Source organism: Triticum dicoccoides, chromosome 7A, assembly GCF_002162155.2.
Source record: "Triticum dicoccoides isolate Atlit2015 ecotype Zavitan chromosome 7A, WEW_v2.0, whole genome shotgun sequence".
Classification (NCBI taxonomy): Eukaryota; Viridiplantae; Streptophyta; class Magnoliopsida; order Poales; family Poaceae; genus Triticum; species Triticum dicoccoides.
Window position 1 is genome coordinate 594,680,936 of NC_041392.1, and position 72,089 is coordinate 594,753,024.

A 72,089-nucleotide genomic window follows, 5' to 3' on the forward strand; every position below is an offset into this window, starting at 1 on the left:
CAACTGCTAATATGATTCGGATAGACTTTTAAGCATCGATACGACTGAGAAAATATCATCGTAGTCAACACCTTGAACTTGTCAAAAACATTTTGCGACAATTTGAGCTTTGTAGATAGTAACACTACTATCAGCGTCCGTCTTCCTCTTGAAGATCCATTTATTCTTAATGACTCACCAATCATCGGGCAAGTCAATCAAAGTCCATACTTTGTTCTCATATACGGATCCCATCTCAGATTTCATGGCCTCAAGCCATTTCGCGGAATCTGGGCTCATCATCTCTTCCTCATAGTTCGTAGGTTCGTCATGGTCTACTAACATGACTTCCAGAAAGGATTACTGTACCACTCTAGTGCGAACCATACTCTGGTTGTCCTACGAGGTTCGGTAGTAACTTGATCTGAAGTTTCATGATCGTCATCATTAGCTTCCTCACTAATTGGTGTAGAGATCACTAGAACTGATTTCTGTGATGAACTACTATCCAATTCGGGAGAAGGTACAATTACCTCATCAAGTTCTACTTTCCTCCCAGTCACTTCTTTCGAGAGAAACTCCTTCTCTAGAAAGGATCCATTCTTAGCAACTAATATCTTGCCTTCGGATCTGTGATAGACGGTGTACCCAATAGTTACTTTTGGGTATCCTATGAAGATGCACTTTTCTGATTCGGGTTTGAGCTTATCAGAATGAAACTTTTTCACATAAGCATCGCAACCCCAAACTTTAAGAAATGACAGCTTAGGTTTCTTGCTAAACCATAGTTCATACGGTGTCATCTCAACGGATTTAGATGGTGCCCTATTTAACGTGAATGCATCTGTCTCTAATGCATAAGCCCAAAACGATAGTGGTAAATCGATAAGAGACATCATAGATCACACCATATCCAATAAAGTATGATTACAACATTCGGACACACCATTATGTTGTGGTGTTCCAGGTGGCGTGAGTTGAGAAACTACTCCACATTGTTTCAAATGAAGACCAAACTCGTAACTCAAATATTTGCCTCCGCGGTCAGATCGTAGAAACTTTATTTTCTTGTTACGATGATTTTCTAGTTCACTCTGAAATTCTTCGAACTTTTCAAATGTTTCATACTTATGTTTCATTAAGTAGATATACCCATATCTGCTCAAATCATCCGTGAAGGGAAGAAAATAATGATACCCGCCACAAGCCTCAACACTTATCGGATCGCATACATCAGTATGTATTATTTCCAATAAGTCTGTTGCTCTCTCCATGTTTCGGAGAACGGAGTCTTAGTCATCTTGCCCATGAGGCATGGTTCACAACCATCAAGTGATTCCAAAAGCCCATGGGCATGGAGTTTCTTCATGCGCTTTACACCAATATGACCTAAACGACAGTGCCACAAATAGGTTGCACTATCATTATTAACTTTGCATCTTTTGGCTCAATATTATGAATATGTGTATTACTACGATCAAGATTCAATAAGCCATTCACCTTGGGTGTATGACCACAGAAGGTTTTATTCATGTAAACAGAATAACAATTATTCTTTGACTTAAATGAATAACTGTATTGCAATAAACATGATCCAATCATATTATGCTCAACACAAACACCAAATAACATTTATTTTAGGTTCAACACTAATCCCGAAGGTAAAGGGAGTGTGTGATGGTGATCTTATCAACCTTGGAATCATCTCCAACACACATCGTCACCTCGTCCTCAACTAGTCTTTGTTTATTTTGCAACTCCCGTTTCGAGTTATTACTCTTAGCAACTGAGCTAGTATCAAATACCGAGGGGTTTGCTATAAACACTAGTAAATTACACATCAATAACATGTATATCAAATATACCTTTGTTCACTTTGCCATCCTTCTTATCCGCCAAGTATCTAGGGTAGTTCCACTTCGAGTGACCATTTCTTTTTCAGTAGAAGCACTCAGTTTCAGGCTTGGGTCTAGCTTTGGGCTTCTTCATGGGAGTGGCAACTTGCTTGCCATTCTTCTTGAAGTTCCCTTTCTTTCCCTTGCCCTTTTACTTGAAACTAGTGGTCTTGTCAACCATCAACACTTGATGTTTTTTCTTGATTTCTACTTTCGCCGATTTCAGTATCATGAAGAGCTTTGGGAATCATTTCCGTTATCCCTTGCATATTATAGTTCATCACAAAGTTCTAGTAACTTGGTGATAGTGACTAGAGAACTCTGTCAATCACTATATTATTGGGAAGATTAACTCCCACTTGATTCAAGTGATTGTAGTACTCAGGCATTCTGAGCACATGCTCACTCGTTGAGCTATTCTCCTCCATCTTGTAGGCAAAGTACTGTCAGAGGTCTCATACCTCTTGACACGGGCATGAGTATGAGATACCAATTTCAACTCTTGGAACATCTTATATGCTCCGTGGCATTCAAAACATTTTTGAAGTCCCGGTTCTAAGTCGTAAAGCATGGTGCACTAAACTATCAAGTAGTCATCATACCGAGCTTGTCAAACGTTCATAACATCTGCATCTGCTCCTGCAAAAGGTCCGTCACCTAGCGGTGCATCAAGGACATAATTCTTGTGTGCAGCAATGAGGATAATCCTCAGATCACGGACCTAGTCCGCATCATTGCTACTATCATCTTTCAACTTCTTTTTCTCTAGGAACATATCAAAATTAAACAGGAAGCTACACCGCAAGCTATTGATCTACAACATAGATATGCAATTACTATCAGGACTAAGTTCATGATAAATTAAAGTTCAGTTAATCATGTTACTTAAGAACTCCCACTTAGATAGACATCCCTCTAGTCATCTAAGTGATCACGTGATCCATATCAACTAAACCTTGTCCGATCATCACGTGAGATGGAGTAGTTTTCAATGGTGAACATCACTATGTTGATCATGTCTACTATATGATTCATGCTCGACATTTTGGTCTCCAGTGTTCTGAGGCCATATCTGCATGTGCTAGGCTCGTCAAGTTTAACCTGAGTATTCTGCATGTGCAAAACTGGCTTGCACCCATTGTATGTGAACGTAGAGCTTATCACACCCGATCATCACGTGGTGTCTCGGCACGACGAACTGTCGCAACGGTTCATACTCAGGGAGAACACTTATACCTTGAAATTTAGTGACAGATCATCTTATAATGCTACCGCCAAACTAAGCAAAATAAGATGCATAAAGGATAAACATCACATGCAATAAAAATATGTGACATGATATGGCCATGATCATCTTGCGCCTTTGATCTCCATCTCCAAAGTACCATCATGATCTCCATGGTCAACGGCATGACACCATGATCTCCATCATCTTGATCTCTATCAACGTGTCATCACATGGTCGTCTCGCCAACTATTGCTCTTGCAACTATTGCTATCGCATAGCGATAAAGTAAAGCAATTATTTGGGCTTGCATATTATGCAATAAAGAGACAACCATAAGGCTTCTGTCAGTTGCCGATAACTTCAACAAAAACATGATCATCTCATACAACAACTTATATCTCATCACGTCTTAACCATATCACATCACAATAAGCCCTGCAAAAATAAGTTAGACGTCCTCTACTTTGTTGTTGCAAGTTTTACGTGGCTGCTACGGGCTGAGCAAGAACCGTTCTTACCTACGCATCAAAAACCACAATGCAGTATAGTGATTGCTTTTTGATCTTCAGAAAGAACGCTATTCATTGAATCCGATTCAACTAAAGTTGGAGAAATAGACACCCACTAGCCACCTGTGTGCGAAGCACGTCGGTAGAACCAGTCTCGTGTAAGTGTACGCGTAATATCGGTCTGAGCCGCTTCATCCAACAATACCGTTGAATCAAGAATCAACTAGTGACGGCAAGCAATATGAATATACCCACGCCCACAACTCCTTTGTGTTCTACTCATGCATATAACATCTACGCATAGACCTGGCTCGAATGCAACTGTTGGGGAACGCAATAATTTCAAAAAAATTCCTAAGCACACGTAAGATCATGGTGATGCATATCAACGAGAGGGAGAGTGTTGTCTACGTACCCTCATAGACCATAAGCGGAAGCGTTATGACAACGTGGTTGATGTAGTCATACGTCTTCACGATCGACCGATCCTAGCACCGAAAGTACGGCACCTCCGTGATCTGCACACGTTTGGGTCGGTGATGTCCCACGAACACACAATCCAGCAGAGTGTCGAGGGAGAGCTTCGTCAACACGGCGGCGTGATGATGGTGATGATGAAGCTACCGTCGCAGGGCTTCGCCTAAGCACTACGATGATATAACCGAGGTGGAGTATGGTGGAGGGGGCACCGCACACGGCTAAGGGATCAATGATCAACTTGTGTTTCTATGAGGTGCCCCCTTCCCCCGTATATAAAGGAGTGGAGGAGGGGGAGGGCCGGCCCTCTACTATAGCGCGCCCTGGGGAGTCCTACTCCCACCGGGAGTAGGATTACCCCCTTCCAAGTAGTAGGAGAGAAGGAAGGGGAAGAGAGAAGAGAAGGAGGGGGCGCCGCCCCTCCCCCTAGTACAATTAAAACTAGGCCTTGGGGGCGCGCGGCCTGCCTAGGCAGCCCCTCTCTCTCCCCTAAAGCCCAATAAGGACCATATACTCCCCGACGAATTCCCGTAACTCTCTGGTACTCCGATAAATACCCGAACCACTCAGAACCTTTCCGATGTCTGAATATAGCCTTCCAATATATCGATCTTTACGTCTCAAACATTTCGAGACTCCTCGTCATGTCCCTGATCTCATCCGAGACTCCGAACAACCTTCGGTACATCAAAACACACAAACTCATAATACCGATCGTCACCTAACGTTAAGCGTGCAGACCCTATGGGTTCGAAAACTATGTAGACATAACCGAGACACGTCTCCGGTCAATAACCAATAGCGGAACCTGGATGCTCATATTGGCTCCTACATATTCTACGAAGATCTTTATCGGTCAAACCGCATAACAACATATGTTGTTCCCTTTGTCATCGGTATGTTACTTGCCCGAGATTCGATCGTCAGTATCTCAATACCTAGTTCAATCTCATTACCGGCAAGTCTCTTTACTCGTTTCGTAATGCATCATCCCGCAACTAACTCATTAATCACATTGCTTGCAAGTCTTATAGTGATGTGCATTACCGAGAGGGCCCAGAGATACCTCTCCGACAATAGGAGTGACAAATCATAATCTCGATCTATGCCAACTCAACAAATACCATCAGAGACACCTGTAGAGCACCTTTATAATCACCCGGTTATGTTGTGACATTTGGTAGCACACAAAGTGTTCCTCCGGTATTCGGGAGTTCCATAATCTCATAGTCAAAGGAACATGTATAAGTCATGAAGAAAGCAGTAGCAACAAACTAAACGATCATCGTGCTAAGCTAACGGAATGAGTCAAGTTAATCACATCATTCTCTAATCATGTGATCCCGTTAATCAAATGACAACTCATGTCTATGGCTAGGAAACTTAACCATCTTTGATTCAATGAGCTAGTCAAGTAGAGGCATACTAGTGACACTCTGTTTATCTATGTATTCACACATGTACTAAGTTTCTGGTTAATATAATTCTAGCATGAATAATAAACATTTATCATGATATAAGGAAATAAATAATAACTTTATTATTGCCTCTAGGGCATATTTCCTTTACATGAAGCATATTACTAGCACATTTAAGTCTAACCCACTTTCTATGCATAAGGATTTTGTGAGCAAACAACTTATGGGAACAAGAATCAACTTGCATATGAAGGTAAAGCAAGCATAACTTCAAGATTTTCAACACATAGAGAGGAAACTTGATATTATTGCAACTCCTACAAGCATATATTCCTCCCTCATAATAATTTCCAGTGGCATCATGAATGGATTCAACAATATAGCTATCACATAAAGCATTACTTTCATGGTCCACAAGCATATAAAAAATTATTACTCTCCACATAAGCAAATCTATTCTCATCAATAGTAGTGGTACCAAACTCAATGAAATAACTATCATGTGAGGCACAATCCAATTGAAAATTAAAATCATGATGACAAGTTTCATGGTTACCATTATTCTTTATAGCATACATGTCATCACAATAATCATCATAGATAGGAGGCATGCTATCATCATAATTAATTTGCACATCAAAACTTGGGGGACTAAAAATATCATGTTCATCAAACATAGCATCCCCAAGCTTGTTGCTTTGCATATCATTAGCATCATGGATATTCAAAGAGTTCATACTAACAACATTGCAATCATACTCGTCATTCAAAGATTTAGTGCCAAATTTTTTAATACATTCTTCTTCGAACACTTTGGCACAATTATCAGAATCCTTATTTTCATGAAAGACATTAAAAAGATGAAGCATATGAGGCAAGCTCAATTCCATTTTTTGTAGTTTTCTTTTATAGACTAAACTAGTGATAAAAAAAGAAACTAAAAGATTTGATTGCAAGATCTAAACATATACCTTCAAGCGCTAACCTCCCCGGCAACGGCGCCAGAAAAGAGCTTGATGTCTACTACGCAACTTTATCCTTGTAGACATTGTTGGGCCTCCAAGTGTAGAGTTTTGTAGGACAGTAGCAAATTTCCCTCAAGTGCATGACCTAAGGTTTATCAGTCCGTGGGAGGCATAGGATGAAGATGGTCTCTCTCAAACAACCCTGCAACCAAATAACAAAGAGCCTGTTGTGTCCCCAACACACCCAATACAATGGTAGATTGTATAGGTGCACTAGTTCGGCGAAGAGATGGTGATACAAGTGCAATATGGATGGTAGATATAGGTTTTTGTAATCTGAAATTATAAAAACAGCAAGGTAACTATTAGTAAACGTGAGCGAAAACGGTATTGCAATGCTTCGAAACAAGCCCTAGGGTTCATCCTTTCACTAGTGCAAGTTCTTGCTACCACTTGGGCATGCGTTGGTTTTCCCTTGAAGAGGAAAGGGTGATGTAGCAAAGTAGCGTAAGTATTTCCCTCAGTTTTTGAGAACCAAGGTATCAAGTCAGTAGGAGACTACACGCAAGTCGCCTAGTACCTGCACAAACAAACAAGAACCTCGCAACCAACGCGATAAAGGGGCTGTCAGTCCCTTCACGGTCACTTAAGAAAGTGAGATCTGATAGAGATAATAAGATAAATAATTTCGGTATTTTTGTTGTATAGATTGAAAAGTAAAGATTGCAAAATAAATAGTAAACTAGAATTGTAGATCGGAAACTTATATGATGTAAGTAGACTCGGGGGCCATAGGTTTCAGGCTTCTCTCAAGATAGTATATATTATGGTGGGTGAACAAATTACTGCCGAGCAATTGATAGAAAAGTGCATAGTTATGATGATATCTAGGCATGATCATGAACATAGGCATCACGTCCGTGCCAATTAGACCGACACAATTCTCCATCTATTACTATTACTCCACACATCGACTGCTATCCAGCATGCATCTAGAGTATTAAGTTCATAAGAACAAAGTAACGCATTAGGCAAGATGAAATGATGTAGAGGGATAAACTCAAGCAATATGATATAAACCCCATCTTTTTATCCTCGATGGCAACAATACAATACGTGCCTTGCTGCCCCTGCTGTCACTGGGAAAGGTCACCGCAAGATTGAACCCAAAGCTAAGCACATCTCCCATTGCAAGAAAGATCAATCTAGTAGAACAAACCAGACTGATAATTAGAAGAGACTTGCAAAGATATCAAATCATGCATATAAGAATTCAAAGAAGAATCAAATATTGTGCATAGATAATTAAACCCACAATTCATCGGATCTCTGCAAACACACCGCAAAAAGAATTACATGGAATAGATCTCCAAGAACATCAAGGAGAACTTTGTATTGAGATCCAAAGAGAGAGAAGAATCCATCTAGCTAATAACTATGCACCCGAGGGTCTGTGGTAAACTACTCACACATCATCGGAGAGGCTGTGGTGTTGATGTAGAAGCCCTCTGTGATCGAATCCCCCTCCGGCAGATAGCCGGAAAAGGTCCCCAGATGGGATCTCACGGGTACAGAAGGTTGCAGCGGTGGAAAAGTGGTTTCGTGGCTCCCCTGGATGTTCTTAGGGTATAAGAGTATATATAGGAAAAAGAAGTAGGTCGGTGGAGCCATGAGGGGCCCACGAGGGTGGGGGTGTGCCTGCCCCCTGGGCACGCCGCCCTACCTCGTGGCCGCCTCGTTGCTTCCTTGACCTCCACTCCAAGTCTCCTAGATTGCATTTGTTCCAAAAAAGATCCTCGCGAAGGTTTCATTCTGTTTGGATTCCGTTTGATATTCCTTTTCTGCGAAACACTGAAATAGGCAAAAAAACAGCAATTTGCACTTGGCCTTCGGTTAATAGGTTAGTCCCGGAAATAATATAAAAGTGCATAATAAAGCCCATTAAATATCCAAAACAGATAATATAATAGCATGGAACAATCAAAAATTATAGATACGTTGGAGACGTATCAAGCATCCCCAAGCTTAATTCCAGCTCGTCCTCAAGTAGGTAAATGATAAAAACAGCATTTTTGATGTGGAATGCTACCTAACATAATTTTCAATGTATTCTCTTTATTGCGGCATGAATTTTTAGATCCAAAAGATTCTAGACAGAAGTTTAATATTGACATAAAAGTAATAATACTTCAAGCATGCTGACCAAGCAATTATGTCTTATCAAAATATCATATCCAAAGAAAGCTTATCCCTACAAAATCACATAGTTTGTCCATGCTTCATTTTCGTCACACAAAAATGCTCCCATCATGCACAACCCCGCGATGACAAGCCAAGCAATTGTTTCATACTTTAGCCTTTTCAAACTCTTTCAACTTTCACGCAATATATGAGTGCGAGCCATGGATATAACACTATGGGTGGAATAGAATATGATATGGAGGTTGTGTGAGAAGACAAAAAGGGAGAAAGTCTCACATTGACGTGGATAATCGACGGGCTATGGAGATGCCCATCAATTGATATCAATGCAAGGAGTAGGGATTGCCATGCAACGGATGCACTAGAGCTATAAATATGTGAAAGCTCAACAAAAGAAACTAAGTGGGTGTGCATCCAACTTGCTTGCTCACGAAGACCTAGGGCATTTTGAGGAAGCCCATTATTGGAATATATTCTATAATGAAAAATTCCCAATAGTATGTGAAAATGACAATATAGGAGACTCTCTATCATGAAGATCATGGTGCTACTTTGAAGCACAAGTGTGGAAAAAGAATAGTAACATTGGCCCTTCTCTCTTTTTCTCTCATTTTTTCCTCATTTTTTCTCCTTTTTTCGAAGAACTTTACTCACATGGGACAATGCTCTGATAATGAAAATCATCACACTTTTATTTACTTACAACTCAAGAATTACAACTCGATACTTAGAACAAAATATGACTCTATGTGAATGCCTCAGGCGGTGTACCGGGATATGCAATGAATCAAGAGTGACATGTATGAAAGAATTATGAAGGTGGCTTTGCCACAAATACGATGTCAACTACATGATCATGCAAAGAAATATGATAATCATGGAGTGTGTCATAATAAACGGAACAGTAGAAAGTTGCATGGCAATATATCTCGAAATGGCTATGGAGATGCCATAATAGGTAGGTATGGTGGCTGTTTTGAGGAAGATATAAGGAGGCTTATGTGTGATAGAGTGTATCATATCCCGGGGTTTGGATGCACCGGCAAAGTTTGCACCAACTCTCGAGGCGACAAAGGGCAATGCATGGTACCGAAGAGGCTACCAATGATGGAAGGGTGAGAGTCAGGGTCGGTCCATATATATTCAGGGCCCCGGGGCGAGACAAAAAAATGGGGCCCTTATGGACAAATAAAAATTCAGAATGCATTCTATTTCGAAAGCAATTCAGTACATAGCATAGATTCATGGTCTAGAGAACTACATTCTAATAGCATCGAAACAATATAGTTCTACAAAAGATCGCTCTTCTAAGGGGCATAAAGAGACAATCATCTCGCTCTTCTAAGTATGAAAACCTTGTCCAAACTGATAGCAATTGGAAGCGTTTGTGTTATCATGAGATATAATGTTAATGCCTGAGAGCTTACATTAGATTCTATTTTCTTCAATCTGTTCGTTACTCGATGTCTTCGCCCGAAGAAAATGTCTCCAAAGCTTCCTGAATACGATGATCAGATCTATGCATCAATATTTATTTCATCCTACTTTGCTTTCCTAATGCATAAAGTAGCAAGACCATTCAATCTTTCCTGTGACATTGATAATCTCAAATAATTTCTCAATAACTTGAACTTTGAGAAACTGCGGTCAGCTGATGGTACAGTGAATGCTACAGAAAATAGAATTCGATAAGCTAGTAATATATTTGGAAAAGAGTCTATGTCTCTAACAAACTCGAAAATCTCCATAGCATGCAATGGCACATCAGATTTTGTATAGTCATTTGTTGTAGTCATAATTCCGAGAAGAGATCATCTGATTCAACATAATTTTGAGAAACCGTTCCTACAAATTTAGCACAGCATTTGCGTAATTAAATATCATTGAATAAAAGTCTTTTGAGCTAAGTAAGAAGCCAAATATACTTCTGAACACTTCAAGTTATTCGAAGAACTGCCGTTTCTAACTTCCTTTTCTATGAAAAATGTCAATTGAAGCTTTCGGTGAGTTTACCAGTTCATCTCTTAAGTTTTTTTCACTTCCTTTTCTCATTGGTAACCATTTTTTAAAATATATGTCACCAAACAATTGTAGAAAAACAGTTAATACAGGGAACAAAAGCACCTAAATATGAGCATATGGCTCGATGTCGAATTGTTGATGTAGCTTCCCAGATCTGCAAGGCTGAAACACTCATTCCCCATCCCCCCTTCTCATCCCTGGATCCAAAGAAGCTTTGAATTACAGGCCAACAGAAGAGTATGAACTAGGAAGAGAAGAATTGGAGGGAGACATACCATCTCTGATGCAGTGATGTCTCAAATGTCTACTTGATGGGGAAGGTTGAGGATGCAAAGAGAGATGATTGGGAAAGAGAATAGCACCATCGCTCTCCATTAATGGGTGCAAGGGAGCGACACCTCGAATTTGGAAGTGCATGGGAGCGGTGGCGCTATTCTCTGGGATTGGAGAATTTGGGGAGGAGACGAAGAGACTGGAGCTCGACGAGATCAATGGAGTGCCGCAGCGGAGCGAACTAGCGATGGTTTCTTTCCGTCCGTGAGTGCTACCTACGTGGTGGGCTTGGGCTTTCTTTTTTTCCTCTTATTTTCTGGACCTAAAGACAAAAATATCCTAATACATAAACTGTACTACTACCTGGGCTGGGGCCCCTACCTCCCAGGGGCCCAGGGCAGTTGCCCCGTTGCCCCGGCCTATGGGCCGGCCCTGGTGAGAGTGCTTCATGCACTCAACATTAGTCATAAAGAACTCACATACTTATTGCAAAAATCTACAAGTCATCAAAACCAAGCACTATGCGCATGCTCCTAGGGGATAGATTGGTAGGAAAAGACCATCGCTCATCCCCGACTACCACTCATCAGGAAAGCAATCAAAGAACACCTCATGCTTCAAATTTGTCACACAACGTTTACCATACGTGCATGCTACGGGACTTGCCAACTTCAACACAAGTATTTCTCAATTCCACAATTACTCAACTAGCACAACTCTAATATTACTATCTTTATATCTCAAAACAACTATCAAGTATCAAGCTTCTCATAACAATTAATGCACTCTATATGAAGGTTTTTATTATACCCATCCTGGATGTCTATCATATTAGGACTAATTTCATAACCAAAGCAAATTACCATGCTGTTCTAAAAGAATCTCAAAATAATATAAGTGAAGCATGAGAGGTCAATAATTTCTATAAAATAAACAACCACCGTGCTCTAAAAAGATATAAGTGAAGCACTAGAGCAAAATTATCTAGCTCAAAAGATATAAGTGAAGCACATAGAGTATTCTAATAAATTCCGATTCATGTGTGTCTCTCCCAAAAGGTGTGTACAGCAAGGATGATTGTGGTAAACTAAAAAACAAATACTCAAATCATACAAGACGCTCCAAGCAAAACACATATCATGTGGTGAATAAAAATATAGCCTCAAGTAAAGTTACTGATAGATGAAGACGAAAAAGGGGATGCCTTCCGGGGCATCCCCAAGCTTAGGCTTTTGGTTGTCCTTGAATTTTACCTTGGGGTGACTTGTTGCATCCTCAATCTTAGGCTCTTACCCCTCCTTGTTCCGAAATCCATCAAATCTTTACCCAAAAACTTAAAAACTTTACAACACAAAACTCAACAGAAAATCGCATGAGCTCCGTTAGTATAAGAAAACAAATCACCACCTTAAGGTACTGTAATAAACTCATTCTTTATTTATATTTGTGTTAAAACTACTGTATTCCAATTTCTCTATGGTTCATACCCCCCCCCTGATACTAGCCATAGATTCATCAAAATAAGCAAACAACACACGGAAAACAGAATCTGTCAAAAACAGAACAGTCTATAGTAATCTGTAGGTTTCAAGTACTTCTGTAAATCAAAAAATCCTGAGAAATTAGGACGTCCTAAATAATTTGTATATTAATCTACTGCAGTTGGAATCAGTATTTTATCGCTCTTTGGTAAAAAAACTAAAATTATTCTCATGAGCGCATATTTTCTGTTTTTTCAGCAAGATCAAATAACAATCATCCAGGAAGATCCTAAAGGCTTCACTTGTCACAAACACTAATTAAAACATAAAAAAGACAATCATAAAATATGATATATGATTTATTTATTAGTAAACAGGAACAAAAAGCAAGTAACAAAAATAAAATTGGGTTGCCTCCCAACAAGCGCTATCGTTTAACGCCCCTAGCTAGGCATAAAAGCAAGAATAGATCTAGGTATTGTCATCTTTGGTATGCAATCCATATGTGTGTAACATCCCAAATTCTCAATTTGGAATGTTATACATAGATCATTCTTGCATATCATATTTTATTGCATTTCGTCTCGCGGTCCTCGAAATCCTAAGCAACTCAAGGACCCTCGAAGAGAGTTGGGGATTTCCCCGATTTTCAAATTTGATTTTTATCAAATTTTGGAACGAGGATTTTTGGTTTTAATTATTTTCTCTCCGAAAATATTTCATATTAAAATATATGAGAGGAGATAATATGACTTCACCAAAATAAATGAAATACGGGAGGAAAAAATATTAAAAACAAATATTTGTTTTTATTTGGATTTTATTGTAATTTTATTTGCATTAGAAAAATTGCATGTTTTACAAAGTTGCATTTTAGGGCCAAGAAAATGTTCATCTCATTCTAAATATTTTATTTAGACGGTGAAAATTTGTTTTGGCATTTTTAAATTTTTACTTTATTTTCTAGGATTTTTTTCTGTTCGGCAGAATTGTTTAAAAAATCACGCAGTGGCCAACTAGGCCGAAGCCCAGCCGCCGGCCCGCCTCCCCGCGTGCCGTCTCCCCCAGGAGACCGAGCCGCCGCCGCCTCGGATGAGGAGTCCGGCCGGGACTCCTCCTCGCCGCCGCCTTGGCCCCTCCCCCTCGCCCCTCCTCTCTTAAATACCCCGCCACCGCCACCACCACCCACCCCGCCGCCGCAGCCCGCCCGCAGCCGCGCCCCGCCTCTAGCGCGCCTCGCCGCCACCACAGCCGCCGCTCCCGCCCCGCGCCGCACCAGAGCCGCCCGTCGCGCCGGACTTCGCCGGAGGTAGAACCATTCGGTTTTAAAAAAAAACCTCGGTTCGGTTTTTTAGAAACCCTAGTTTTTTTGGATAGATCGGTTCACCGGTTTTTCCAGGTTCTTCTCTTTAGCGGACATCCATCTATACGTTCGTTTTAATGAACAGTTTTCGCTCGTTAGTAACAAACAACGACCGCTCATTCGTTAGCCTGTTCGTCAGTTTTCTTTTATCAGATTTTTCCGCGATTATTTCTGATCGCAGTTTATGATTCGATCTTCGTTCTAGTTTATCTTTTCGCTCGTTTGTCGGAATCGGGCGATTCAAGCACCTAGATCTTCATCTCGAGACCCTCTTTCTATTTAACCAACTTGAACAAGCTTTTGCTACTGTAAAATTTGACCTAGGTCCAGATTAGTAAACGGATCTTATTTCTTTCGCCATTTGAGTTTTGTTTCTCTGTTTGATTTAATTCTTTTTGCTAACCGGAGTTCTTAAGTTGAACTTTCTGGTAGATCTTCTTATTTGAGTTTTACCCGTGTTTCTTTGCTTGATTGCTTATGTATTCTATTGTTTGTTTGTGATAGAATTCCCGGAGTGCGAAGCATGTTATTTGGAGTCCCTAGGTTTCGTGGATCGTCAGCAAGGCAAGTAACACTTTGATCATATCCCTTTATCACGCAGTTTTTATGCATTAGTTCCAATCCTCAAACATTGCATGGTTAGGATGTCATTAACTTGTGGGTTGGGAAGTAGTTGATGAGGTAGAACCTATTGCCCTGTTATATTCAAACCTTGGGAGTTACTTATACGAATTGCTTATACTGCTATGCTAGGCTTGTAGACATTGTTTGGGTGAGTGAAATCCATGACAGATGTGAGATTGTTAAATAATGGTTTAACTTAAGGTGGCAACTTGAATACACATCTGGGTGGATTGAGGCACCTGGAGTACCCAGTGTTGCCTGTATTTTTGGAGATCCCGGGGTTCCGTGTGATTTTCCTATGGACCGCCACCCAGGCTCAAAGGGAACTGAGATGATTCATGCTAGAAACTTCCGTGTGCAGCCACAAGCTATTATGGGCTCTAGCATAGTTGAGTAAGTTACGTGAAGCTCTTGAAGAGGTGGATCAACAGGTAGTGGGTTGTAGGTTTGGTATGGTCTGCCCGGAGTAGAGAGTTAATGTTTCTGAAAGATTGTGACTCGGTCATCCGTTTCTCAAACATCATGTAGTGCGACAAATTCAACGGAGGCGATCGAGTCTTGTGGGGAAAAGTGTGCAAACCTCTGCAGAGTGTACAATCTAATCATGGTTAGCCGTGTCCCCGGTTATGGACATCTTGAGTATCTAGTACTTGGAGTATCTTAAGTATCTCATCACTTTTAACTTAATACGGTTGGGTTGATAACTACTTTAATTGGGATTGAGTTGGAGGAACCTTCTCAATGATGTTCCAACTACCATGATAGTTAAATTAAAATATATTCCTTTGTTGTAGGGAAAATTGGCTTTTCACAAAAACTATAACCATAGAGCTTTCCACCAGCCAAATATGCATGTAGTGATAGCATTATTCTGTTCTTACTCTACTGTGTTACTTTGCCAGCATATTCCATGTGCTGACCCGTTTTTGGGCTGCAACGTATTATGTTGCAGACTTTTCAGACGAGGAGTAAGGTTCGTTAGGTCGTTGCCGTGCAGCTCAACTATGCCGTTGGAGTTGATGGACTCACTTTATCTTCCAAGCCTTCTGCTGTTATCGTATTAGATGGCCTTAAGCCATATATTTTGTAATAAGTTCTCTTTGGAGAAATTCGATGTAATAAGTGTGTGATTTCTACTCTGTTACAAATCCTCGAGTACTGTGTATGTCAGCATTACCGATCCAGAGATGACACTAAAGCACAGAGACTTGACCGTTTGAGGTCGGGTCGCTACAAGATGGTATTAGAGCACATGCTGAGTGTAGGACACGACCACTAAGCTAAAACCATATATCACTATTCTCTTCTCATTTCTGACTCCTCTCCATTTTCCACTCTTTAGGATGGTGGATGCAAGGAACAAGTTTGCACAACCGGATGAAGAAGCGCCTTTTGGACGACACTTAAAGGAAGTCACTAGGTACCTGAACATAGGAATACCAAGCTTCACCAGGACTTACAATGCCACCTTACCAGAAGAGGAGCGATGGATGATTCAAGTTGAAGTTCCAGGAAGGACCTTCACGCCAGTCACTAAGCCCATAGAGTTTTCCTTTGATGCACCAATCTGGAGTCTAGGAAAGAGTATGGCAACTCACATCACCATGGGACGCATCAGAGAAATTTACCAAAAGGAGATTAAGGATACTATCTATCAGATTTGTGGGCGCCGAGACGAGCAATGGGAGATGATCAGCACCAGGAAGGATAGATCAATTGCAGCTTTCATCCAGGAACTAAACCAGCACATTCGACGCCCGGAGAATCAGATGTGCACAGGCATGATAGATCTGAAGAAGGCAATGACTAGGATCATGGAACTGAAGGTAGAACTCAAGGCTACACGTGAAGATTATGAGGAAGAAATCGTTGTACTAGTGGAGAAGAATGACGATCTGGAAGCTAGGAGTATTCCTGGGAGACCCCGCACCAGGAGGAGAAGACGAAGAACCCAAGGAGATTCGCCCAGAGGACTATATCATCATCGACGACACCGACTCCGACCTTAGTGATGATGACTTTGAAGACGAAGCTGGAGCAGACATCATGGAGTCTTCAACCGAGGAATATTTTTAGTAGACCACCACATCAGTAGTAGTATTCCACCATGTAAATATTGTAGTCCGAGCACTTTTGCGATAGTTCTAGACCGATTGTATGCCTTGCTTGATTGATTGAGTGAAATGTTTGTGTTTGTCTCATGTGCATATGGGTAGTGCTTTCTCATTAGACCTCATTCTATTCTAATCTCTCCCCTCTAAACCCATCAGATGCCTCTGAGACGTGACCCCAGATTTACCTTCCCACCGGAGCTCACTCAGTTGATCCAGCAACAGAATACCCTGATGCAGTTGTTAGTCCAGAACCAAGGCAACAACAACAACAACAACAATCCACCACCACCACCACCAGTTGACAACTTAGCCCGTTTTTTGAGGTTGCTACTGCCGGTGTTTTCCAGTAGCACCGAGCCTATAGTAGCAGATGATTGGCTCCGCAGGATTGGAAGGGAGTTAACCACTGCGGGATGTACTGATGCTGAGAAGGTGCGTTTTGCTGCACATTAGTTGGATGGACCAGCAGCCTCGTGGTGGGAGAATTACACTGTCACCTACCCTATAGCCACGGTGACATGGGACCAGTTTCAGCAAGCCTTCCGTACATCCCATGTCTCAACTGGAGCAATGAGTATGAAGAAGCGTGAGTTTCGCAACTTACGCCAGGGGAACCGTACTATGGCTCAGTACACGGATGAGTTTAGCAAGTTATCTCGCTATGCCCCTGATGATGTGGCCACAGATGCCGCAAAGCAGGAGAAGTTTATGGAAGGATTAAATGATGAGATGAGCATGCAGTTGATGGTGGCAACATTCAACAACTACCAGGAGTTGGTAGATAAGGCTCTTATGATTGAAGGGAAGCAAGAGCAGATTGAGAACCATAAGAGGAAGTATGGACAAGGGAGGTATAACTCAGGAGCTCAGCAGAAGCCTCGCCTAACCCCGAACTTGGGATTACTTGTTCATAACCATGGAGGCCACACCCATAATGGAGGAAGTAACCATAACCATACTGGCCCAAGGAATGGGAATGGGAATGGAGCAAGCAACAATTAGGACCGCTCCAATCCAACCACACCCGCAAAGAGAGACCTAAGCCACCTTACTTGTTTCAAGTGCGGGAAGACTGGACACTATGCCACGGAGTGCCCTGAAGGGAAGAATGGAAATGGAAATGAGAGCGCTGGGAAGAAGCCCAATCCATTCAACAAAGGACAAGTGAACCACGTTAATGTGGAGGAGGTTGAAGAGCAGCCAGACGCAGTTATAGGTAAGTTTTTGGTTAAGTCATTTACCGCTCTTGTTCTTTTTGATACTGGTGCATCGCATTCATACATATCAAGGGAATTCGTGGATAAGTTTAAACTACCGACCCAAACCCTTAGGACCCATCTGTTAGTAAGTTCACCTGGAGCAGAGTATATGGCTAGTCGATGGTGCAACCAGATACCCTTAACCATTGGCAACCATGTTTTTCCGTCTGACCTAATTATCTTGGGGTCACAAGGATTGGATGTGATATTAGGAATGGATTGGATGTCAAAGTACGGAGGAAGCATTGACGGTCTTAGTAGGTCAATTTGTCTCACCACCCCGGAGGGAAAAAGGATCAAGTATGTATCTAGGCATGCGCCAAGAAGTAGCCAAGTAAATACCCTCACGGGAGTTGTTCAGGAGGAAGTGCATGTAGTAAGGGATTACCCGGATGTTTTCCATAGGAGTTACCAGGCATGCCACCGGATCTAGATATCGAGTTTTTGATAGATCTATTGCCAGGCACAGGGCCAATATCCAAGAGACCTTATCGGATGCCCACGAATGATCTGGAGGAGATTAAGAAACAGATCAAGGAGTTATTGGAGAAAGGTTACATTCGACGGAGTTCATCACCATGGGGAGCCCCAGTGCTTTTGGTTGAGAAGAAGGATAAGTCCCTAAGAATGGTTGTTGATTATCGGGCCTTGAATGAAGTGACGATCAAGAACAAGTACCCATTGCCGATGATCAATGATCTGCTTGACCAGCTGCAAGGAGCTAAGGTGTTTTCGAAGATCGATCTGTGATCAGGATACCATCAGTTGAAGATACGAAAGAAAGATATACCAAAGACAACATTCACCACACGATACGGGTTATACGAATATACGGTCATGTCGTTTGGACTGACTAACGCCCCTGCCTACTTCATGAGCATGATGAACAAAGTATTCATGGAATATTTGGATAAGTTTGTTGTGGTGTTCATTGATGATATAATGGTATATTCGAAGAATGAGGAGGAGCACGACGAGCATTTGCGATTAGTTCTCGAGAAACTCAGGGAACATCGGTTGTATGCCAAGTTCAGCAAATGCGAGTTTTGGTTGAAGGAAGTCGGATTCCTTGGACATGTTATATCAGGAGAAGGTATAGCAGTAGACCCCACCAAGATTCAGTCAGTCACTGAATGGTTGGCACCCACTTCAGTTAGCGAGATCCGCAGTTTTCTTGGACTCGCAAGATACTATCGGAGATTCATTGAGAATTTTTCCAAGAACGCGAAGCCAATGACGGAATTATTGAAGAAGGATACCAAGTTTAAATGGACGGAAGATTGCGAGGCAAGTTTCCAGGAGCTGAAGAAACGTTTGACTACAGCCCCAGTGCTAACACTGCCAGATATATGTAATGATTTCCAAGTGTATTGCGACGCCTCTCGCCTAGGACTTGGAAGTGTGCTTATGCAGGACGGAAGAGTTATTTCGTATGCCTCAAGACAACTAAAACCACACGAGTTGAATTATGCTATGCATGATTTGGAGCTAGCAGCCATAGTGCATGCGTTGAAGACCTGGAGGCATTACCTTATTGGAAACCATTGTGATGTGTACACGGATCATAAGAGTTTGAAGTACATTTTCACACAGAAGGAACTTAACCTTAGGCAGAGGAGATGGTTGGAGCTCATAAAGGATTATGACATGACGCTTCACTATCACCCAAGAAAGGCCAATGTCATAGCAGACGCTTTGAGCTGGAAGAGTTATGCTAATACCCTAGAGAGCACAGGATTGCTGAAGGAGTTAGTAGAGGATCTCCGGGAACTTCGATTGGAGATAGTTCCTAGAGGTTTTGTTGCAACAATGGAGGTTCAGTCTACATTGTTAGGAAAGATTCGAGAAGCTCAGAAGGATGACAAAGAGGTTGCCGAGATAAAAGAGAGAATGAGCGAAAGAAAGGCCAAAGGTTTTCGTGAGGATGAGCACGACACCTTATGGTTCGAGGACCGTGTTTATGTTCCCAATAACACAGAGATCAGGAATTTAATACTTCAGGAGGCTCATGACTCACCATACTCGATACATCCCGGAAACACCAAGATGTATTTGGATTTAAAGGAACGTTTCTGGTGGATTGGTATGAAGAAGGATATTGCCGAGTATGTAGCCGTATGTGATGTATGTCAGAGAGTGAAGGCTGAGCATCAAAAGCCAGCAGGATTGTTACAGCCTATGCCGATACCCGAATGGAAGTGGGATAAACTTGGCATGGATTTTATCACTGGATTGCCCAGGACCAAATCAGGTTATGATTCTATATGGGTAGTAGTTGACCGCTTGACCAAAGTGGCACACTTTATCCCAGTGAAAACAACTTATACTAGTGCAAAGTTGGCCAAGATATTTATGACTAGGATCGTATGTCTGCATGAAGTTCCGAGGACCATCGTATCAGATAGAGGAACACAGTTTACCTCAAAGTTTTGGCATCAGCTGCACCAGACTTTGGGGACGAGATTGGAGTTCAGTATAGCATTTCACCCGCAGACCGATGGACAGACCGAGAGAGTCAACCAAATTCTAGAGGATATGTTGAGAGCTTGTGCGCTAGATTATGGGTCTAGTTGGGATGACAATCTGCCTTATGCAGAGTTCTCGTACAACAATAGCTACCAAGCCAGTTTGAAGATGGCACCGTTCGAAGCCCTATATGGACGAAGGTGCAGAACACCGTTGATGTGGGATGAAGTTCGAGACCGACATTTTTTTGGACCAGACTTGATCAAAGAGTCTGAGGAGAAAGTTAAACTGATTCGGGATAGACTGAAGATAGCTCAGTCCAGATAGAAGAGTTATGTAGATTCGAAACGCAAGGAGGTAACCTATGAAATTGGAGACAGATCATATCTGCGAGTATCACCTTTGCGAGGAGTGAAACGTTTTGGAGTCAAGGGAAAGTTAGCCCCGAGATTTGTAGGACCGTATCGTGTTTTGGAACGGATGGGAGAAGTTGCCTACAAGTTGGAGTTACCAGAAGGACTGTCAGGAGTTCATGATGTGTTTCACGTTTCCCAGCTGAAGAAGTGCCATGCTGAGATGGCCGATATACCGCTAAGAGATACCGTACCCTTGGAGGCGATTCAGTTGGACAATGATTTGACTTATGAGGAGAAGCCAGTCAAGATTTTGGAGTTTGCTAGTCAAGTCACCCGCAGCAAGGTTATCAAGTTTTGCAAATTTCAGTGGAGCCACCATACCGAGGACGAAGCCACCTGGGAACGAGAGGATGATCTTCGCAAATATCGAGGGCGAGATTCATCTTAAGGGGGTAGGTTTGTAACATCCCAAATTCTCAATTTGGAATGTTATACATAGATCATTCTTGCATATCATATTTTATTGCATTTCATCTCGCGATCCTCGAAATCCTAACCAACTCAAGGACCCTCGGAGAGAGTTGGGGATTTCCCCTGTTTTCAAATTTGATTTTTATCAAATTTTGGAACGAGGATTTTTGGTTTTAATTATTTTCTCTTCGAAAATATTTCATATTAAAATATATGAGAGGAGATAATATGACTTCTCCAAAATAAATGAAATATGGGAGGAAAAATATTAAAATCAAATATTTGTTTTTATTTGGATTTTATTGCAATTTTATTTGCATTAGAAAAATTGCACGTTTTTCAATGTTGCATTTTAGGGCCAAGAAAATGTTCATCTCATTCTAAATATTTTATTTAGACGGTGAAAATTTGTTTTGGCATTTTAAATTTTTATTTTATTTTCTAGGATTTTTTTTCTGTTTGGCGGAATTGTTTAAAAAAAATTGCACAGTGGCCAACTGGGTCGAAGCCCAGCCGCCGGCCCGCCTCCCCACGTGCCGTCTCCCCCAGGAGACCGAGCCGCCGCCGCCTCGGACGAGGATTCCGGCCGGGACTCCTCCTCGCTGCCGCCTTGGCCCCTCCCCCAAGCCGCCCCCTCTCTTAAATACCACGCCACCGCCACCGCCACCACCACCCACCCCGCCGCCGCAGCCCGCCCGCAGCCGCGCCCCGCCTCTGCCGCGCCTCGCTGCCGCCCCGCCCCGCGCCGGAGCCGCCCGTCACGCCGGACTTTGCCAGAGATAGAACCGTTCAGTTTAAAAAAAAACCTAGTTTTTTTGGATAGATCGGTTCACCGGTTTTTCCAGTTCTTCTCTTTAGCGGACGTTCGTCCGTATGTTCATTTTAACGAATGGTTTTCGCTCGTTAGTAACAGACAACGAACACTCGTTCGTTAGCATGTTCGTCAGTTTTCTTTTATCGGATTTTTCCACGATTATTTCTAATCGCGATTTCTGATCCGATCTTCGTTCGTGTTTATCTTTTCGCTCGTTTGTTGGAATCGGGCGATTCAAGCGCCTAGATCTTCGTCTCGGGACCCTCTTTCTGTTTAACCAACTTGAACAAGCTTTTGCTACTGTAAAATTTGACCTAGGTCCAGATTAGTAAACGGATCTTGTTTCTTTCGCCGTTTGAGTTTCGATGCTCCGTTTGATTTGATTCTTTTTGCTAAACGGAATTCTTAAGTTGAACTTTCTGGTAGATCTTCTTATTTGAGTTTTACCCGTGTTTCTTTGCTTGATTGCTTGTGTATGCTATTGTTTGTTTGCAATAGAATTCCCGGATTGCGAAGCGTGTTATTTGGAGTCCCTAGGTTCCGCGGATCGTCAGCAAGGCAAGTAACACTTTGATCATATCCGTTTATCACCCATTTTTTATGCATTAGTTCCAATCCTCAAACATTGCATGGTTAGGATGTCATTAACTTGTGGGTTGGGAAGTAGTTGATGAGGTAGAACCTATTGCCCTGTTATATTCAAACCTTGGGAGTTACTTATACGAATTGCTTATACTGCTATGCTATGCTCGTAGACGTGGTTTGGGTGAGTGAAATCCATGACAGATGTGAGATTGTTAAATAATGGTTTAACTTAAGGTGGCAACTTGAATACACATCTGGGTGGATTGAGGCACCTGGAGTACCCAGTGTTGCCTGTATTTTTGGAGATCCCGGGGTTTCGTGTGATTTTCCTATGGACTGCCACCCAGGCTCAAAGGGAACTGAGATGATTCATGCTAGAAACTTCCGTGTGCATCCACAAGCTATTATGGGCTCTAGCATAGTTGAGTAAGTTACGTGAAGCTCTTGAAGAGGTGGATCAGTAGGTAGTGGGTTGTAGGTTTGGTATGGTCTGCCCGGAGTAGAGAGTTAATGTTTCTGAAAGACTGTGTCTCGGTCATCCGTTTCTCAAACATCATGTAGTGCAAGAAATTCAACGGAGGCGATCGAGTCTTGTGGGGAAAAGTGCGCAAACCTTTGGAGAGTGTACAATCTAATCATGGTTAGCCGTGTCCCCGGTTATGGACATCTTGAGTATCTAGTACTTGGAGTATCTTAAGTATCTCATCACTTTTAACTTAATACTGTTGGGTTGATAACTACTTTAATTGGGATTGAGTTGGAGGAACCTTCTCAATGATGTTTCAACTACCATGATATTTAAATTAAAATCTATTCCCTTGTTGTAGGGAAAAATTGGTTTTTCACAGAAGCTATAACCATAGAGCTTTCCACCAGCTAAATATGCATGTAGTGATAGCATTATTCTGCTATCGTTATACTATGTTACTTTGCCAGCATATTCCATGTGCTGACCCGTTTTTGGGCTGCAACGTTTTATGTTGCAGACTTTTCAGACGAGGAGTAAGGTTCGTTAGGTCATTGTCGTGCAGCTCAGCTATGCCGTTGGAGTTGATGGACTCACTTTATCTTCCAAGCATTCCGTTGTTATCGTATTAGATGGCCTTAAGCCATATATTTTGTAATAAGTTCTCTTTGGAGACATTCGATGTAATAAGTGTGTGATTGCTACTCTGTTATAAATCCTCGAGTACTGTGTGTGTCAGCATTACCGATCCAGGGATGACACTGAAGCACAGAGACTTGAACGTTTGAGGTCAGGTCGCTACAATGTGGCTCTCATAATAGATTCATAAGGTAATTTAATTTTCTTTCTAGGAAAGTGTTCCATGCCTTTCCTTAATGGAAATTGGAATCTAATATTTCCTTTTTTCATGTCAATAATTGCACCAATCATTCTAAGGAAAGGTCTACCAAGAATAATAGGACATGTAGGATTGAAATCTATATCACGAACGATGAAATCTATGGGCACATAATTCCTATTTGCAACACTAAGAACATCATTAATCCTTTCCATAGGTTTCTTAATGGTGGAATGTGCAAGACGCAAATTTAAAGAACAATCATCAAATTCATGAAAACCTAGCACATCACACAAAGTTTTTGGAATCGTGGAAGCACTAGCACCCAAATCACATAAAGCATAGCATTAATGATCTTTAATCTTAATTTTAATAGTAGGTTCCCACTCATCATAAAATTTTCTAGGGATAGAAACTTCTAGTTCAAGCTTTTCTTTATGGGATTGCATTAAAGCATCAACGATATGTTTAGTAAAAGCTTTATTTTGATCATAAGCATGAGGAGAATTTAGCACGGATTGCAACAAGGTAAATTCCTTGAAATCCAAAATAATAGGTTCATTGCTATGTAAAGTTTTAACCTCTTCAATCCCACTTTTATCAATTTTTGCATCAAGATCTAGAAACTCTGAATCATTGGGACGCCTTCTAACTAAAGTTGACTCATCTCCAGTCCCATATTTATTAAGATTCATATTGGCAAACAAAGATTTAATAGGAGACACACCAATCACTTTCATATCTTCATCATTATTATCATGAAAACTAGAAGAACACGCCTTCACAAAGCAATCCTTTTTAGCATGCATCCTAGCGGTTCTTTCTTTGCACTCATCAATTGAAATTCTCATGGATTTGAGAGACACATTGATATCATGCTTAGGTGTAATAGATATAGGTTTAAAAGAATCAACATCAAGAGAAATTCTATCCACGTTCCTAGCCAATCATCAATCTCAAGCAATTTTTCTTCAAGCAAGGCACTGAAATTCTTTTGTGAATTCATAAATTCTTTAACACTAGTCTCAAAATTAGAGGGCATCTTATTAAAATTTACATAAGAGTTGTTGTAGGAATTACCATAATTATTAGAGGAATTACTAGGAAATGGCCTAGAATTAAAATTTCCTCTATACGCGTTGTTGCCAAAATTGTTCCTACCAACAAAATTCACATCCATAGATTCATTATTATTCTCAATCAAAGTGGACAAATGCATATCATTAGGATCAGAAGAAACACTCTTATTAGCAAACAACTTCATAAGTTCACCCATCTTTCCACTCAAAACATTAATCTCTTCTATCGCATGAACTTTTTTACTAGTAGATCTTTCGGTGTGCCATTGAGAATAATTAACCATAATATTGTCTAGGAGTTTAGTAGCTTCTCCTAAAGTGATTTCCATAAAAGTACCTCCCGCGATCGAATCTAAAAGGTTTCTAGAAGCAAAATTAATCTAGCATATTTTTTTGTATAATCATCCATAAATTCAAACCATGTGTAGGGCAATTACGTATCATTAATTTCATCCTCTCCCAAGCTTGTGCAACATGCTCATGATCAAGTTGCTTAAAGTTCATAATAACGTTTCTAAGAGAGATGATCTTAGAAGGAGGGAAATACTTAGAGATAAAAGCATCTTTGCACTTATTCCATGAATCAATACTATTTTTAGGCAAAGAAGAGAACCAAGTTTTAGCACGATCTCTAAGTGAAAACGGAAATAGCTTCAATTTAACAATATCATTATCAACATATTTCTTCTTTTGCATATCACATAAATCAACAAAGTTGTTTAGATGGGTAGCGGCATCTTCACTAGGAAGGACAGCAAATTGATCTTTCATGACAAGATTCAGCAAAGCAGTATTAATTTCACAAGATTCAGCATCGGTAAGAGGATCAATCGGTGTGCTAATAAAATCATTATTGTTGGTATTGGAAAAGTCACATAATTTAGTATTATCTTGAGCCATCGTGACAAACAATCAATCCAACAAACAATTACACAAGAGGCAAGCGAAAGAAAGCGAGCAGAAAAGGGGCGAATGAAAAAGAGGTGAATAAAACAGCAAGGGTGAATTGGGGGAGAGGGAAACGAGAGGCGAATGTCAAATAATGTAATGCGAGGGATAAGAGTTTGTGATGGGTACTTGGTATGTCTTGACTTGGCATAGATCTCCCCGACAATGGCGCCCGAAATCCTTCTTGCTACCTCTTGAGCATGCATTGGTTTTCCCTTGAAGAGGAAAGTGTGATGCAGCAAAGTAGCATAAGTATTTCCCTCGGTTTTTGAGAAACAAGGTATCAATCCAGTAGAAAACTACACACAAGTCGCCTAGTACCTGCACAAACAAACAAGAACCTCGCAACCAACGCGATAAAGGGGTTCACGGTCACTTACGAAAGTGAGATCTGATAGAGATAATAAGATAAATACTTTTGGTATTTTTGTTGTATAGATTGAAAAGTAAAGATTGCAAAATAAATAGTAAACTAGAATTGTAGATCGGAAACTTATATGATGTGAAGTAGACCCGGGGGCCATAGGTTTCACTAGTGGCTTCTCTCAAGATAGCATATATTACGGTGGGTGAACAAATTACTGCTGAGCAATTGATAGAAAAGCGCATATTATGATGATATCTTGGCATGATCATGAACATAGGCATCACGTCCGTGTCAAGTAGACCGAAACGATTCTGCATCTACTACTATTACTCCACACATCGACCGCTATCCAGCATGCATCTAGAGTATTAAGTTCATAAGAACATAGTAATGCATTAGGCAAGATGACATGATGTAGAGGGATAAACTCAAGCAATATGATATAAACCCCATCTTTTAATCCTCGATGGCAACAATAGAATATGTGCCTGGCTGCCCCTGCTGTCACTGGGAAAGGTCACCGCAAGATTGAACCCAAAGCCAAGCCCTTCTCCCATTGCAAGAAAGATCAATCTAGTAGGCCAAACCAAACTGATAATTTGAAGAGACTTGCAAATATATCAAATCATGCATATAAGAATTCAAAGAAGAATCAAATATTGTTCATAGATAATCTTAATCATAAACCCACAATTATCGGATCTCGGCAAACACACCGTAAAAAGAATTATATCGAATAGATCTCCAAGAACATCGAGGAGAACTTTGTATTGAGATCCAAAGAGAGAGAAGAAACCATCTAGCTAATAACTATGGACCCGAAGGTCTGTGGTAAACTACTCACACATCATCGGAGAGGCTATGGTGTTGATGTAGAAGCCCTTCGTGATCGAATCCCCCTCCGACAGATCACCGAAAAAGGTCCCCAGATGGGATCTCATGGGTACAGAAGGTTCCAGTGGTGGAAAAGTGGTTTTGTGGCTCCCCTGGATGTTTTTAGGGTATAAGAGTATATATATATAGGCGAAAGAAGTAGGTCGGTGGAGCCACGACGGGCCCACAAGGGTGGGGGGTGCGCCGCCCTACCTCGTTGATTGCTTGACGTCCACTCCAAGTCCTCTGGATCACGTTTGTTCCAAAAATAAGTCTCCCGAAGGTTTCATTCCGTTTGGATTCCATTTGATATTCCTTTTCTACGAAATACTGAAATAGGCAAAAAACAACAATTTGCACTCGGCCTTCGGTTAATAGGTTAGTCCCAAAAATAATATAGAAGTGCATAATAAAGCCCATTAAACATCCAAAACAGATAATATAATAGCATGGAACAATCAAAATTATAGATACGTTGGAGACGTATCAGTTCTCTCAACAATGATAACATAATTAGATCATATAACAACCCCTCAACGTGCAACAAAGAGTCACTCCAAAGTTACTAATAGTGGAGAGCAAACGAAGAGATTATTGTAGGGTACGAAACCACCTCAAAGTTATTCTTTCTGATCGACCTATCGGGCTATTCCTATAAGTGTCACAAACAGCCCTAGAGTTCATACTAAAATAACACCTTAAGACACACATCAACCAAAACCCTAATGTCACCTAGTTACTCCAATGTCACCACAAGTATCCGTGGGTTTGATTATATGATATACATCACATAATATTATATTTATCTATTCAAACCAATATAAAGAACTTCAAAGAGTGCCCCAAAGTTTCTACCGGAGAGTCAAGACGAAAACATGTGCCAACCCCTATGCATAAGTTCACAAGGTCACAGAACCCGCAAGTTGATCACCAAAACATACATCAAGTAGATCACGTGAATATCCCATTGTCACCACAGGTAAGCACATGCAAGACATACATCAAATTTTCTCAAATCCTTAAAGAATCAACTTGATAAGATAACTTCAAAGGGAAAACTTAATCCATTACAAGAATGTAGAGGGGGAGAAACACCATAAGATCCAACTATAATAGCAAAGCTCGCGGTACATCAAGATCGTGCCAAATCAAGAACACGAGAAAGAGAGAGAGGGAGAGAGATCAAAAACATAGCTACTGGTATATACCCTCAGCCCCGAGGGTGAACTACTCCCTCCTCGTCATGGAGAGCGCCGGGATGATGAAGATGGCCACCGGATGATTTCCTCCTCTGGCAGGGTGTCGGAACAGGGTCCCGATTGGTTTTTGGTGGCTACGGAGGCTTGTGGCGGCAGAACCCCCGATCTAGGTTCTGTTCTAGAGGTTTGGGGATATATAAGAGGTGTTGGCATCAAGAACAAGTTAGGGGAGTCCATGAGGGACCCACAAGGTCGGAGGGCACGCCCTAGGAGGGTGGGGGCGCCCTCAACCCTTGTGGTGGCCTTGGGACTCCTCTGGTGCATCTCCGGTACTCTGTGGGCTTCTTTTGGCCCAAAAACAATCATCGTAGAGTTTAAGGTCAACTGGACTCCGTTTAGTATTCCTTTCCTGCGAAACTCAAAAACAAGGAAAAAAACAGAAACTGGCACTGGCTCTATGTTAATAGGTTAGTCCCAAAAATCATATAAAATAGCATATAAATGCATATAGAACATCCAAGATAGATAATATAATAGCATGGTACAATAAAAAATTATAGATACGCTGGGGACATATTGATACGTCTCCAACGTATCTATAATTTTTTATTGTTCCATGCTATATTATATTCTGTTTTGAACATTATTGGGCTTTATTATACACTTTTGTATTATTTTTGGGACTAACCTACTAACTGGAGGCCCAGCCCAGAATTGCTGTTTTTTTTGCCTATTTTAGGGTTTCGCAGAAAAAGAATATCAAACGGAGTCCAAACGGAATGAAACCTTCGGGAACGTGATTTTTGGAACGAACATGATCCAGAGGACTTGGACCCTACGTCAAGACATCAACCAGGAGGCCACGAGGTAGGGGGGTGCGCCTAGCCCCCCCCCAGGCGCGCCCTCCACCCTCGTGGGCCCCCTGTTGCTCCACCGACGTATTCCTTCCTCCTATATATATCTATGTACCCCCAAACTACCAGATACGGAGCCAAAACCCTAATTCCACCGCCGCAACTTTCTGTATCCACGAGATCCCATCTTGGGGCCTGTTCCAGAGCTCCGCTGGAGGGGGCATCGATCACGGAGGGCTTCTACATCAACACCATAGCCCCTCCGATGAAGTGTGAGTAGTTTGCCTCAGACCTACGGGTCCATTGTTATTACCTAGATGGCTTCTTCTCTCTTTTTGGATCTCAATACAAAGTTCTCCCCCTCTCTTGTGGAGGTCTATTCGATGTAATCTTCTTTTGCGGTGTCTTTGTTGAGACCGATGAATTGTGGGTTTATGATCAAGTTTATCTATGAACAATATTTGAATCTTCTCTGAATTCTTTTATGTATGATTGGTTATCTTTGCAAGTATCTTCGAATTATCAGTTTGGTTTGGCCTACTAGATTGATCTTTCTTGCAATGGGAGAAGTGCTTAGCTTTGGGTTCAATCTTGCGGTGTCCTTTCCCAGTGACAGTAGGGGCAGCAAGGCACTTATTGTATTGTTGCCATTGAGGATAACAAGATGGGGTTTTCATCATATTGCATGAGTTTATCCCTCTACATCATGTCATCTTGCTTAAAGCATTACTTTGTTCTCTTGAACTTAATACTCTAGATGCATGCTGGATAGCGGTCGATGTGTGGAGTAATAGTAGTAGATGCAGGCAGGAGTCGGTCTACTTGTCTTGGACGTGATGCCTATATACATGATCATACCTAGATATCCTCATAACTATGCTCAATTATGTCAATTGCTCAACAGTAATTTGTGTACCCACCGTGAATACTTATGCTCTTGAGAGAAGCCACTAGTGAAACCTATGGCCCCCGGGTCTATCTTCTATCATATTAATCTTCCAATACTTATTTATTTCCTTTTCCATTTATTTTACTTTGCATCTTTATCATAAAAATACCAAAAATATTATCTTATCATATCTATCAGATCTCACTCTCGTAAGTGACCGTGTAGGGATTGACAACCCCTTATCACGTTGGTTGCGAGGATTTATTTGTTTGTGTAGGTGCGAGGGACTCGTGCGTGGCCTCCTACTAGATTGATACCTTGGTTCTCAAAAACTGAGGGAAATACTTATGCTACTTTGCTGCATCACCCTTTCCTCTTCAAGGGAAAACCAACGCAAGTGCTCAAGAGGTAGCAATAAGGATTTCTGGCGCCGTTGCCGGGGAGGTCTACGCAAATGTCAACATACCAAGTACCCATCACAAACCCTTATCTCTCGCATTACATTATTTGCCATTTGGCTCTCGTTTTCCTCTCCCCCACTTCACCCTTGCCGTTTTATTCGCCCTCTCTCTCTATCCTCCCTCTCTTTCTCTAATTGCCTCTTTTTGCCCGTTTCTTGTTTGCTTGTGTGTCTGATTGCTTGCTTGTCATGATGGCTCAAGATAATACCAAATTGTGTGACTTTACCAATACCGACAACAATGATTTTATTAGCACTCTGATTGCTCCTCTTACCGATGCTGAATCTTGTGAAATTAATGCCGCTTTGCTGAATCTTGTCATCAAAGATCCATTTTCCGGCCTTCCCAGTGAAGATGCTACTACCCATCTAAATAGCTTTGTTGATTTGTGTGATATGCAAAAGAAGAAAGATGTGGACAATGATATTGTTAAATTTAAGCTACTTCCTTTTTCTATTAGAGATCATGCTAAAGCTTGGTTTTCGTCTTTGCCTAAATATAGTATTGATTCATGGAATAAGTGCAAAGATAGTTTTATCTCTAAGTATTTCCCTCCCGCTAAGATCATCTCTCTTAGGAACGATATTATGAATTTTAAGCAACTTGATCATGAACATGTTGCACAAGCTTGGGAGAGGATGAAATTAATGCTACGTAATTGCCCTACGCATGGTTTGAATTTGTGGATGATTATACAAAAATTTTATGCTGGATTGAATTTTGCTTCTAGAAATCTTTTAGATTCGGCCACGGGAGGCACTTTTATGGAAATCACTTTAGGAGAAGCTACTAAACTCCTAGATAATAGTATGGTTAATTATTCTCAATGGCACACCGAAAGATCTACTAATAAGAAAGTGCATGCGATAGAAGAAATTAATGTTTTGAGTGGAAATATGGATGAACTTATGAAATTATTTGCTAATAAAAGTGTTTCTTCTGATCCTAATGATATGCCTTTGTCTACTTTTATTGAGAATAATAATGAATCTATGGATGTGAATTTTGTTGGTAGGAATAATTTTGGTAACAACGCATATAGAGGAAACTTTAATCCCAGGCCGTATCCTAGTAATACCTCTAATAATTATGGTAATACCTACAACAATTCTTATGGAAATTATAATAAGATGCCCTCTAATTTTGAATCTAATATTAAATAATTTATTACTTCGCAAAAGAATTTCAATGCTTTGATTGAAGAAAAATTGCTTAAGATTGATGAGTTGGCTAGGAACGTTGATAGAATTTGTCTTGATGTTGATTCTTTGAAACTTAGATCTATTCCTCCTAAGCATGATATCAATGAGTCTCTCAAAGCCATGAGAATTCCCATTGATGAGTGCAAAGAAAGAACCGCTAGGATGCGTGCTAAGAAACATTGCTTTATAAAAGTGTGTTCTTCTAGTTTCCATGATAATAAAGATGAAGATATAAAAGTTATTGATGTGTCCCCTATTAAATCTTTGTTTTGCAATATGAATCTTTATAATGATGGGACTGAATATGATCCACCTTTACCTAGACAGCGTTCCAAGAATTCGGAATCTTTAGATCTTGATGCTAAAATTGTTAAAAGTGGGATTGAAGAAGTCAAAACTTTAAATATTAATGAACCCACTATTTTGGATTTCAAGGAATTAAATTATGATAATTGCCCTTTGATAGATTGTATTTCCTTGTTGCAATCCGTGCTAAATTCTCCTCATGCTTATAGTCAAAATAAATCTTTTGCTAAACATATCGTCGATGCTTTGATGCAATCTTATAAGAAAAACTTGAGTTGGAAGTTTCTATCCCTAGAAAACTTTATGATGAGTGGGAACCTACTATTAAAATTAGAATTAAAGATCATGAATTCTATACTTTGTGTGATTTGGGTGCTAGTATTTCCACGATTCCAAAGACTTTGTGTGATTTGCTAGGTTTCCGTGATTTTGATGATTGTTCTTTAAACTTGCACCTTGCGGATTCCACTATTAAGAAACCTATGGGAAGAATTAATGATGTTCTTATTGTTGCAAATAGGAATTATGTGCCCATAGATTTTATTGTTCTTGACATAGATTGCAATCCTTCATGTCCTATTATTCTTGGTAGACCTTTCCTTAGAACGATTGCTGCAATTATTGATATGAAGGAAGGAAATATTAGATTCCAATTTCCGTTAAGGAAAGGCATTGAACACTTACCTAGAAAGAAAATTAAATTACCTTATGAATCTATTATGAGAGCCACTTATGGATTGCCTACCAAAGATGGCAATACCTAGATCTATCCTTGGTCTTATACCTAGCTAGGGGCGCTAAACGATAGAGCTTGTTGGGAGGCAACCCAATTTTATTGTTATTCCTTGCTTTTTGCTCCAGTTTAGTAATAAATAATTTATCTATCCTCTGTTTTGGTTGTGTTTTTTGCGTTTAATTAGTGTTTGTGCCAAGTAGAACCGTTGGGAAGACTTGGGGAAAGTCTTTTTAATCTTGCTGTAAAAAAACAGAAACTTTAGCGCTCACGAGAATTGTTGCCATTTTTATTTGGAAGGTTCTATTTAGTTAATTTTTTTCGAAGATTATTAATAGATAAATTCCTCACATCCAGAAATTTATTTTAGAATTTGGGGATACAGATCTTGCGTTAGCTACAGATTACTACAGACTGTTCTGTTTTTGACAGATTCTGTTTTTCGTGTGTTGTTTGCTTATTTTGATGAATCTATGGCTAGTAAAATAGTTTATAAAACATAGATAAGTTGGAATACAGTAGGTTTAACACCAATATAAATAAGGAATGAGTTCATTACAGTACCTTGAAGTGGTGTTTTGTTTTCTTTCGCTAACTGAGCTCACGAGATTTTCTACTTTAAGTTTTGTGTTGTGAAGTTTTCAAGTTTTTGGGTGAAAGATTTGATGGATTATGGAACAAGGAGTGGCAAGAGCCTAAGCTTGGGGATGCCCATGGCACCCCAAGATAATCTAAGGACACCTAAAAGCCAAATCTTGGGGATGCCCCGGAAGGCATCCCCTCTTTCGTCTACTTCCATCGGTAACTTTACTTGGAGCTATATTTTTATTCGCCACATGATATGTGTTTTGCTTGGAGCGTCTTGTATGATTTGAGTCTTTGCTTTTTAGTTTACCACAATCATCCATGCTGTACACACCTTTTGAGATAAACACACATGATTCAGAAATTATTAGAATACTCTATGTGCTTCACTTATATCTTTTGAGTTATATAGTTTTGCTCTAGTACTTCACTTATATCTTTTAGAGCACGGTGGTGGTTTTGTTTTATAGAAACTATTATTCTCTCATGCTTCACTTAGATTATTTTGAGAATCTTAAATAGCATGCATGGTAATTTACTTAAATAATTCTAATATGCTAGGTATTCAAGACTAGTAAAAACTTTCTTATGAGTGTATTGAATACTAAGAGAAGTTTGATGCTTGATGATTGTTTTGAGACATGGAGGTAGTGATATCAAAGTTGTGCTACTTGAGTAGTTGTGAATTTGAAAAATACTTGTGTTGAAGTTTGCAAGTCTCGTAGCATGCACGTATGGTAAATGTTATGTAACAAATTTGAAACATGAGGTGTTCTTTGAGTGTCCTCCTTATGAGTGGCGGTCGAGGACGAGCAGGAATTAAGCTTGGGGATGCTTGATACATCTCCAACGTATCTATAATTTTTTATTGTTCCATGCTATATTTATATTTTGTTTCGAACATTATTGGGCTTTATTATACACTTTTATATTATTTTTGGGACTAACCTACTAACCGGAGGCCCATCCCAGAATTGTTGTTTTTTTGCCTATTTTAGGGTTTCGCGGAAAAAGAATATCAAACGGAGTCCAAACGGAATGAAACCTTCGGGAACGTGATTTTCGGAACGAACATGTTCCAGAGGACTTGGACCCTACGTCAAGACATCAACTAGGAGGCCACGAGGTAGGGGGCGCGCCTACCCCTCCCCTCCCCCCCCCCCCCGAGGCGCGCCCTCCACCCTCATGGGCCCCCTGTTGCTCCACCAACGTACTCCTTCCTCCTATATATATATCTACGTACCCCCAAACTACTAGATACGGAGCCAAAACCCTAATTCCACTGTCTTAACATTCTGTATCCACGAGATCCCATCTTGGGGCCTGTCGGGGATATACCCCGCGACGTAAACCGGCCGGAAGTTAACCCGGCCAGGACTTGGCGGTTTATCTGAAGACCCCGCTGACACATGGCGAGTTACTGGCGACCCGCCCTGACCTGGCGGTTTACAAGCAACCCACCTGGTCATTATGACTCACTGGTGATCCGGCGTGCAGGACAGACGGATGACAAGGCCCAAGGCCCAGAAGGCCGATTTATGTTAATGGTGGGCCGGTTTAAGAGGAAAGGCATGAGGAATATTTACCTTACAAGGAGTTAAGACCCGGACTTGTATCCGGTTTGTATTAGAAGGTAGACTAGTCCTAATCCTAATAGGACTCCACATGTAACCCGCCCCTTCAACATATATAAGGAGGGGCAGGGCACCCCAAGAGGGACAAGATTCACAAGTTCCACGGGTTGGACAAGTTAGGTTTAGACAATAGCTCTCGAGATAGAGCACTCTTGTAACCGTGGTCATCATCATCAATATCAATGAAGCAGGATGTAGGCTTTTACCTCCACCGTGAGGGGCCGAACCTGGGTAAAACATCGTGTCTCTTGTCCAGCTCAACCCCTCTCAAGCTACCACATAGATGCGTTGGCCTCGCGACTAAGTCCTGACACTAAGGACATCTGCCGTGACAATTCCACGACAGTTGGCGCCCACTGTGGGGCTCGCGCACGGTGGTGTTGAGTTCTTGAAGGGACCTCTTTAGGAATTGAGAAGCCTGCAGTTTACGGATGAAGAAGAACTCGCAAGGATCAACAATATTGAGCAGAGCCGCGGACGGGTAAATTTGATGGACAACTATGAAGCTGGCAGGGCAAGTTTTTGAGTCTAGAGGAACAGTGGAAATTTAGGGTTACGATGCAACAGATAAACATGATCCGACGATTCATCGAATCCGAAGACAAATTGATATTTGCTACCTCGGCCACCGTGCGGACAAAAGACAACATCTATTTTATCAAATCGCCAGGTCCTCGTCGATTTCCTTGTTAAACAAAGTAACAAGGGATGATGTGGCAATGCTGGAAGAAATTGGAATTGATCACTTGTTTTGATGCACGGAACACAAGGAAGTGTCAGCAAGAGATTTCAGCATGGGAGTGATTAAACAAAGTCGGCCTAAGAAAATTGTCGACCGGTCTCAGCCAATAAGACAGACACGGCTTCGACCCGGAAAACAGAGATAACCCGGAAACTGATGGGGTCATAGATTGAGATTTATCAGATTGCCAAGCTAACTCGCCGCCGAGGCAGAGACCCGCTGGCTGTGTGCATTGACCCGCCTCGCTGAGCGCGCCTGCCAGCCCCGATGCCCCGTTGCCTCGTTGCCAGAACCGCCGCTCGGGCCACCTCGGCCTCAAGCTGCCTGCGTCAAGCCAGTGGCGGGACGCTCCCAGCCTTGTTCAGGCACCATGTGACCCGCCAATTTCATCGCCGCGACAAGCCAGCCTACCGGCACTGCATAATATTACGAGGTGCTATCCTTCCTACGTATTTTATTTGCATAAATAATGTTTCTCCAAGAACAATTACTCTGGTCTTTGCTATTTTTGGGCAGAACCATTATTTGTTACAAAGGTGTCGCAAAGGGGCGCGCTAAGATTATTGCACTAGGGTTGGACCGTGCCATGCTGCTGGACGACTACATGGGCAAGTCGCCGTCCCCCGCTTCATCAACGTTGGGGCCAACTCGTCCGTCCGCACCGGCTTACCACGCCACGGCCAACTCGCCCGTTTGCACCGGCTTACAAAAGCCGCGGCCGGTTCATCCGTTTGCTCCTGCGGGTGACTTATCCGTGGTTGATTTTGGCTTCACAGCGGCGGATAAATTCCGGCCTAACGTATCAGGTGACATCTATCTAAGTCCATTTATGAAACGTATTGTTTTTTGTCAAAAGAACAATTACTTTGGGCTGTATTTTTTGATATACAGGATAATTATTCATTGTAAACATGGTCTATACTGTGGGTTTACATTAGCTTGCCGGGACCGCACCTGTGATTAACTCGCCCGTCCATGCCAGTTTACGACACCGGTGCCGGTCTTCCCCGTCCGCACCGGTTTACAATGCCGCGGCCGATTCATCTATCCGAGCTGCCTCTGATGTTGCGGCTGCTTTTGTCATCCGTCTCTCGCGGCCTGATCTACATCAACATACCGGGCTGCACCTGTCTGCATGAGCTGTTTATTGGGCACACAAGTCGCCGCCACTACAGTTTTGATTAACTTCAAATCGCCAGTTGGAAGAAACCATTGGCCGAGTTGCTGACACTGCTCATATGGGATCATTTGCAACCAGCCGCAGTCACCTCAACCTTCTATCGATTCACATCGTGCTATCAACGCCAATGATATACAAGTTATGCCGGTTTATATCATGGTCAAATATGGAGAGTCTCAAGCCAACTCCTTGAGTCACCTTTGAGACTCGGGGGCTACGATGACATGACTCAGCGAATATTGTCAGTTTCAGCAAATTTAAGAACCCCAGGACGATGGAGGGAAGGATAACCCGGTCCCGGAGGCTACTATTATATTGATGAAAGTTTAAAAGCCGTCAGAAAATTTCCGGCTTAGAAAGTATATGGCAGTTACAAAATCCCGGTTCAATGAAGAAGTTTCGGGTCATCAGAAAAGGATTCCGGTTTACAATCCGGTACAAGGGAAATTTTTTCTCTGACAAAGCTCTGAAGCTCTCAAATCCGGTTTAAGAAATTTCCGGTTCAAAAAGGAATTAACTTCTCACAAGTTCGAGTTTAAAGGCCGTCAGAAAATTTCCGGTTTAAAATCCGGTTCAAGGGAAAGATGTCTCCCACAAAGCTTTGAAGCTCTCAATCTCTGGGTCAAAATCCCGGTTCAGGAAGAATTTATCTCTTGCAAAAATTTAAAAAATTGCCAAAGAAGACCTGCTGCCACGATGCACGATTCAAACATGGGTATCCCGCCTTACTGGCCTGACATATTATTGATCACATGGGGGCTTCTGCTTCATAAAGCGGTGTCTCTGTTCTTTTACATCAGGTGTGGTTATGCGGAGTTGTTCTAAAGCGGCCTCCGGTTTACCCCTTGAGTTAGCTTTTCAAAAGCATCATGTTATATCACTTGGGGGCTTGGTCGTGTCCGAACCAATGCAATACCTCTTGATAGGCGAGAGCCACCAGATCACTTAGGGACTTGGTCACGTCTGAACCAGTCATGCCTCTTGATCGGCCTAAGGCCACAGAATCACTTGGGGGCTTGGTCGAACCCGAACCATTGCCATGCCACTTGATCGGCATAAATGCCACGGTTTCATTTGGGGACCTGGCTGACTTGAACCATAGCTACACCTATTGGGAGCTTGGTCGTGTCCGACCATGGTAACGCCATCTGATCAGCTCAAATAAGCCTCTTTTTGCAAATGGTTTTATCATTGCCTTTGTTTCAATATTTTTCCTTGATAACTGTTTCTTTTATTTTTGTTGCATTTTTAAACCGACAAAATTTTAAACCGGTTCAAACTGTCAATTACAAATTGACGGAACACGGTCCATTTTAATCCGGAGACTATCTGCCCGGTTTGATTTTCTATTACCATCCTATTATGGAGTAAACCGGTGTTTATCAACCCGGCTCGGCTTTCAACTACAAGTTGTTAGTACATGACCAATTATAATCTGGCGATTATTAACCCGGTCCGGTTTGACTACAAGTCGCCAGTATTATATATGGATAATCCGGTGTCTATCATAACCCGGTACGGTTTTATCATAGACCGGCACAATATGAAAGGAGTTATCATTACTCAAGATTGGGGTTATCACTCTTACTACAAAAAGTTGGTAAACCAACGATGTGATTCAATGCCACAGGTATGATCTATTTCATATTTGATTATTCTTAAGTACAGCCTTGGTTATAAACCCGAGTTATATGTTGGGCGTTATGACCCATCCGGCGGTAAACCGCCAAGACACTTTAAACTTGTTGTATGCAGAAACAGGTTTGTTAAACCGGCCTGGCTTTGGACTATAAGTCGCCAGTATATATATTTGGATTGTGCCATTGGAATCATGTGCTTATAAGTCATTGGGTTATATTATTCAAATAGCCAAACTTGGCTGAATTTTCATTATGATATTGAATGAATAAAGTTTTCATACCGGATTATATTATCTTGAATAGCCAACATGGCTGGATTTTTATGGTTATTAATAACCGGTATTATTAAGTTTTCAAAGTCGCTTTAGCATAATGGCTATTATTTTATCAAAGGATATGATTTATTCTACAATGAAAGGAATAGTCCCGAGTCATTGCAGGCTTACAACCCGGCACTTGGGGGCTACATTATTCAAATTGAGATTACATGCAAGTCTCATGTTGCTGCAAGCATGCACCATGATACTTGGGGGCTAATGCAAAGTCATTTTTACTAGTCTTATTGAAGACCCGACTCATCATATTATAATGAGCCGGCCCTTGAGGGCTACCAATTGCCCCTGTCAACAATTCAAGGTACACAAGTTTTCGTCCATAATATTGAAGAATCCATTGCTCAGTTGGTAGAGCACAAAGCTCTTAACCTTGTGGACGTGGGTTCAAGCCCTACGATGGAAGCTACATTATAATATGTTATTTTCATTAAATTATATATATCAAGTCCCGGTTCAGTATTATCTTACTAAGCCGGCCCTTGGGGGCTACACGTTGTTGTTCAAAGTTTACAAGATAATATTTACAAAGTCCCTGCTCATTATTGCATAATGACCCGGCCCTTGGGGGCTACACTGATTGAAGTTTTTATAAGCAATTACAAGTCCCAGGTTGCTGCAAGCATGACAACCCGGCACTTGGGGGCTACATATATGGAGTATTCAGTTTATATGATTGAGATGAACAAACCGGATTTCTTCAAGGTTGAAACACTTATTGGAGCAAGTCTTAAGTTATCACTATGTTGTCCTCTTAAGACTTGGGGGCTACATGTATTATGCATATAGAAGGAGGAACATCTTCATGTTATCAGTTTTGAGCAAATCAGGAAGATCAATTACATGACCCGGTGTCGACAACAATTATGACCCGGTGCCATCAATATTTATAAACTGACCAGTTTGGTAATATTAAACCGGCAAGTTTTACATCTTCAAGCCAGCTGAATATCAGATAAATATTTCAAGACCCATATTTCTTAAACCGGTGCTTTGGAAGCCGACTCAAGTGGATTATTCTTCACAACATTTCTCTATGAGAAACCTATGTCGGCAAATTAATTATGAAGCTGGTCTATTGACCCGGATTTCCCAGAAGGAGGAAATAACAAGGACTTAAGGATGATCAGGTACCGGTTTACAAAAATTCTTAACCCGGAGCATAACCTGTCAAATTTGTTCTTGTGTTTATTTTGCAGCATAAGTTTACCATGACTAAATCCAAGCTAAACTTGGGGGCTAATGTCGGGGATATACCCCGTGGCGTAAACCGGCTGGAAGTTAACCCGTCCAGGACTTGGCGGTTTATCTGAAGACCCCGCTGACACTTGGCGAGTTACTGGCGACCCGCCCTGACCTGGCGGTTTACAAGCAACCCACCTGGTCATTATGACTCACTGGTGATCTGGCATGCGGGACAGACGGATGACAAGGCCCAAGGCCCAGAAGGCCAGTTTACGTTAATGGTGGGCCGGTTTAAGAGGAAAGGCGTGAGGAATATTTACCTTACAAGGAGTTAAGACCCGGACTTGTATTCGGTTTGTATTAGAAGGTAGACTAGTCCTAATCCTAATAGGACTCCACATGTAACCCGCCCCTTCAACATATAAAACGAGGGGCAGGGCACCCCAAGAGGGACAAGATTCACAAGTTCCACGGGTTGGACAAGTTAGGTTTAGACAATAGCTCTCGAGATAGAGCACTCTTGTAACCGTGGTCATCATCATCAATATCAATGAAGCAGGATGTAGGCTTTTACCTCCACCGTGAGGGGCCGAACCTGGGTAAAACATCGCGTCTCTCGCCCCGCTCAACCCCTCTCAAGCTACCACATAGATGCGTTGGCCTCGCGACTAAGTCCTTACACTAAGGACATCTGCCGTGACAATTCCACGATAGGGCCTGTTCCGAAGCTCCGCCAGAGGGGGCATCGATCACGGAGGGCTTCTACATCAACACCATAGCCCCTCCGATGAAGTGTGAGTAGTTTACCTCAGACCTACGGGTCCATAGTTATTACCTAGATGGCTTCTTCTCTCTTTTTGGATCTCAATACAAAGTTCTCCCCCTATCTTGTGGAGGTCTATTCGATGTAATCTTCTTTTGTGGTGTGTTTGTTGAGATCGATGAATTGTGGGTTTATGATCAAGTTTATCTATGAATAATATTTGAATCTTCTCTGAATTCTTTTATGTATGATTGGTTATCTTTGCAAGTCTCTTTGAATTATCAGTTTGGTTTGGCCTACTAGATTGATCTTTCTTGCAATGGGAGAAGTGCTTAGCTTTGGGTTCAATCTTGCGGTGTCCTTTCCCAGTGACAGTAGGGGCAGCAAGGCACGTATTGTATTGTTGCCATCGAGGATAACAAGATGGGGTTTTCATCATATTGCATGAGTTTATCCCTCTACATCATGTCATCTTGCTTAAAGCGTTACTCTGTTCTCTTGAACTTAATCCTCTAGATGCATGCTGGATAGCGGTCGATGTGTGGAGTAATAGTAGTAGATGCAGGCAGGAGTCGGTCTACTTGTCTTGGACGTGATGCCTATATACATGATCATACCTAGATATTCTCATAACTATGCTTAATTCTGTCAATTGCTCAACAGTAATTTGTGTACCCACCGTGAATACTTATGCTCTTGAGAGAAGCCACTAGTGAAACCTATGGCCCCCAGGTCTATCTTCTATCATATTAATCTTCCAATACTTATTTATTTCCTTTTCCTTTTATTTTACTTTGCATCTTTATCATAAAAATACCAAAAATATTATCTTATCATATCTATCAGATCTCACTCTCGTAAGTGACCGTGTAGGGATTGACAACCCCTTATCGCGTTGGTTGCGAGGATTTATTTGTTTGTGTAGGTGCGAGGGACTCGTGCGTGGCATCCTACTGGATTGATACCTTGGTTCTCAAAAACTGAGGGAAATACTTACGCTACTTTGCTGCATCACCCTTTCCTATTCAAGGGAAAACCAACACAAGTGCTCAAGAGGTAGCATGTATCAATGTGTGGAGTAATAGTAGTAAATGCAGGCAGGAGTCGGTCTACTAATCTTGTACTTGATGCCTATATAATGATCATTGTCTCAATATTGTCATGATTATTTGAAGTTCTATCAATTGCCCAACAGTAATTTGTTTACCCATCGTATGTTATTTTTCTCGAGAGAAGCTACTAGTGAAATCTACAGCCCCCAGGCTTCTTTATTATATTTGCCTTTGCGATCTATTTTTATTTGCTTTTATTTTCAAATCTATTAATCCAAAAATACAAAAATACCTTGCTGCAATTTTTATTTATTTATTTTATCTCGCGTTCCCGTGAGATCTATTTATCAAATCTACTACAATTTTACCTATCTTTTTACCCGTGAGGGATTGACAACCCCTCTTTTACGTCGGGTTGCAAGTATTTGTTCTTTGTGTGCAGGAGCTGTTTACGTGGTGTTGCATGGTTCTCCTACTACTTCGATAACCTTGGTCTCATCACTGAGGGAAATACCTACCGTAGCTGTGTTGCATCATCCCTTCCTCTTTGGGGAAATATCGACGTAGTTCAAGCCGCATCACCAAAGTTGCTTCACTCCCCGACAATGGCGCCAGAAAAGAGTCTTCATGACCCACAAGTGTAGGGGATGTATCGTAGTATTTTCGATAAGTAAGGCTGTCGAACCCAACGAGGAGCAAAAGGAAATGACAAGCGGTTTTCAATAAGGTATTTTCTGCAGGCATTGAAATTATCTGTAACAGATAGTTTTGTGATAAGATAATGCATAACAGGTAACAAGTAACAAGTATAGCAAAGGTGGAGCAAGGTGGCCCAATTCTTTTTGTAGCAAAGGTGCAGCAATGTGGCCCAATCCTTTTTGTAGCAAAGGATAAGCCTGGACGAACTCTTATATAAAGCAAAGCGCTCCCGAGGACACATGTAAATTATTGTCAAGTTAGTATTCATCATGCTCATATGATTTGTGTTCGTTACTTTGATAATTTGATATGGGGGTGGACCGGTGCTTGGGTGCTGCACTTACTTGGACAAGCCTCCCACTTATGATTAACCCCTCTCGCAAGAATCCGCAACTACGGAAAAAGAATTAAGATAAATCTAATCATAGCATGAAACATGTGAATCCAAATCAGCCCGCTACGAAGCAACGCATAAACTAGGGTTTAAGCTTCTGTCACTCTAGCCACCCATCATCTATTTATTACTTCCCAAAGCCTTCTCCTAGGCCCGAATCATGGTGAACTGTCATGTAGTCAACATTCACATAACACCAATAGAGGAAAGACAACATACATCTCATCAAAATATCTAATGAATACCAAATTCACATGATTACTTATAACAAGACTTCTCCCATGTCCTCCGAAACGAACATAACTACTCACAAAGCATGTTCATGTTCAAGATCATAGGGGCATTGAATATCATTAAGGATCTGAACATATGATCTTCCACCAAATAAACCAACTAATGTCAACTACAAGGAGTAATCAACACTACTAGCAACCCACAGGTACCAATCTGAGGTTTTGAGACAAAGATTGAATACAAGAGATGAACTAGGGTTTGAGAGGCGATGTTACTAGTGAAGATGTTGATGAAGATTGACCCCCTCTCGATGAGAGGATCGTTGGTGATGACGATGGCTTCAATTTCCCCCTCCAGGAGGGAAGTTTCTCCCACAGAATAGCTCCGTCGAAGCCCTAGATTGCTTCTTCCCAGGTTCCGCCTCAAGACGGCGGCGCTTCACCCCGAAAGTTTCCTCCTAATTTTTTCTAGGACAAAACGCTTCATATAGCAGAAGATGGGCACCGGAGACCTGCCAGGGGGCCCAAGAGCCATGGGGGTAGGGCGCGCCCCCAGGCTTGTGGCCACTTGGTGGGTCCCCCTCTGGTATTTCTTCTCCCAATATTTTTTATATATTCCAAAATAATTCTCCATAAATTTTCAGGACTTTTGGAGTTGTGCAGAATAGGTCTCTCAGATTTGCTCCTTTTCGGTCCAGAATTCCAGCTGCCGGCATTCTCCCTCTTCATGTAAATATTGTAAAATAAAAGAAAAAAGGCATAAGTATTGTACCATAATGTGTAATAAAAACTCATAATGCAATAAATATCAACATAAAAGCATGATGCAAAATGGACGTATCAGGTCTCACCAGGGTTGTGCGTCGGACGAATACCACCCGTCTGTGGTGTTCTGGAGGAGCTCGGTGACTGCGCATGTGGATGGCGAATGACCGACGAGCAGATGCTCTCCGCGGCCATGGCAGCGGTAAGAATGCCCGGTGTGGGTCGGCTGAACCCTAGCATAAGGAGGGCATGCCACGTCGCTGCCTGCATGGCCTTGACGACAAGGGCCTTGCTATCCTCAACGCAGCCCTGTGTTGCATGGTGGCGGCATAGCCGGCGGCTTTCCACTCTGCCGCACTAGCCCTATGGCTAGCCCTCTTCATCAATTCTCAAGTAAGCTCCGCCAGCGTGAACACCTTCTTTGGATTCTTCTTCTTCGTGGGGCGGGCGGCAGTGGTGGCGACCGGGATGGTGGCGGCGGCCTGCTTTGGCGCGGTGGCCATGGTGGGAGGTGATACGTCTCCGTCGTATCTATAATTTTGTATTGTTTCAAGCTATTATATATATTATCAATCTTGTATGCTTCATATACCATTTTATATCATTTTTGGGAATTAACCTATTAACTCAATGCCCAACACTAGTTGTTGTTTTTTGCTTGTTTTTGGTTTTACAGAAAATTCATATCAGACAAAGTCCAAACACGATGAAACTTTTTGACAGTTTTTTCTGGATCAAAAGGGAACCTAAAAGCTTCAAGAGGAGACCAGACAATAGAAGACAGAGTTACAGGGCAGGGGGCGCGTCCTGGGGGTAGGCGTGCCCAACCCCCTTGTGGGGCCCCTACAGCTCCGTTTACCCTAATTCCAGTGCTATAAATTCCCATATTTCCATATGAAGGAAATATGCCCTAGAGGCAATAGTTGTCACATCCCTAGTTCTGGTATGACCTAGGCTTGCTTTGTGCATCATGTTTAAATTTCAAATGAAGTTGAAATGGGGATGTTTCAAACCCTAGCACCAAAGCAAATTTCAAATAGGTTCAAATTAAAAATGGAATTTCAATGAACCCAAAATGCTTTTCAAAAATGTTCATGGTCTTTGGAAAATGTTGGAAACAACAACCAGGGGTGATGCACATATTTGCTAGACATTTTGGATTTTTAAATGAACCCATATGTATTTGAATTGGAGCTGTTTAACATAATATAAATATTTTAGAGGCTCCAAAAATGTTGGAATTTGGTGAGGGCCTCTTGTATATGATAACTAGTGGTCACAAGGAATCTCAACATTTTTATATTTGTGCTAGTATTTATTTTTTAATTCAAAAACAAATGTCAGAAATAGAAAAGAAAACAAAAAAGGGAAAAGACTTACCTGGCGCCCACCTGGCAGCCCATCTGGCCGGCCCAGCCCACCAGGGGCAGGGAGGTCTTCTTCCTCCCGCCAGTCGGATGCACGGCGCGTGCCCGACGCGCACACGGCAGCCGCACGCCACCTCCTGCCTCCCTGCTTGCTTACGCGACCCCTGGAGACGCCACGCAGACCCCCTCGACTCTCTCTCACTCTCCCTTCGCTATCTGCTCTCTCCCCTGGCATCTAGCCCCTCTCCCGAGCAGACCCGAACCCGCTCGTCGCCACCGACGCCGTTCATCGTAGCCACCGTGCCCCTCTAGGCCTCTCATCTTGCCCCAAAGCTCCGCCTCGCCGCCTGCTACGTCCTCAACGAGCCAGGCGACCCGGGAAGCTCTGCATCAACGCCATCTCCATCTTCTTCATCATCGGCCACTGAAGCTCACCGGCATGGATTCGCGAGCTCCAGACCCTCCCCGGCCTCGCTGTTGGCTCTGCTGGATTCGCCATGAGCCCCTGTTTCTTTCCCCTCTCTCCCCGTGCTCGTCTGCGCCTTCTAGCCACCGTGGCCATCGGAGCCGATTGCTCCTCGCCGCCGGCCATGTCGCCACCGCGGCTACAGCCGTGTAAGCGCGTGTCCAAGCTTACCACTGAGCTCACCGCACCCCCACGAGTCCAACGCGCCTAACCGTGGCTCTTGCCATGCCCTGCACCGTCGACTTGTTCGACGCCCGAACGCCGGCCGCCGCACTTGTCATCACCGCCGTCGTTCTGGGCCATCTCCGGTGAAGCTGAGGGCACCACTGGATGCGCGCAAGCGCCAACCCGTAGACACAAACCGCTCGTCGAACGGTGGCCTGTAGAGCAAACCCGACGCGGGCACTGCCGCGGCCAGTCGTCGCTGGCGGTTAAACGCCGGTGGCTGACGTGGCACCATTAGTTAGGTGCTAATCATGTTTAGTTATTGCCTGTGTCAATGACATGTGGGTCCCTGAACATAGTTAGGTTAGTCTAATTTTCTGTTAAGATTAGTACTAATACGTGTGGGCCCCACGTGTCAGCTTTGACTTGGGTCAAGTCAACATGGACCGGTCCCACCTGTCATCCACCTAACCAGTCTGAGACACTGGCGTATGGGTCCCATAGGTCAGGTTTGACCTGGCCGACCTAGTTGACCTGCTAACGTCACAGCTATGTCATGTTGACGCAGTAAATCATTTTCTGGATTTTATATAAACAGAAAATTCCAGAAAATGTATAAAACTTCTAAAAATCATAGAAATTCAACCGTAGCTCAGAATGAAATAAATTATATATACAAAATTATCAGAAAAATGCAAGGAATCCATTTATGCCAGTTACATGCATGAAAAACCAACTTATACATGCTGTATAAGTGAAAACATATTATGGGCATTTTAAATGCTTCATTTTGAATTGCATTTGAATCTTTGATTCAAATGGGCTTCAACCAACTTTGTAGCATCTTGCATTAGCCCAAACACTAGCATTTTCACATGTCATGTTCATGCATCATTTTGTTGCATTTGTTTGTGTGTTGATCACCGGCACCATTTCTTCTCGATAGGTTCCACTCCGGAAGGTGTTCCCGAGTACCTGTCAGAGGAGCAGTGCCCCTTCGTCGTTCTATCAGGCAAGCAACCCCCCTTGAGCATTTCGATAAATCCCACTCTCTCACTCCTGCTCCTTAAACTGCATTAGGACAACAATGATCCAACTGCTACTTTCTGCTGCGGTAGCTGAACCCATTCCTCTGCATGACCTGTCATTGCCACAGTAAATAGTTGAAACCCACTAGCATGAGTAGGAGTTGCTTGAGCCTTGATGTGCCTACTCATCCTTGCTTGTTTTCCTTATGCCAGCTATGCTTAGAGTTGTGTCAGGTCTGATTCATCGGGAATGAATCGGAGTGGTGAACATGTCCTACCGGTAAAGGCTAAGTGTGTGAACACGTTTTGGTAAAGGTAGCGCTGATAGGCCATGTGGGAGTACATGGTGGGTTGTCTCATTGGAACCGTCCTTAAGCACTGAGTTCTGTGTATGTTATCCAAGTCCAGTTACTACAACACATTGGGTTCCGGTTATCCGGCCCCTCTCGGCTTATTAATCCACTTGATCTTTGTCCAGGAGTTGCAACTAGTTTCTGGCGTTTGTAGGTAGTGCTACTTGTCTACCAGGTGGTGTCCGATGGGACGGGCTTGGGACAGACTAGGCACCGTGGCACGGTGTACCAAGTGGCACCCGGATGGTGGGCTTGGGAACCCTGCACACATCGTTTGGGGCCGTGAGCGACACCCCGGCCAGATCTCCTCGCGGATGGAACCCGAATAGGCGATAAACCTGGACAAGAGACTTGTGTGGTTAGTCAGGTCGTGGCCGACACCCTCGCCCGGCTTCCGCTTGAAGGTTGCCGAGGTACATGACGTGTACATGGCTATAAGTGGCGAGAGCGTGTGTGAAGAAGTACACCCCTGCAGGGTCAACATTGTCTATTCGAATAGCCGTTTTCCTCGGATATGGAAACTTGGAGGACTTATGTAGTACATAGACAACTTGAAGTGTATACTCTAAAATCCGCAAGATAAGCGTGAGTGCTATGGATGGCCTTCTCGTAGGGAGACGGGAACGGATCCATAGTGGAGTATTGATATGGTGAATATGTGGACTCGTGTGCGTCTTCTCACCTCAAGAAGTTTCTGATACTCGTAGTATAGGCTAGCCACTGAGTCAAAGCTGGCTTGCTTCTGTTAAAACTCCACCACCCCCTTGTTGATAATGTTGCATATGTAGATAGTTCTGATGTAAGACTTGCTGAGTACCTTCGTACTCACATTTGCTTATTTATGTTTTGCAGTTGGTTACACTAGTGACTTCGACGAGTAGCTTGTATCCCAGCTACGATCTTGTACCCTTGGGAGGGTCGTGTTTAGTCAGGCTTCTTAGTCTTTTCCTTTTGTAGTTGTCTGTACTCAGACATGTAATGCTTCCGTTGCTTGTATGCTCTGAATGATGGGTCATGAGACCCCTGTTTGTGTTGAATGCTATGTGGCTCTTCTGGGCCTTTATCTATATGAGTTTGAGTTATGTTGTGATGCCATGTTGTACAGCACATACTTGCATGTTATGCGTACGTGTAACGTGTATTGCTATGTGTGCGATCCGACAACCTAGTTGTTTACCTCTGGTAGCCTCTCTTGTGGGGAAATGTAGTCTTGTGCTTCCATGGGCCATAGTAGTCCGCTACAGCCCGGTTCACCGGAGTCCTGCTAGCCCAGCACTACTGCTCCGGAACACTTGACTGGCTGGCATGTGATTCACTTCGTTCCTGTGTCTATCCCTTTGGGGAAATGTCACGCGGTGACATCCGGAGTCCTGCCTAGCCTGTTACAGCCCGGGTTCCCGGAGTCCTGTTAGCCTAGTGCTACAGCCCGAATTCATACGCTGTTGACCGACATGCTCGAGGTTGATTCATGTATGCCTGTCCCTGTAAGTTAGTGCTACTTTGGGTTCACGACTAGTCATGTCGGCCCGGGTTCTCTGTCATATGGAGGCTAGCAACACTATCATATACGTGAGGCCAAAGGCGCAAACGGTCCCAGGCCAGGTAAGGTGGCACCCGTGGGAAGACGTGCATGAGGCCGCAAAGTGATATGAAGTGTTACATGCTAGATCGGTGTGACCTAGGATCGGGGTCCCGACAGCGTTGGTATCAGAGCCTGACTGACTTTAGGATTACCAAGCCAAACTGGTCGAAGTTGAGTCTAGAAATGCTTTAGTTATATAAGGGAATTGATTGCTGAAGGGAACGTAATGCTCTTTTTACTCCTTTACCTCATGTCATTCTTTTTGAGTCGGCCTCTTCTTTTCTACGAGGGTTAAGGCCTAGGCTTCTCCTCTAGCTCTCAGGATGACGTGTTACTAAACCGTAAAGTCTTAGGATTGTTGGGTTGTGTCTCCGTACAGTTCTACTACTTCTGTGTGTCCTCAGTTTGACCCAGAACCTTGATATTATGATGTTGATTGATTATGCTATTCCTTTGATGAATGTCTCAAAAATCCTTTTGAACATTTACAGTCGTTATGCTGCCGAAATTGTCCCAGGATCTCAAGAGTTTCCAATGCTTTTGCATTACATTCCGCATCCTTATGTCGATGCTAATTCCATCCTTGTTTTCCTTGGTTTCTGTGCCAGGATGTCGTCTGCTAACGGAGGTTCAGTTGCTCATAGCAAGAACCACGGAGATGGTAGGGATGAGGATCCTCCTGACCAGCCTTTGATGGCGGAGTTCTTGTTAGCATCCGAGAGGAACAAGCATGAGACTAACCGCTTGCTGGCACAGATTGAGCAGAACACCGCACATCGGTGTAAGAAGTTGGTTTCCATCACTGACTTCATTGGTCTGAAACCACCCACCTTCCATCATTCCACTGAGCCAATCGATGCGGATGACTGGCTCCGGAGCATCACTCACAAGTTGCTTTCTGCGAACGTGGCTCAAGGTGACAAGGTCACCTATGCTACCTATCACCTGGAAGGTCCTGCTAGTATTTGGTGGCAGAGCTATGCGGCTATGCTTCCAGCTAGTTAGATTCCTACCTGGAGGGATTTCACCGAGGGAGAACCACATTCCTCAGGCTCTCATTGACCGCAAGAGGGAAGAGTTCTGTAGTTTCACCCAGGGTAAGCTGCCTGTTGATGCTTACAGTAGAGAGTTTGGAAACCTCGCCCGCTATGCTACAGAAGAAGTGTCCACGGATGCTAAGAAGCAGGCTAGGTTCCGGAAGGGTCTCAACCCTAAGTTGCATCGTGATCTCCACCTGCATCATTGTGATACTTTCCAGGCTCTTGTGAACAAGGCCATTAATGTAGAGACAGCTCAACTCACTTACGAGGAGTCTCATAAGCACAACCGTGATCTGGGTTCTTCCTTTCGCTCTGGCTCTCAGAAGCGACGGATTTGGATTCCGAACTCAGCTCTTCCACCTGGATATGCACCGAGGCCATCCGATGTGGCGCCTCACCCAGCTCAACAATGTGCTCCACCCAGGCCTATCAGTGGACCACTTGCCAATGTAGGTCTACGTCCTACCTCAGGAACTTGCTTCACCTGCAGAGAACCAGGACACTATGCACGTGACTGCCCTCAGTCCAGTTATACTCCACCCTAGTCTAAGAGGTCTGTTGGCCGTGAAAAGCCATCAGTCAAGATGATCAGTACCAAGCCAGCCTCCATTGAACGAGCATGTGTGCACCATGTCTCGGCTACAGAAGCTCAAGATGATCCCGACGTCGTACTGGGTACGCTTCTTGTCAATTGTCACCCAACTTTAGTTCTGTTCGATACTGGAGCATCCCACTCCTTCATATCCGAAGGTTATGCTCGGTTGCACGACATGTCATTTTGTGATAGGCCAACTCCACTAATAATCCAAACTCCTGGTTCCAAATGGCAAACCTCCAAGGTAAGTCATGCTAATGAAATCCTTGTTGACAGACTGGTATTCCTTGCTTCTTTGATATCTCTCAAGTCTTCAGATATTAACATCATCTTGGGTATGGAATGGATGACAGCTCATCATGCCAAGTTCGATTGTTACACTAGATCTGTTCAACTTACACATCCATCTGGCAAAATAGTCACTGTCTCCACTAGAGTTGCAAGGCGTCAACTCTATTCTCTTAATGCCAGTCCTCTTCCAGACCTTGAAGATATTCCGGTAGTCCGTGACTTCCCGGATGTCTTTCCAGAAGAACTGCCAGGTGTCCCACCTGACAGAGATGTAGAGTTTGTCATAGAACTTATCCCAGGAACTATTCCAATCTCTAGGAGACCATATAAGATGGCACCTTTGGAGTTAGCTGAGCTTAAGAAACAGCTTGATGAGTCCTTGCAAAAGGGTTTCATCCGTCCCAGTTCTTCTCCTTGGGCTTGTCCTGTCCTCTTCATCAAGAAGAAGGATGGTACGGATCGGATTGTTGTAGATTATCGCCCCGTTAACGTGGTCACGATAAAGAACAAGTATCCGCTCCCCAGGATCAACGACCTGTATGATCAGCTCGCTGGATCCTCAGTCTTTTCCAAGATGGATTTGAGGTTAGGCTACCACCAAATCAAGATCAGGAATGGGGACATCCCCAAAACGGCCTTTGTCACTCATTATGGTCAATACGAGTACACCGTGATGTCTTTCAGCCTAACCAATGCTCCAGCTACTTTCTCCCGCTTGATGAACTCGATCTTTATGGAGTACTTAGATAAGTTCGTCGTGGTTTATTTCGATGATATTCTTATTTACTCAAAGAACGATGAAGAGCATGCCGAACATCTTAGGCTTGTGTTAGAAAAACTCAGAGAGCACCGCCTTTATGCCAAGTTCTCTAAATGTGAATTTTGGTTGCCAGAAGTGACCTATCTGGGCCATGTGATCTCTGGTAAGGGCATTGCTGTCAATCCCGAGAGAGTCAAAGCCGTTCTTGATTGGACTCCACCCGAAACGGTCAAACAAGTTAGGAGTTTCCTTGATCTAGCCAGTTATTGTCGCCGCTTCGTTGAAAACTTCTCCAAAGTGGCCAAACCCCTCACGGAGCTCCTCAAGAAAGATAAAAGGTTTGAGTGGACCCCACAGTGTGAGCACAGTTTTCAGGAACTGAAAAGACACCTGACTTCTGCGCCCATACTCGTGCCACCGGATTTCACTAAAGACTTTGTTATCTATTGCGACGCTTCGCGTCAAGGACTAGGTTGCATTCTTATGCAGGATCGTCATGTGATTGCCTATGCATCTCGACAGTTGCATCCACATGAGGAAAATTATCCTACACATGATCTAGATCTTGCAGCCGTAGTCTATGCACTTAAGACTTGGCGACATTACCTTCTTGGTAACCGTTGCGAAATCTACACTGACCATCAGAGTCTCAAGTATATCTTCACCCAACCGGATCTGAATCTCAGACAGAGACGTTGGTTGGAGTTGATCTCGGATTACGACTTAGGAATCACCTACACCCCAGGCAAAGCCAATGTCATGGCTGATGCTTTAAGTCGTAAATCCTATTGCAACAACCTCATGTTACAACAATGCCAACCACCCCTCCATGAGGAATTCTGTAAGCTTAACCTTCACATAGCTCCTCATGGTTCCCTTTCTACCTTGGTGGCAAAACGTACCCTTACGGATCAGATCATAGAGGCTCAGAAGCATGATACGGGAATCTCCCGGATCAAGAAGAATATTTCCAAGGGAGTTGCTGGTTGTTTCTCTATGGATAAACGAGGTGTTGTTTACTTTGGAAACCGTTTGGTGGTTCCCAAATGTCAACAAATGCAGCAACTGATCCTTAAGGAGGCCCATGAATCCCCTCTCATGATTCATCCCGGTAGTACAAAGATGTATCAGGACCTACGCCAGAGGTTCTGGTGGACTAGGATGAAGAGAGAAATCGCTCAGTATATTGCCAACTGTGACGTTTGTCGTCGCGTTAAGGCAGAGCATCAAAGACCTGTTGGCACCCTTCAACCTTTAGCTATTCCCGAGTGGAAATGGGACAAAGTTGGTATGGACTTCATCACCGGCTTTCCAAGGACCAAGAAAGGAAATAATGCTATCTTCGTAGTCATTGACCGTCTTTCCAAAGTGGCTCACTTCCTACCTGTTCGAGAGAGTATCACTGCTAGTCAGCTCGCTGACTTATATATCTCCCGAATAGTGTCACTCCATGGTGTTCCACTAGAGATCAATTCAGACCGTGGTAGTCTTTTCACCTCTCATTTCTGGGAAAGTTTCCAAACTACCATGGGCACCCATCTTTCCTTCAGTACCGCTTTCCACCCTCAGTCAAGTGGTCAGGTGGAAAGGGTCAACCAAATTCTCGAAGACATGCTTAGAGCTTGCATTATCTCATTCGGTATGGATTGGGACAAATGTCTTCCCTTTGCCGAGTTTGCTTATAAAAATAGCTACCAATCCAGTCTTAAGAAAGCACCCTTCGAGATTCTGTATGGACGAAGATGTCGAACACCTTTGAACTGGTCAGAAACCGGTGAAAGACAATTCTTTGGGTCGGATATGATCCAGGAGGCAGAAGAGCAAGTTCGCATCATTCATGAGAATTTGAAAACATCCCAATCTCGTCAAAAGAGCCAGTATGACCGTCATCATAAGGAAGTGGCTTATGAAGTTGGCAACAAGGCTTACCTTCAGGTTACTCCTTTGAAGGGTACCCATCGTTTCGGTATCAAGGGCAAGTTGGCTCCTCATTACATTGGTCCTTTTCGCATTCCCACTAAACGAGGAGAGGTTTCCTACCAATTGGAACTACCCCCGCATCTTTCTCGAGTTCATGATGTCTTCCACGTCTCTCAACTTAGGTGTTGCTTCTTGGATCCCATCCGCGGAGTGGACCACGAAACGCTTGATCTCCAAGATAACCTCACTTATCGAGAGTACCCCGTTCGCATTCTGGATCAAGCAGAGTGTGTCACTCGACGTCATAACATCAAGTTTCCCAAGGTTCAGTGGTATCATCATTCCGAGAGAGAAGCTACTTGGGAGCGAGAAGATCGTCTTCGACTTGAGTACCCCGCTTTCTTTCCGCCAACTCCTGAATCTCGGGACGAGATTTTTTCGAGTGGGGGCGAGTTGTCACATCCCTAGTTCTGGTATGACCTAGGCTTGCTTTGTGCATCATGTTTAAATTTCAAATGAAGTTGAAATGGGTATGTTTCAAACCCTAGCACCAAAGCAAATTTCAAATAGGTTCAAATTAAAAATGGAATTTCAATGAACCCAAAATGCTTTTCAAAAATGTTCATGGTCTTTGGAAAATGTTGGAAACAACAACCAGGGGTGATGCACATTTTTGCTAGACATTTTGGATTTTTGAATGAACCCATATGTATTTGAATTGGAGCTGTTTAAAACAATATAAATATTTTAGAGGCTCCAAAAATGTTGGAATTTGGTGAGGGCCTCTGGTATATGATAACTAGTGGTCACAAGGAATCTCAACATTTTTATATTTGTGTTGGTATTTATTTTTTAATTCAAAAACAAATGTTAGAAATAGAAAAGAAAACAAAAAAGGGAAAAGACTTACCTGGCGCTCACCTGGCAGCCCATCTGGCGGGCCCAGCCCACCAGGGGCAGGGAGGTCTTCTTCCTCCCGCCAGTCGGATGCACGGCGCGTGCCCGACGCGCACACGGCCGCCGCACGCCACCTCCTGCCTCCCTTCTTGCTTCCGCAACCCCTGGAGACGCCACGCAGACCCCCTCGACTCTCTCTCACTCTCCCATCGCTCTCTGCTCTCTCCCTTGGCCTCTAGCCCCTCTCCCGAGCAGACCCAAACCCGCTCATCGCCACCGACGCCGTTCACCATAGCCACCGTGCCCCTCTGGGCCTCTCATCTTGCCCCAGAGCTCCGCCTCGCCGCCTGCTACGTCCTCAACGAGCCAGGCGACCCAGGAAGCTCTGCATTAATGCCATCTCGATCTTCTTCATCATCGGCCACTGAAGCTCACCGGCATGGATTCGCGAGCTCCAGACCCTCCCCGGCCTCGCCGTTAACTCTGCTAGATTCGCCGTGAGCCCCTGTTTCTTTCCCCTCTCTCCCCGTGCTTGTCCGCGCCTTCTAGCCACCGTGGCCATCGGAGCCGATTGCTCCTCGCCACCGGCCATGTTGCCACCGCGGCTACGGCCGTGCAAGCACGCGTCCAAGCTTACCACTGAGCTCACCGCACCCCCACAAGTCCAACGCGCCTAACCGTGGCTCCTGCCATGCCCTGCACCGTCGACTCGTTCGATGCCCGAACACCGGCCGCCACACTTGTCATCACCGCCGTCGTTTTGGGCCATCTCTGGCGAAGCTGAGGGCACCACTGGATGCGCGCGAGCGCCAGCTACCCGTAGCCACAAACCACTCGTCAAACAGTGGCATGTAGAACAAACCCGACGCGGGCACCGCCACGGCCTGTCGTCACCGGCGGTTAAACACCGGTGGCTGACGTGGCACCATTAGTTAGGTGCTAATCATGTTTAGTTATTGCCTGTGTCAATGACATGTGGGTCCCCGAGCATAGTTAGGTTAGTCTAATTTTCTGTTAAGATTAGTACTAATACTTGTGGGCCCCACGTGTCAGCTTTGACTTTGGTCAAGTCAACATGGACCGGTCCCACCTGTCATCCACCTAACCAGTCTGAGACACTGACGTATGGGTCCCACAGGTCAGGTTTGACCTGGCCGACCCAGTTGACCTGCTGACATCACAGCTATGTCATGCTGACGCAGTAAATCATTTTCTGGATTTTATATAATTAGAAAAATCCAGAAAATGTCTAAAACTTCTAAAAATCATAGAAATTCAACCGTAGCTCAGAATGAAATAAATTATATAAAAAATTATCAGAAAATGCAAGGAATCCATTTATGCCAGTTACATGCATGAAAAACCAACTTATACATGCTGTATAAGTGAAAACATAATATGGGCATTTTAAATGCTTCATTTTGAATTGCATTTGAATCTTTGATTCAAATGGGCTTCAACCAACTTGGTAGCATCTTGCATTAGTCCAAACACTAGCATTTGCACATGTCATGTTCATGCATCATTTTGTTGCATTTGTTTGTGTGTTGATCGCCGGCACCGTTTCTTCTCGATAGGTTCCACTCCGGAAGGTGTTCCCGAGTACCTGTCAGAGGAGCAGTGCCACTTCGTCGTTCTATCAGGCAAGCAACCCCCCTTGAGCATTTTGATAAATCCCACTCTCTCGCTCCTGCTCCTTAAACTGCATTAGGACAACAACGATTCAACTGCTACTTTCTGCTGCGGTAGCTAAACCCATTCCTCTGCATGACCTGTCATTGCCACAGTAAATAGTTGAAACCCACTAGCATGAGTAGGAGTTGCTTGAGCCTTGATGTGCCTACTCATCCATGCTTGTTTTCCTTATGCTAGCTATGCTTAGAGTTGTGTCAGGTCTGATTCATCGGGAATGAATCGGAGTGGTGAACATGTCCTGCCAGTAAAGGCTAAGTGTGTGAACACGTTTTGGTAAAGGTAGCGTTGATAGGCCATGTAGGAGTACATGGTGGGTTGTGTCATTGGAACCGTCCTTAAGCACCGAGTTCTGTGTATGTTATCCAAGTCCAGTTACTACAACACATTGGGTTCCGGTTATCCGGCCCCTCTCGGCTTATTAATCCACTTGATCTTTGTCCAGGAGTTGCAACTAGTTTCTGGCGTTTGTAGGTAGTGCTACTTGTCTACCAGGTGGTGTCCGACGGGACGGGCTTGGGATAGACTAGGCACCGTGGCACGGTGTACCAAGTGGCACCCGGATGGTGGGCTTGGGAACCCTGCACACATCGTTTGGGGCCGTGAGCAACACCCCGGCCGGATCTCCTTGCGGATGGAACCCGAATAGGCGATAAACCTGGACGAGAGACTTGTGTGGTTAGTCAGGTCGTGGCCGACACCCTCGCCCGGCTTCCGCTTGAAGGTTGCCGAGGTACATGACGTGTACAGGGCTATAAGTGGCGAGAGCGTGTGTGAAGAAGTACACCCCTGCAGGGTCAACATTGTCTATTCGAATAGCCGTTTTCCTCGGATATGGAAACTTGGAGGACTTATGTAGTACATAGACAACTTGAAGTGTATACTCTAAAATCCGCAAGATAAGCGTGAGTGCTATGGATGGCCTTCTCGTAGGGAGACGGGAACGGATCCATAGTGGAGTATTGATATGGTGAATATGTGGACTCGTGTGCGTCTTCTCACCTCAAGAAGTTTCTGATACTCGTAGTATAGGCTAGCCACTGAGTCAAAGCTGGCTTGCTTCTGTTAAAACTCCACCACCCCCTTGTTGATAATGTTGCATATGTAGATAGTTCTGATGTAAGACTTGCTGAGTACCTTCGTACTCACATTTGCTTATTTATGTTTTGCAGTTGGTTACACTAGTGACTTCGACGAGTAGCTTGTATCCCAGCTACGATCTTGTACCCTTGGGAGGGTCGTGTTTAGTCAAGCTTCTTAGTCTTTTCCTTTTGTAGTTGTCTGTACTCAGACATGTAATGCTTCCGTTGCTTGTATGCTCTGAATGATGGGTCATGAGACCCCTGTTTGTATTGAATGCTATGTGGCTCTTTTGGGCCTTTATCTATATGAGTTTGAGTTATGTTGTGATGCCATGTTGTACAACACATACTTGCATGTTATGCGTACGTGTAACATGTATTGCTATGTGTGGGATCCGACAACCTAGTTGTTTACCTCTGGTAGCCTCTCTTGTGGGGAAATGTAGTCTTGTGCTTCCATGAGCCATAGTAGTCCGCTACAGCCCGGTTCACCGGAGTCCTGCTAGCCCAGCACTACTGCTCCGGAACACTTGACTGGCCGGCATGTGATTCACTTCGTTCCTGTGTCTGTCCCTTCGGGGAAATGTCACGCAGTGACATCCGGAGTCCTGCCTAGCCTACTACAGCCCGGGTTCCCGGAGTCCTGTTAGCCTAGTGCTACAGCCCGGATTCATACGCTGTTGACCGACATGCTCGAGGTTGATTCATGTATGCCTGTCCCTGTAAGTTAGTGCTACTTTGGGTTCACGACTAGTCATGTCGGCCCGAGTTCTCTGTCATATGGAGGCTAGCAACACTATCATATACGTGAGCCAAAAGGCGCAAACGGTCCCAGGCCAGGTAAGGTGGCACCCGTGGGAATACCGTGCGTGAGGCCGCAAAGTGATATGAAGTGTTACATGCTAGATCGGTGTGACTTAGGATCGGGGTCCCGACAATAATAAAGTTATTATTTATTTCCTTATATCATGATAAATGTTTATTATTCATGCTAGAATTGTATTAACCGGAAACATAATACATGTGTGAATACATAGACAAACAGAGTGTCACTAGTATGCCTCTACTTGACTAGCTCGTTTATCAAAGATGGTTATGTTTCCTAACCATAGACATGAGTTGTCATTTGATTAACGGGATCACATCATTAGGAAAATGATGTGATTGACTTGACCCATTCCGTTAGCTTAGCACTTGATCGTTTAGTTTGTTGCTATTGCTTTCTTCATGACTTATACATGTTCCTATGACTATGAGATTATGCAACTCCCGTTTACCGGAGGAACACTTTGTGTGCCACCAAACGTCACAACGTAACTGGGTGATTATAAAGGTGCTCTACAGGTGTCTCCGAAGGTACTTGTTGGGTTGGCGTATTTCGAGATTAGGATTTGTCACTCCGATTGTCGGAGAGGTATCTCTGGGCCCTCTCGGTAATGCACATCACTTAAGCCTTGCAAGCATTGCAACTAATGAGTTAGTTGCGGGATGATGTGTTACAGACCAAGTAAAGAGACTTGCCGGTAACGAGATTGAACTAGGTATTGAGATACCAACGATCGAATCTCGGGCAAGTAACATACCGATGACAAAGGGAACAACATATGTTGTTATGCGGTCTGACCGATAAAGATCTTCGTAGAATATGTAGGAGCCAATATGGGCATCCAAGTCCCGCTATTAGTTATTGACCAGAGAGTTGTCTCAGTCATGTCTACATAGTTCTCGAACCCGTAGGGTCCGCACGCTTAACGTTCGTTGACGATATAGTATTATATGAGTTATGTATGTTGGTGACTGAATGATGTTCGGAGTCCCAGATGAGATCACGGACATGACGAGGAGCTCCGGAATGGTCCGGAGGTAAAGATTCATATATTGGATGATGTGGTTTGGCCAAGGGGTCAGGCCCACGGGGCTATAAGTCGGTGCAAAAGGAGTTTTGCGGAGGCCAGGGGGCCAAACGCCGGAGACCCTGGCGTCTGGCCCTGGGCCAGACGCCGAGGCCCATGGCGTCTGGGCCAGACACCAAGGATTGTGGCGTTTGGTCCTGGAGTCCGAGTGGGACTCTTGCCTTTCGGGCAAAACCGACTTTGAGGAGGTTTTTGCTCCAAGTTTCGACCCCAGGGCTCAACATATAAATAGAGGGGCAGGGCTAGCACCAAAGACACATCAAGAAACACCAACCCGTGTGTCGGCAACCCCGTCCCCTCTAGTTTATCCTCCGTCATAGTTTTCGTAGTGCTTAGGCGAAGCCCTGCGGTGATTGTTCTTCACCAACATTGTCACCACGCCGTCGTGATGCCGAAACTCATCTACTACTTCGCCCCTCTTGCTGGATCGAGAAGGCGAGGACGTCACCGAGCCGAACATGTGCAGAACTCGGAGGTGTCGTGCTTTCGGTACTTGGATCGGTCGGACGTGAAGACGTACAACTACATCAACTGCGTTGATATAATGCTTCCGCGAACGGTCTACGAGGGTACGTAGACAACACTCTCCCCTCTCGTTGCTATGCATCACCATGATCTTGCGTGTGCGTAGGATTTTTTTTGAAATTACTATGTTCCCCAACAGTGGTATCAGAGCCAGGTTTTATGTGTTGATGGAATATGCACGAGTAGAACACAAGTGAGTTGTGGGTGATATAAGTCATACTGCTTACCAGCATGTCACACTTTGGTTCGGCGGTATTGTTGGATGAAGCGGCCCGGACCGACATTACGCGTACGCTTATGCGAGATTGGTTCTACCAACGTGCTTTGCACACAGGTGGCTGGCGGGTGTCAGTTTCTCCAACTTTAGTTGAACCAAGTGTGGCTACGCCCGGTCCTTGCGAAGGTTAAAACATCATGAACTTGACAAACTATTGTTGTGGTTTTGATGCGTAGGTAAGAACGGTTCTTGCTAAGCCCGTAGCAGCCACGTAAAACTTGCAACAACAAAGTAGAGGGCGCCTAACTTGTTTTTGCAGGGCATGTTGTGATGTGATATGGTCAAGACATGATGCTAAATTTTATTGTATGAGATGATCATGTTTTGTAACCGAGTTATCGGCAACTAGCAGGAGCCATATGGTTGCCGCTTTATTGTATGCAATGCAATCGCCCTGTAATGCTTTACTTTATCACTAAGCGGTAGCGATAGTCGTGGAAGCATAAGATTGGCGAGACGACAACGATGCTACAATGGAGATCAAGGTGTCGCGCCGGTGACGATGGTGATCATGAAGGTGCTTCGGAGATGGAGATCACAAGCACAAGATGATGATGGCCATATCATATCACTTATATTGATTGCATGTGATGTTTATCTTTTATGCATCCTATCTTGCTTTGATTGACGGTAGCATTATAAGATGATCTCTCACTAAATTTCAAGATAAAAGTGTTCTCCCTGAGTATGCATCGTTGCCAAAGTTCGTCGTGCCCAGACACCACGTGATGATCGGGTGTGATAAGCTCTACGTCCATCTACAACGGATGCAAGCCAGTTTTTGCACACGCAGAATATTCAGGTTAAACTTGACGAGCCTAGCATATGCAGATATGGCCTCGGAACACTGAGACCGAAAGGTCGAGCGTGAATCATATAGTAGATATGATCAACATATTGATGTTCGCCATTGAAAGCTACTCCATTTCATGTGATGATCGGTTATGGTTTAGTTGATTTGGATCACGTGATCACTTAGAGGATTAGAGGGATGTCTATCTAAGTGGGAGTTCTTAAGTAATATGATTAATTGAACTTAAATTTATCATGAACTTAGTCCTGGTAGTATTAGCATATCTATGTTGTAGATCAATAGCTTGCGTTTAGCTCCCCTGTTTTAATTTTGATATGTTCCTAGAGAAAACTAAGTTGAAAGATGTTAGTAGCAATGATGCGGATTGGATCCGTGATCTGAGGTTTATCCTCATTGCTACATAGAAGAATTATGTCCTTCATGCACCGCTAGGTGACAGACCTATTGCAGGAGCAAATGCAGACGTTATGAACGTTTGGCTAGCTCAATATGATGACTACTTGATAGTTTAGTGCACCATACTTAAACGGCTTAGAATCGGGACTTCAAAGACGTTTTGAACTTCATGGACCATATGAGATGTTCCAGGAGTTGAAGTTAATATTTCAAGCAAATACCCGAGTTGAGAGATATGAAGTCTTCAACAAGTTCTATAGCTAAAAGATGGAGCAGAATAGCTCAAGCAGTGAGCATGTGCTCAGATTGTCTGGGTACTATAATCGCTTGAAACAAGTGGGAGTTAATCTTCCAGATAAGATAGTGATTGATAGAATTCTCTAGTCACCATCACCAAGTTAGCAAAACTTCGTGATGAACTATAATATGCAAGGGATAACAAAAACGATTCCTAAGCTCTTTGTGATGCTGAAATCGATGAAGGTAGAAATCAAGAAAAACATCAAGCGTTGATGGTTGACAAGACCACTAGTTTCAAGAAAAGGGCAAAGGGAAGAAGGAGAACTTCAAGAAGAACGGCAAGTAAGTTTCTGCTCAAGTGAAGAAGCCCAAGTCTGGTCCTAAGCCTAAGACTAAGTGCTTCTACTGCAAAGGGACTGGTCACTGGAAGCGGAACTACCCCAAGTAATTGGCGGATAAGAAGGATGGCAAAGTGAACATAGGTATATTTGATATACATGTTATTGATGTGTACTTTACTAGTGTTTATAGCAACCCCTCAGTATTTGATATTAGTTCAGTTGCTAAGAATACTAAATCGAAACGGGAGTTGCAGAATGAACAAAGACTAGTTAAGGGTGAAGTGATGATGTGTATTGGAAATGGTTCCAAGATTGATATGATCATCATCACACACTCCTTATACTTTCGGGATTAGTGTTAAACCTAAATAAATGTCATTTAGTGTTTGCGTTGAGCATAAATATGATTGGATCATGTTTATTGCAATACGGTTATTCATGTAAGTTAGAGAATAATTGTTGTTCTATTTACATGAATAAAACCTTCTATGGTCATACACCCAATGAAAATGGTTTGTTGGATCTCGATTGTGGTGATACACATTTTCATAATATTGAAGCCAAAAGATGCAAAGTTAATAATGATAGTGCAACTTATTTGTGGCACTGCCGTTTAGGTCATATTGGTGTAAAGCGCATGAAGAAAATCCATGCTGATGGGTTTTTGGAATCACTTGATTATGAATCAGTTGATGCTTGCGAACCATGCCTCATGGGCAAGATGTGTAAGACTCCGTTCTCCGGAACAATGGAGCGAGCAAAAGATTTGTTGGAAATCATACATACTGATGTATGTGGTCCGATGAATATTGAGGCTCGCGGCAGGTATCATTATTTTCTGATCTTCACAGATGATTTAAGCAGATATGAGTATATCTACTTGATGAAACACAAGTCTGAAACATTTGAAAAGTTCAAATAATTTCAGAGTGAAGTGGAGAATCATCATAACAAAAATAAAATTTTCTACGATATGATCGCAGAAGTAAAATATTTGAGTTACGAGTTTGGCCTTCAGTTAAAACAATGTGAAATAGTTTCACTACTCACGCCACCTGGAACACCATAGTGTAATGGTGTGTCCGAACGTCGTAACCGTACTTTATTAGATATGGTGCGATCTATGATGTCTCTTATCGATTTACCACTGTCGTTTTGGGGTTATGCATTAGAGACAGCTACATTCACGTTAAATAGGGCACCATCTAAATCCGTTGAGACGACACCGTATGAACTATGGTTTGGCAAGAAACCTAAGCTGTCGTTTCTTAAAGTTTGAGGTTGCAAGGCTTATGTGAAAAAGTTTCAACTTGATAAGCTCAAACCCAAATCGGAGAAGTGCGTCTTCATAGGATACCCAAAAGAAAATGTTGGGTACACCTTCTATCATAGATCCAAAGGCAAGTTATTCATTGCTGAGAATGGATCCTTTCTAGAGAAGGAGTTTCTCTCGAAAGAAGTGAGTGGGAGGAAATTAGAACTTGATGAGGTAACTGTGCCTGCTCCCTTATTGGAAAGTAGTTAATCACAGAAATCTGTTCCTGTGACTACTACACCAATTAGTGAGGAAGCTAATGATGATGATCATGTAACTTCAAATCATGTTACTACCAAAACCTCGTAGGTAAACCAGAGTGAGATCTGCACAGGAGTGGTACGGTAATCCTGTTCTGGAGGTCATGTTACTTGACCATGACGAGCCTACGAACTATGAGGAAGCGATGATGAGCCCAGATTCCGCGAAATGGCTTGAGGCCATGAAATCTGAGATGAGATCCATGTATGAGAAAAAAGTATGGACTTTGATTGACTTCCCAATGATCGACGAGCCATTGAGATTAAATGGATCTTCAAGAGGAAGATGGACGCTGATAGTAGTGTTACTATCTACAAATCTAGAATTGTCACAAAAAGGTTTTTGACAAGTTCAAGGTGTTGACTACGATGAGAGTTTCTCACTCGTATCTATGCCTAAGTCTGTCCGAATCATGTTAGCAATTGCCGCATTTTATGAAATCTGGCAAATGGATAAACAAAATTGCATTCCTTAATGGATTTATTAAATAAGAGTTGTATATGATGCAACAAGAAAGTTTTGTCAATCCTAAAGGTGCTAACAAAATATGCAAACTCCAGTGATCCATCTATGGACTGGTGCAAGCATATCGGAGTTGGAATATACGCTTTGATAAGTTGATCAAAGCATATAGTTTTATACAGACTTGCGGTGAAGCCTGTATTTGCAAGAAAGTGAGTGGGAGCACTACATCATTTCTGATAAGTATATGTGAATGACATATTGTTGATCAGAGATAATGTGAATTATTCTGCAAAGCATAAATGAATGTTTGAAAGGAGTTTTTCAAAGAAAGACCTTGATGAAGCTGCTTGCATATTGAGCATCAAGATCTATAGAGATAGATTAAGACGCTTGGTAAGTTTTTCAATGAGTACATACCTTGACAAGATTTTGAAGTAGTTTAAAATGGAACAGTCAAAAAGGAGTTCTTGCCTGTGTTACAAGGTGTGAAGTTGAGTAAGACTCAAAAACCGACCACGGCAGAAGATAGAGAGAGAATGAAAGTCATTCCCTATGCCTCAGCCATAGGTTCTATAATGTATGCCATGCTGTGTACCAGACCTATTGTATACCTTGCCCTGAGTTTGACAAGGGAGTACAATAGTGATCTAGGAGTAGATCACTGGACATTGGTCAAAATTATCCTTAGTGGAATAAGGATATGTTTCTCGATTATGGAGGTGACAAAAGGTTCGTCGTAAAGGGTTACGTCGATGCAAGTTTTGACACTCATCCAGATGACTCTAAGTCCCAATCTGGATACATATTGAAAGTGGGAGCAATTAGCTAGAGTAGCTCCGTGCAGAGCATTGTTGACATAGAAATTTGCAAAATACATACAGATCTGAATGTTGCAGACCCGTTGACTAAACTTCTCTCACAAGCAAAACATGATCACACCTTAGTACTCTTTGGGTGTTAATCACATAGCGATGTGAACTAGATTATTGACTCTAGTAAACCCTTTGGGTGTTGGTCACATGACGATGTGAACTATGGGTATTAATCACATGGTGATGTGAACTATACCCATGGTGTCTGGGCCAGACGCCAAGGATTGTGGCGTTTGGTCCTGGAGTCCGAGTGGCACTCTTGCCTTTCGGGCAAAACCGACTTTGAGGAGGCTTTTGCTCCAAGTTTCGACCCCAGGGCTCAACACATAAATAGAGGGGCAGGGCTAGCACCAAAGACACATCAAGAAACACCAAGCCGTGTGCTGGCAACCCCGTCCCCTCTACTTTATCCTCCATCATAGTTTTCGTAGTGCTTAGGCGAAGCCCTGCGGAGATTGTTCTTCACCAACACCGTCACCATGCCGTCGTGCTGCCGGAACTCATCTACTACTTCGCCCCTCTTGCTAGATCGAGAAGGCGAGGACGTCACCGAGCCGAACGTGTGCAGAACTCGGAGGTGCCGTGCTTTCGGTACTTGGATCGGTCGGACGTGAAGACGTACAACTACATCAACCGCGTTGATATAACGCTTCCGCGAATGGTCTATGAGTACGTAGACAACACTCTCCCCTCTCGTTGCTATGCATCACCATGATCTTGCGTGTGCATAGGAATTTTTTTGAAATTACTACGTTCCCCAACACCATAAACCTCCATACCAAGTCCCAAAACAATTATTCAGTTGCCGCAAGCCTTTGTTCTTCCGCGATCCCATCTAGAGGCCTTTTCCAGTACTCTGCCGGAGAGGAAATACATCACGGAGGCCATCTTCATCAACCTAGCTGCCTCCATGATGATGTGTGAGTAGTTCCCACATGACGTACGGGTCCATGCCAGTAGGAAGTAGCTCTCTCTCTATCTATCTATCTATCTATCTTGATCTTGATCTTCAATATAATGATCTCATCTGAGATCAATCCGATGTAAACTTTTGTGGTGTGTTTGTTGGGATCCGATGAATTGTGGGTTTATGATCAGATTATTCATTGAAAGTAACCGAGTCTTTTCTAAGATTTACTATGTGTGATTTTATAGCCTTGATTTCTCTCCGATCAAAGACCGAAATTTTCCCGATATGGTGCGATGGCATTGACCTCCAGGCATTCTCTCTGTATTCCCTCCAAAGATTTCCAGTTTTCAGGACCGTTACCTTGGGCTACCACTACACTTCTGTCGGCTCTGAAGGTTTGACCTTTGACCATTCATTGACAAGATTGTGGGTAGATTGCTGAGTTGGAAAAGAAAGGTGCTAAACAAGCTGGGAAGAGTCGCCGTGGCAAAATCAGTTCTCACGGCCATGGCAACCTTCCACATTGCCACTCTCAGCCGGCCTAAAAGGATCCTGTGAAAAATTGATAAAATCATTCGTGCCTTTCTCTAGCATAAAGAGGACCAAGCGCAAACATCCAGAGGGCACTCCCTGGTTAACTCAAAGATTGTCTGTCGCACAAGACGTTTGGACGGCCTTGGAATTGCGGACCTTGAAAGATTTGGCTACACCCTTCACCTTTGTTGGCCCTGGTTACAATGGACAGACCGGAGAGGCCATGGGTGGGTACTGAGCTGCCATGTGACCAAGCTAGCATGAACCTCTTTCGAGGCTGCACAACCATATCTTTGGGAGACGGTCACAAGGCTCCCATGTGTCGGTAAGTGAGCCAAGTAACAGTCAACTGCTTTGACCTGACGGCAAGCCCCCATTTGGGTATTCGTGATGGTGGGCTAAGTAGTGGATGGGAAAAGTGAGAAATATTAGATGGGAGGGGCAAAACTAAGCAAAACTAAGGAATGAGGGGTATGAATATAGAAATCCCTAATTAATTAGATATCGATTATAGTAGGTATGTTACTAACTAGGAGAGGATGCTAAATATGTTTACGATAAACACCGGAGCGACATAGACCGTTGGATAGATGCAGTTGCATGGATGAGATATGGTGGATATCCGCAACTCGCCCTTTTTATATTATTAGCGTTAGCATTAGTATAGATACATGCGGCCACTAACACAAAAAACTTTCTCACATAAGTATAAATTGATTAGCAAATAATATAGAACCACACTGTCAAGAAAGCCCACCAAAACGTCGCATTATAAGAAGGAAAAATACACACCATCTTCCCCACGCGCCAAACCAAATAACAAACAAGAATTATGAAACCCTAACAACACTAACGGCGCAACGAAGCACGCTCAACCTTTCTAGTCTAGTATAATGTTTAAACCCGTATTTTTTTAAAATGAGACAATAACTATTATTATGTCGCCTCATTTCCTTCTTATTTTTCCATTATGTTTGTAGGAGTTTTGATAACATATTAAATAGTATACTCATTTTTTCCATGGAAGCTTTTAAGGAGACTCTCTTAAAGATGATGATTGATGAACAAACGAAGAATAGGAAAATGTGTTACAAACTAGTAATTAACATGTGCTAATTAAGAAGAACCTCCCTTGGTTAGCCGTCGCATTCCCTGGCAGCATGTTTGGTTGGAGGTAATTAGATCTAGGGAATGAGAATTAAAGGGGTACGAGACTTCAAATCTTTGATCTCCCCTACACCTAGGACGTTGTCTAGGCCAAGAGCCATAGTTAGTTGTTGTTTCCATGATACCGGCAAGACCCAGCCAGATGATGATGTCTGCTAGTTGGTAGTGAGAGGACTCTTAGTACCCGCAAAAAAAGGGCACTGGTGAAAAAAACAATCATTTGATTTAGTTTCTTGCTCTCCCTTAGTAGCAGGAAATGAGTCTATCTATCTGCCTAGCTTTGGCAGATTTCCCCCAATGCAATTCAAAAACGGAAATTCCACGAATCCCTGAGGTGGATAAGTCCAAAGACTCAGCAGCAGTGCGGAATTGAGTTTCTGGTCCGGTAGATCTGATCTATAGTTAGGGGGCAATACATACCAAAAGGTTCGGAGAAGGAAGGCGCAGTATATAACCAACCCACCCATAGCCGGTCTAACTGCTGAGAGAGAAAAGTGCTTTTCTTTCCCTAAGAGTCCTCGAGTACACACAGCTATTGCGAGATCAGGATTTTTGATTCATAATTTAGAATCAATCCATGTTAGGTCAACATCGAGACAGAGCATCTTAGTTGGCTCTGTCAAGGAAGTGAAACAGGCATTCCTAGGTTGAGGTTACCATTGGATTGACCCTCAGTCAGGCCTCCGATTCCAAGGAGTTGATTCAGCAAGTTCCCCGCGCTACCCCGCGGGAAGTCTAATCGGATCAATTGGTGGTTCCGTAATGAGTACTCGAATACACATTGAGGGGGCCTTGCCTCCTCCTTCCCGCCCACACCTTCATTCTTTTCCTCCTCTGATCTTAGAAAGCATACTAAACTTCACTCCAATCTTTCTCCATTAGCAACAAGAGCAGCTCTATCTATTGTCCCTTGATGAGTAAGCTTAGCTATACCATTTAGGTTGCAAAGCAGCAAGTTCCCTTCTAATGCGTTATTGCTTGGAGCCTTCTCGCTTAGTAAGCCGCCTTCGACCCTTCCTCCTTCTTACTCTGTTTGGTATTCGCTCGCGGGTTTGTTTACAGGTTCTTTCATTCTTGGTTGGCTCTCTCTATTGTTGTTTGTAGATCGTGTGTCCTGCGCATTGATCCGGCAGCGAGACCCGCCTTGGTTGTAAAGCGAAGCGAGCCGTCCTTCCTTTCATTCGTTGCTTTGTCTTCGGTTTGTTTTTAAAGTCGACCTTCTATCGAGACTGTGGTGACGAACCTTACTCCTCTCGGTCAAGTGGTTGACCCGTCTGTCCAATAAGTTTACTAAGTGAATGGGAATCCTATAGTTTGACCAGCCTGGGAGTAGTAGTCAGAGGCAATTCGCTAATATGGAGCTGTTTATATCGGCTTTCTTTCCTAACTAACAGGAAAAGAGAGACATGCGAGTTCGACTCTCGTTCTATCCATGTTCAGCAGTCCCTTTCCATCTTGGTACTGTTGATGGCAGTACCGCTCAACTACGAGATGCTTGAAAGTCGATGTATCAATAATGTTCCCAAGAGTAGCATCGAGCCTCGAAGCGGCAAGCCATGCTTCAAGCTAAGTCAGTATGGATCTAATTGATTGCTAAACTGAAGGAACGATCTCTGTCGAAGATTCTCATTCTGAAGCAGGTGCCTAGCTCTGGAAGGATGGACGGGATCATACTTATTTGAATTGAAGAACATTCTGTAACACTTATTTTTGAGTGGGGAAGGAAAATAAGCACACAAGCGAACAACCATCTAACCGTCAGTCTAAACTCCCAGGATCAGTCCATTAGTAAGAAAAAGCTTCCGTTTCCGTCATTCAGCAGTGGAATGGAATAGTTCGATGGTATTGATCGTCCAACCATTGATTGGAATGTCTATTGTGATAAACCGTGTAATTCTATAAGCTAAGCAGATGAGGCAACAAAGAACCTAACCGTCCTCTCTGATTGACTTCATCAGAAGATTCATATGGTCTGGTTTACCTTTCTTCTTTCCTTGCAACCTTGGATCGATATGATTCATTCCTGGGCTATGCTCTTTCAACGGTTGACAGAAGAGGGGGACGGGCAAGGATGATTAGACTGCTTGGTTCGGTTCATCAGAGGTATTAAAAAAACAGTCGTTTATAAGGGATTGGGAGTTTATAAGGGAACATTCACGGGATTTGAGACTCTAACTCCCACCGTTTTAGGGTGAGAGTTGGAAGGGAATTGTTTTAATGAGTCAATCTTAACTCGTCACCGTAACTTGTGTTAATTTTCTTTGTCTATTTCCTTGTCAATTCCCACGAACCAAATACGAAAATACAGTTTCTCCTTAAACTCTCACACATAATTTTCATCATGCGTCAAAGAAGGGATTGGAAATAAAACAACTCATCACATGTCTAATCTCAATACAACTCTCTACATTAAACTCTCATTTCCCTTTCCAAATTTTGCCAAACGCGCGGTGAGAGCACGGAGTGCATCTGTATGTAACGAAGCGCATCCTCTGACCTGGTTGCATCCCCTCAATTTACATAGAAGCATAACTATATATCAATGAAAAAGATACACTGTTCGTGATTACGGTTCACTGTCTATCGGTTCTCTGGCTTTCCATTCGACAGCCCCGTCCGATGCCCAGCAGCGCCAGGTAAAAGGAGACTCGAGCTAGCCGTGGGGCTGCACAACGCAGGTCGGAGACGGAGCAGCTGCTGGGCGTGGCCACGCTGTGACGCTGATGATGCGGCAGGTTGTCAGCCACTCTGTTCAGTAAACCTGGGTCCCACCGCCCGTCAAACCAGTCGTTCGTGGTCCCCACGCGCAGTGTTTATCCGTGTATGCGTGGCTGGATCGCATTCTTTAGTTGGACTAGTGTTGCACACGTGGCCATGATCAAGTCGGCTACGTGTATCCTTTCCGCGTTCTGCTCGGGTACGTGTTCCGGTCCTTGCTTTCGGTCGCCGAAGCTGAACGCGATTGCGCAAGCTTTGATTGCATTCTGAACTTGGAAAAATACATATGCACGGGCCCTTTCTGTTCTTTAGCCGAAACATGAGTGATTGACCCATTCCTTGTCTCTGTGTAGTACGGAGTAGAAATTTTGAAGAGCATCACGTCATACGACCCCATTTAGAGCATCGACAGCCGGCAAATCCGACCCTCAAACGCTAGAGGACGTACGCCTCACGATCAGACACCTTAATTATCATATGTTAAATTCATACAAACTCATGCAACTATATCGATGTATTACACATATCGTCCGGCTACTACATCATTAAACATGCCATCGGACTACCAAAATTTAATATGCTTGACTATGATGGAGAAGATTACCCACAGCTGCCCTTTCCCTTCCGAGCGCCTTTGCCGTGTTTGTCGCGGAAGTACCGATCAAAGACGCAGTACAGATCGAATCGAATCTGCTTGTCACCGAAGTTGTCCTCGTCGTAGTTGTCCTTCTTCGGTGACAGTCCAGCCATGGCATGGATCACCCGATTATGCTCTCGGGCAAGGGCACACGTGTTCCTTCACTGCCGCTTCTTCACAATGCGGGCATGGATGGCTTCCTCCTCTGCGACCGCCCGCGTTGTGGCATCAGTCGCCTCTGCCGCCGCCATGTCGGCAGCGATACGGGCCTCGGCGGCCCTTATCCTCTTCTTCCCACGGTGAGCACTCCAGTCCCGGTGGGACTCATACTCTGCTCTACCGGTGATCGAGAAGGAGAGATTTTCTGGCTGCCAGGACCACAATGATCCAGCCCCAGAGGATCCAAGCACCCAGTGAAACGACGCTATGGAGTCGCACCGGACAGACCCTGATGTCTGTCGGACGCTGTCCTCCCTGGAGAGACGGAGTGTAATGCGGACGGCCATTGCCTCCTCCAACCAGCACGGGATGACATCCTAGTCGACGGATCCGGACTGGTCAGAGTCAGATCCGCTGCCCGCCATGCTGGAGACGGTAGGAGATCGCCGGAGATGAGCTTGGGTGACGGAGGGAAGTGGAGCGAAGTGGCTATGGTTTGCTGTGGTGAGCGGATCTGGAGGAATATATGTGAGGTCGGGTGGACCAGCATGGACCGGGGCCGACGTGGCGGACGCATCAGGGCACATCCGGGCGCCACCGTATCCGCCCTATATTTGAGCTAAGTATGAGAGGTGTCGGTCATCTCGGACGTCTGCGGCCCATTTGAGTCAAAATTTCATGACTGATCAGTGACCAGATCGTCCGCCCGGGGATTTGAGAAGGGTTGAGGCGCCCGACTGTAGATGGTTTTATCCCGCAAAAATAGATAAATCTGACTGTTTTTAAAATTTTGACACAAAATAAACCGAATTTAAATACTTTAAACAATCTCACCCTCTTTGCATGACTCCCCGGGCTGGAGGGCCGTGCTATATAGCATGACGTCCTAGCCCAGGAGTCATGCTAGATAGTGCGGTTACCAATATTAACGATGTTGTGGCGTTGAGCATAGTGACGAAGATACAGGTGCCATTGTTGATTTAAGCCAAATATACATATGAACAAATGATTATTTGCTAGGAAAATAGTGTATTATGGCAGTCTGACCTTCCCTGACAAGGCTCAACAACACTCGTCCCTCCTTATTGTGGTTCCGTAACTCCGCCACTGTCCTAGCACGACGCCTTAGACCCGGGCATCATAAAAACGGAAATTTTATGAAATATTTTAAGATCAAGTCTTTTTTTGCCAAAGTTTCAGAAAAGGATCGAATTTGTCCATTTTCATGTTTGCCCCATCCATCAATCTCTTCCATGTTTTCCACCCCTCCGGCTCTATGATGCTTGTCAACACGCACCACGACACTATTTGTGTCATTTTTCGGACAAAACGTATGTGTCATTTTGCCATTTTTTTCTGCAATTTTCTTTGTCGGCGCAGGCGAAAA